Source organism: Camellia sinensis, chromosome 10 (assembly GCF_055761805.1).
Source record: "Camellia sinensis isolate YWXY chromosome 10, ASM5576180v1, whole genome shotgun sequence".
In the NCBI taxonomy this organism is placed as follows: Eukaryota; Viridiplantae; Streptophyta; class Magnoliopsida; order Ericales; family Theaceae; genus Camellia; species Camellia sinensis.
The window spans coordinates 82,512,430-82,576,615 of NC_138970.1; the positions used below are offsets into that span (position 1 = coordinate 82,512,430).

The 64,186-nt window shown below is 37.1% G+C and overlaps 2 protein-coding genes and 1 long non-coding RNA gene across 3 annotated transcripts; 1 reads left to right on the forward strand and 2 right to left on the reverse strand.

The window, feature by feature from the left end:
• Nucleotides 1-8,532: 8,532 nt before the first annotated feature.
• On the reverse strand, nucleotides 8,533-9,034 carry LOC145801671 (uncharacterized). Its single transcript, XR_014343313.1, has 3 exons — nucleotides 8,964-9,034; nucleotides 8,807-8,866; nucleotides 8,533-8,720 (listed from the first exon to the last, which is right to left on the reverse strand). It is a non-coding gene; the product is annotated as an uncharacterized LOC145801671 (long non-coding RNA).
• Nucleotides 9,035-9,117: 83 nt separating this feature from the next.
• On the reverse strand, nucleotides 9,118-11,265 carry LOC114312338 (protein FAR1-RELATED SEQUENCE 5-like). The gene has a single exon (XM_082890203.1). The coding sequence runs from the start codon at nucleotides 11,263-11,265 to the stop codon at nucleotides 9,118-9,120; it is 2,148 nt and encodes a 715-aa protein (XP_082746329.1).
• Nucleotides 11,266-21,867: 10,602 nt separating this feature from the next.
• Nucleotides 21,868-58,845, forward strand: LOC114281324 (enolase). The gene is made up of 17 exons (XM_082891743.1): nucleotides 21,868-22,077; nucleotides 22,366-22,429; nucleotides 52,878-52,942; nucleotides 53,031-53,078; nucleotides 53,324-53,410; nucleotides 53,492-53,572; nucleotides 53,929-54,030; nucleotides 54,113-54,193; nucleotides 54,822-54,896; nucleotides 55,013-55,075; nucleotides 55,163-55,240; nucleotides 56,958-57,152; nucleotides 57,329-57,379; nucleotides 57,462-57,550; nucleotides 57,656-57,707; nucleotides 57,805-57,861; nucleotides 58,533-58,845. Exons 1-17 carry the CDS (start codon nucleotides 22,012-22,014, stop codon nucleotides 58,611-58,613), a joined length of 1,335 nt encoding a protein of 444 aa, XP_082747869.1. The 5' UTR covers nucleotides 21,868-22,011; the 3' UTR covers nucleotides 58,614-58,845.
• Nucleotides 58,846-64,186: the final 5,341 nt, after the last annotated feature.

A 64,186-nucleotide genomic window follows, 5' to 3' on the forward strand; every position in this document is an offset into this window, starting at 1 on the left:
CCTCAAAACAAAATTTCAAAATAATATTTATTCAAATACGGGGCCTTAAGCGGAAGCAAATACCAATATAGATAAAAATGCCCATTGAGCTCGTGCATACATGAAGGTTTAGAGTAATTTAAGCATTTAAAGACACTTCCCTATGTACGTATTTAATCACAGAATTATACAGATCTCACACACACCTTTACATAAGACTCAATCAATTACATGATTAAATTACATAAATCCCAATACAAAATTAAGGCCTCAACGCGAAGGCGTAACCCGGGCGGCTTGACAGACAGGTGGACCTCAATACTATGCTAGTGTCGACCTCCAATGGTTCGCCTACAAAAATATATATTTATATGGAGTGAGCAAGGCTCAGTGAATAATAGCAATGTAAGGAGGTTAGTTGAATGAGCATAGCCTTGGAGAATATAAATATACATATATCAAATCATACGCAGGTCTTATCCATAGTCACATTTCAAAACGGCCTCAGGCCCACATGTAATACAGAACAGCCTCGAGCCCAAGCGTGATATGAAACGGCCTTAGGCCCAACATAACGACAGCTGTCTAGAGCAATATAGGGAAGATGGAACATCGGCGTGTCTCCATCCCCCTGGGCGTAAAGCCAATAGTCATGTACAATTCATATCATTATAGGGTGGATGGAACATCGGCATGTCTCCATCCCTCTCGCCCTTAGGGCCATGAGTCATAAACAATTCAAATCATAACGGCCTTAGGTCCACTTTTATTAATAGAAACAAAACGACCTTAGGTTCATATCAATGACATCGTTCAATCATGTCAATTAATCCAATTAAAGCACAATGTCAATAATTTATGCCATTCACAAACAACGATATACAAATCATAATCACAAGAAGTAAGTAAAACATATTATTACACTACTATTACTCACAGTAATGGGCTTCCGGTAGCAATGGGACGATGTCCTCGTCTTGACTTACAAACACAATGCGCAAAGCATAATATGAGAATATAACTGATCCCTTACTTGTTCTCTTGATCAATTAGTTATCTTGGTTCTAAACTCATAGATCTTCAATGAATCATAACTCATGTCAAGGAAGGTAGGAAGAAATGGAAGGAGATTGGGTTAGATGAGAATATGGCATGAAATGGTTAGACAGAAAGTGAACCATCTTCACTAATTTGGGCATATCTATTTGTGTACTAAGAATCTAGGAGTGATACCACCACCATTGAAAACTAGACTTCTGAGGCTTGAATTTAAGCTCAAGAATCACTTAAAACAGAGTCTGAATGGAAGAGATATGCTTATTTCAAGTTGGCTGAAACAGAGCTGTCCCGCACCTGCGGGAAACAGAGCTGTCCCACACCTGCGGGACAACGTGCTTTTTTAGCAGAATCAGATTTGGTGTTGGAAATGGACTGCCGCACGTGCGGAAAGCCTCGCCGCACGTGCGGCTCTGGGCAAATTCTACTGTCCGAAAAGCTTAATGGCTCTAACACTTGTTCTTTCCATTTGTAAGCTTGGTGTCACGATCCAAACCTGCCCCTATGGGTTTAGCACTGTAACCAGCCAGTAATCCGAGATTACCGAAGGCCTGCTTGACAGTAATACAGTAAAACAGAGTACAGGGGCCTGGCGGAAGCCAATACAGTAAATAAACAATGTCTAATGAGCTGTGACAGTCTATATGCCAAAAAGACTTTTCATATATATATATATATATATACAGTGCAGAACAGTATGTACAACATTTATAATCATTCAGATCAGGGACCTAATCCCTATTAAACAGTACAGTAACAGTCTATACAGTCTACAAAACAGTTACAAAGACAGACGGGGGAAATTAAAACACCCCTAAGCCATAGCTTGACAGGCTCGGAACCTCGCAGTGAGGCACAGTGGTTGGCTTGACAAAACTGGAGCTTACCCTGACGCTTCTAGCCGTGATCTAGTGCCTGTACACCTACATATATATATGAGCAGTGAGCTAAAGCCCAGTGAATAACATAATGCGTAAAGAGGTTTAGAATGAATGTCCTTACAGTAATGAAAACAGTTCATTAAATCAGTATTTCAGTCGTTCAGTCAGTACAGTCATATGTGGTACATCCATTAGCATAACAGTACAGTAAACAGTAGGTCTTGAAAGACCGAACAGTCAATGATGGCCATCAATCAGTAAACAGTAGTGGTTCCAACAAGGGAACCGACAGAGATCTCTGGAACAATAACAGTCAGTAACAGTAGTTGCTAAGGATGCCACAATACAGTTCAGAATAGAGGACATACATTCATTCTATTAACAGTATCAATTCAGAAACAGTACAGTTCAATTGTTCAGAAGATAATCATTTTTGAACATATCTTTACACAGTTGTTACTCACAGAGTTCTGGGCTACAGTTAGGCTAGAGCACGTCCCCAGTCGCCAACCCTACACAGTTTACAGATTGAACACACACTAAGCTACACAGTTGGGAAAGATAATAACTTACTCCCTATCTTGACTCGGTGTGGTTCTACATCTATATCCTCATTAAGATGCCTTAAACTAGGCCTAAGAATGCCTAGAATGAAATGAGGATGCAAAGATGTACTTTAAAAGCATTTTCAGAAAATAGGGGTCCCGCTCGAGCGTAGGTTAATCCGCTCGAGCGGACATACAGACAAAGGTTTACGCTCGAGCGCAGACTTAACCGCTCGAGCGTACTTCAAAACAGTCAAAAGTGCTGGATAGGTGAAATTCACGCTCGATTGGGCGCTCGACACCCGCTCGAGCGTAAAACACAAGGTCCCGCTCGAGCGTAAATTACCCCACTCGAGCTGACTTAAAAACAGAACAAAATGCTGGGAGCACGATTTCCACGCTCGAGCGCCAGTCACCCCGCTTGAGCGTGAGTTCAAAATCTAGAATTTCCAAATTTGAACCTCAAGCTCAAATCCAAGTTTTAATGCATCAAAACCAATCCTCTTGGGCTAATTTTCCAGAAAACTCCTCAAAACTCATAGTTTAACATGATTCAAAGCTCAATTGTAAAATCAAAGCCCAAGGGAAAATCAATTCAACATGATTTTCAAACCAAAACTCAAGAACATAACTTCAATGCAACATGCATGAATTTAAACCACTTTCAAGCTTTAAACACTTGCTCTAATGAGCCAATTGTTCCACAAACAAGATGAGAACATGGTCCATTATAAAAATATGAACATGCATGCAAGATTTCCATGAAATCAACCCTCACAATGCAAGGATAAACACATGCATGCATGAATTCTAACTCAAATCGACATATGAAGCTATTTCAAGACTCAATCCACTAACTTCGACATGAATCATGTAAGAACAAGCTCAATTCATAAACAAGAGGATAATCACACTACCTTAGGTCCCGTAGTTCAAGAATGGAAACACAATTTTGAAATCAACCTTCAAACTCTTTAGGTTCTCAAAGCAATCACAAGAAGGAACTTAATTTCTCACCCTCTCTCTCTCAGTCGGCAAGAACAAGGAGTTTGGCTGATGAAAAGTTTTGTTTAAATGTAATAAGGCTCACATATGCTCAATGTAGTGGGCCACTAAATGGCACCAATGTAATTAAGTCTAATTCATGTAATTTAGCTTTATTTCAACTAATTTAATCATACCAAAACACATTTCAAATAAATATGCCATAAAATCATATAAATTCCAAAGATCATAAAACATTAATCAATTTCTGGTTCGACCGCCGATAAGGCCTTCAATTTGGCAATTTAAACATAAAACATGAACAGATAATCAAACGGTCAAATAGATAGATAATGCATTTAAACAGATACAGTCAATCAATCAGTTTCAGATTTCAGTCAGTCAGTTGTATTTCAATCAGTTCAATTACTTTTCATAATCAATCTCAGTTTAGCAGTAATCGGTAGTTTATCAGTAGACAGTGGTGAGGGTTGTTACACTTGGTTTCAACTCTAATCATCCAAAAACATGTAAAACTAATGGAAAACATGAGATCATGATTGTTTTCTAAATCAAGACATCAAAATACAATGAATCTTCAAGTAAGGAAGATCAATCTCTTTATTTAGTTCTTTTCCAAGACTTCTTCTTCCATATTCACATAAATCTTTATTTATATATAATTAACCATGCAAAACCTCAAGATTGGGGCTCACTTCTCATAATCGATCTCAAGATAAAAAGATATAATGAATTTAACTCTTCAATCAAGCAACTCTAAGGAATCAAGGTTCAATTTGATGAAGAGAGCTCGTTTCATTCATAACCCAAAACTCTAAATCATTTACGTTTTAAATCTTCCATTTAATCCTTGATTCCTTGTGGTAGATGAGTTATCTACAAAGATGATAATTAAAACCACGTACCTTAACCCAAATCCTTGTTTTTCCCTTGAACCTCTTCAATTTCCTAAACTTCCATGTTGAGCTCTCACTCTCTTAGAGAAGCTTTGTCTCTCTTGCCCTCTCTCTCTCTTCCTCTCTCAGGGTTCTCTCTCTCTCCCTTAGATATTTTTGACTCAAAGTGATGAGTTCACTCATATATCACATATATATCTCTATATATAAGCTTATCACAATTAAGGAGAGCCAAACACACCCTTATAACTATGCACTCTGTTCTGATTTCTAAAGCCTCTAAGGCCTTCCATTTGCAATACCAAGTTAACCACACAAACATACCTTAACGAATCAGACAAAGTAAATTTCTAATTAACTTTCCCAAATACCTCTAAAAATTCCTATTTGCATATCCGTGTACTCAATTTTGATTTTTAAACCCGTAAAGGTCATCAATTTCAGTTTTAAAGTTATAATTCAACAAATAATTCTTCAATTCGAATAGATATCATTAAATTAAAGTACATTAACCCACAAGTACATAGAGGTAATTTCTGATACGCATTTTGGAGTCATTACAGGTCCCGTTTTAATAAAACCGTTCAATGTGTAGAACTTGTCAAGTACTATATGCGTGTAAAAAATCACGTTGATCGGATATCAATAGCTATGTGATCAAATCAGTTTTGTATAAAAAAAAAATAGACGGTGAAAAATAAACGGCTGACAAAAATCTGATTTGATCACATAGCTATCGATATTCGATCATCTTAATTTTCTACAGACATATAGTACTCAACGAGTTCTACACATTGAAAGGTTCGGATTATCGAAACGGAACCCGTAGTGAGCCCCAACAATATCCTCCAGTCCTTCATTGGACTAGAGGGAAGCCTCGTCCTATATATATATATATATATATATATATATATTCTGAAGCATGTTCCTATTCACATGTTTGTACCATCACTTCTTTCCAGAATTTGGCTTGTGTACTTTTCTTCTTCTTTTTTCTTTTTTCTTTTTTCTTTTTTGTACTTTTTTGGTAAATAGTGATAATTTTTTGACTTTTTTAGTAACTTTTTGTCTTTTATAGACTATCCCAAACAAGCACTTATTTAACTACAGAAAATAATATAAAATGAAAATTAAAAATCATTCCAAAATTATTTTTAAAACTTATAACCAAACAAATTTTTAATTTTTAAAACTCTTTTCAACAACTTATTTTTTAAAATACAACTCAAAACTCTTTAAAAACTAAACCAAAGGGAGCCATAGACTTTTCTGTTCTTCCTGAATGATATTTTTTTTAAGACATATTAGATATTTGCACAACAAAAATGTTATATGACAACTAATATTAACTAAATGTGTTCAAATTCTTTTTACAAATTAGAAAAAAAACTACACCAAACAACTATTTAACTTTATTTTAAATCTTTTAGGTTAATAATATAGAAAATTATAATTATAAAAATTAACTTATAAGTGATACTAAATGAGACTATTAAGACAATCTCTGAGCCAACACCTTTTGTTTTATCAAATTTTAATTTGATGAAAACAGGTGCCTTTTGCTGCTCCAACCCTTTCACCAAATAAATATCAAATTTAGGATTCCTCAAATCTTTTATCAAATTGAGGATGGATGTATCTTTCATCAAATCGCTATTCATAGCCGTTGAAACTACAGGTCATTTCACCACTGGACGACTAGCCAGTTCCCTCCAGATAACCACCTCCTTGCAAAAATTTATGAAAAAATTACATTAGCCGATCCACCGGTGTTTTGATGAAAGAGTTATACTAGGGACCCCAAATGAATTACCAAATATTCTACCAAATCTCTCACATAGGTATGGGACCCAGACAAATCACATGTGTGTATATCCCACACCCATGTGAGAGATTTGGTAGAATATTTGGTAATTCATTTGGTGTCTATAGCATTTTCCTTGATGAAAATTCAAAATCCTCCGTTAAAACGCGTGATATCATATGGAGTTTTTACTCAAATTTTTATTTAAATTTGATGAAAAAAAAGATATAACGTTGGAATTGCTCTAAGATTGACAAAAGGTAATAAGAGTAAGAGTTTTACTAAGCCATAAAATGAAGTTAATACAATTTGTACAAAATATCTTACAAATTGTATTTACTTTTAATTAACAAATTTTAATTTTAATTTTAATTTCTTATTTATATTATTGTAATTTATTGAAAGTGTGAATATTCATGCTAATAATTTTCACATTTATTATGAAATTCACATTATTATAATATATATGTGCTATTTTTATTTTATAATCATAAACAAGCATAATTAGTGGGATTGGAGTTTAGTAATCATAATTAGTAAGATTTGATTTGATTATTATAATCAATGCAATATCAACTTGAGAGTTTTTGTCATTTCTTGTGACATAAGATTTTTAGATTAATATAAAATCAATAAAACTTAGGCAAATGTTAACCTAATGAGTCCCACTAATAAAGTTTAGCAATAACATTAAGGTCATGTTTGTTTGGGTAGACATGAGCTTAGGATTGGACTAATAGTCCAATAAAATTATTAATCCGATATTTGGTTAAACAATTGAAGTACGGACTAATTATTTTAAACTTGATTATTAGTTAAGATAGGATACATAATCCAACGGATTCGTGGTCCTAGGACTATTAGTCATGGGAATGCTAATCCAATCCGCCCAAACAAACATGGCCTAAATGTAACAACAGATGTCATTAAAATAACTCAACAATATTGTGAATGACTCTAAAATAACCTACCTTGACTTTGCATTTAACCTAATAAAAAATAAAATAAAATATGAGCTCCACCTTTATTTCAACTCTTCATCATCTAACCTTAAAAGAATTTTACATGCTTATTAATTTTGGATGAAAAAGAATGAATTTTTGTTTTTATTTTTTTTAAGATTAGAAATTTTGTTCGTTTATTTTTCAACAAGATTAATTATTATTTGAAATATTTATTTTCTTAATATCATGCATATCACGAGTTATAATTTAAAATACATTATATATCTATTGTTCAAAAAAAAATCAAAAAATCAAACATTGATTTCATAGAAGTGTAATAGAAAAATGAATCACAAAATAAAATAATAATAATAATAATAATCTTTTAACAAAAAAATTAAGGTTAAAATAGTCGTTAAAAAAGCATTAAAAACATTTATGATTAGCATTAACAATTGTGAGAATAAATAATAAATTATGAATTCTTTTTAACACTTTAATAAAACTAACTGTATTTATTACAAGTGCATGACCAATAATTATTTATTGGGCATTGATTTAGACCCCCTTAAAACATCCACCCCTACAACGGAGGAGGGGTCCCTGCTGTGGAGAATCCACAGCCGTGACTACTGTGACGCAAAATGTCACCGTTTTAATGTTTTTTTTTTAATTAATTTGAGGGTTTATTAATTCTTCATTAATTCTTTCACTATAACAAAACAAAACAATAAACCCAATAAGGACGGAGCCATCTTCTGGGTCCCGCGGTCCTGTAAAGTTGAAGGGAGTGAGTTTGTGTTAAAAAAATTTATTTTATAAATAGAAAATATAATAAAATAAAAATAATTCATGGAACAAATCAATTTATGAAACCAAATTATATTTTTTTTTAAAAGATTAATTTTAAAATTAAAATCAAACAAACCATACATGTTTTGACTTTTTCAAAACTAACTTAAATGCATCAAAAGTGAAATTAAAAGGGAAAAAAATTGTATTTGAACAAATCAATTTATCAAACCATAAGCAAAAAAAATGTAACTTCAAAAAAAAAAAAAAAAACCAACTTAAGGCCAAAATATATTCAATTCACATCCAACATCTATATAAAAAAATAAAACAAAATTCTGAGACATTTAAACTTCAAAATCTCCTACCAAATATCCTAAAATCTGTCTCAACCGTTCTAAATTATCCAAACAAAATTCTAAAAACCTTCAATTTGAATCCTCAAAACAAAAACTACAAAGTGGATCCCCATGTCAATTTTTTGGAGGCGGTTGGGAATAAATAGAAAAATCAAAAGAACTCTCATTTCTAAATTCGGTCTTCATTGGATTGTGCCCCACTGGATTAAGTGATATTCCCTATAAATAAAAAAAAAGAAAAGAAAGAAAATTCATTAGAATAAATTTTATGGACTAAATTACATTACAAACATATATATATAAATATATATTACTTACTTGAGAACTTTGTGGACTATGTGATGCTTGGAAAGACAAAGGTTGTGATTGTAGATACCTTGGTGAGTATGAATTAGTATCATGTGTGAGAAGATTATACCCATAAGTTATCAATTGTGGCCAATAGAAACTCCCACCATCCTACTCCATAAAACACCATGAAAAGTAAATACACTAATACAATGTAGTCTAAAAAATAAACAAAATAACATAAAACAAGAGCTAACCTGTGGTTGACTTAAAGATGAATTTTGAACATTTGTGATATTGCTTGATTGACCAATAATCTACATAAGTTGTTTAATTTATCAATACATTACACAATTTATAAAATAATAATAATAATAATAATAATAAATAACATAACATAAAACAATAGCTAACCTGTTGTTGGCTTGAGGATGAATTTTGAACATTTGTAGTGTTGCTTGATTGACCAATAGTCTAAAGAAATTCAAAAAGTTATCAATACTTTACATAATTTATAAAAATAAATGCATGTCATTTGAAATTTCAAAAGTACGTAGGTAATACCTTACTAAGGCGGATAGGTTGTGAAATAACTTGTCTTCTTATTCATCATCTCATGCCAAGGTTTTAATCTACCCCTCCCTTTGTGTCCAACATCTTTCTTCTTTATGCCCTTAACTTGTGTAATGTTGGGGTCGTCCACATCTAATTCATTGGTACCAAAACTTCCAACTCCCTTCATCATATTATTTACTTTTACACACAATTCCTTAATTCCTTCATCAACCAATTGATAGGCAGGTTTGTGCATAGATGCTTGAGTTGCTAGTTTCACCATTCTTGGACAAAGATCTCTATAACGTGCTAATATTAACAACTTCGGATCATCCTCATCCACTACAACATTTTTCTCTTCAACTTCACAATCTTTTGCATCCAATCTCCATCGGCCTAATATATACCTTTCGGGAATTTTCATAACATTCATTCTATCAAGTGCTTTGATTGCATGACTACATAAAATTCCAAAGTTCTCAAATTTCTTACAAGTACAATGTATTTCTTGACAACTTTTTTCTCCTCTTAGCCCAATAACTTCCACCCTACCCTCCACAATATACTCTTTACCATTACCATACAAGCCAATCACGCACTTAACTTCTCCTTCTAACTCATGGAATTGCTTCACTTGACAACAAAGGGACGTATCCAACTCACAATGAAATAAATCAAAGATAGGAGGGGTGTACAAACTCGCAACTTGGATTAAAATGGGAGACTTTTTCAATTTCATTCTTGGCAACTTTTGTCTAGAATCATATATTGCGGAAATTTCCTCATACCGCTTATCTACAACAATCCGATTGAAGTGAGTAAAAAATTGAACAATGTTATGATCACCCTTCAAATATCCCCTTAATGTTCCATTTAGACTTTCACTAAGTTGTGTGCTTTGCATTCCTCTAGTAAATACCCACTTCATATACACATGCGCCCACTGCTCTCTTTTTCTCCAAGTTCTTTTCATCCACTCATTCTCTTGCAAGTTGTATTTATCAATCAAAGAATTCCAAGCTTCAATTAATTCATGCTCATTCTCGTAGTCATAAATGCAAGCTTTTAAATCGCTACTAAATTTTGAACCACTCTTGAACAAGTAACCTAAATGCTTCAAAGCATTTTGCATTAGGTGAAAAGTGCACAACCCATGAAAAACCTCAGGCATGATTTGTGAAATTGCCTTAGCCATTGCTTGATCTTGATCTGTGAAAAAACTAACAGGGTTTTTTCCTGACATTGCATCCAAAAATGTTTCAAATAACCATTCAAATGACTCTGCAGTTTCATCATATAATAATGTTGCACCAAAAATCACTGTCATTCTAAAGTGGTTAAAGCCACAAAATAAAGCAAGTGGACGGTACTCCTTATTTGTTCGAAAAGTTGTGTCAAATGACACCGCATCACCGAAAAGCCCATAATCTGTTATCATCTGATGATCAGCCCAAAAAATATTAGTAATCATCTCATCTACATCCAACTGAATGGCATAGTAAAAATATAGATTTTCTGCCACTTGCTGCTGGAAATATCTTAACAAACTCCCCGCTTCACCATACTGCAAGTTTCGTTGTCTTTGTGCACGTAAGTAGGTTTTCTGATCCTCTCGCGTGAACCCTACAAATTCCTTCCCTCCTGCTATAGCACTAATAAGATCATGTGAAGCCTTAAGAGATATTCCACTCTCATCAGCTACATCAATATTTATACCCTGAGCATCACATACCTTTCTCTGAGATGGCATCAAATGAGTACATTGAGGAAGATGCAAAGGGTGGTTGTGGTTGCTATCAAACTTCGACACAATCCACTTCGACAAGTCCCGCTTAAAAGATATATGCATAAATGCTTTACAATTTGTTCTTGTCTCACTTCGAGGATTTTTTATCATCGTGTACCGTTTATCTTTTTCCCTCTCTCCCTCCTTACAACAAACAAACTTTCTACTAGTCATAACACCATCTTTCTGACTTTTGTTACAATAATCTCTTCTAATACTAAATCCCACAATTCTTCCGTATTCATTATAAAACTCATATGCAGCTTCTTCTGATGGAAACTCCATACCAAGATATGGTGATTTATCCTTGGCCAACTCTTCCATTTCTTCGATGCATCCCTCAAGTCCACCATCATCCATTATACTATCCTCCATTTCAACAATAACAAATATGGGGGGAAAAAATATATATATATATATATATATATATTAAACGAAATAAGAATCTGAGCAAAAAAGTTATTAATTAATTTTAAATGCTGAGTAATTAAACAATTCAATGAAATCTAATAAATCAATTAATAATGTAAATTAATTAAAAGGATAGGGGAGAGGGAAAAAAAAAAGATGTGTAATTTGTACAGTAACATTGGAAATTTATTGTATCTGAGTAGATTATAATATACAATTGCAAAATTATATTAGAATTAGTATATTATATAATACAGAGAATCTTTTGGCAGACACGCTTAAAGATGTGAATCATATGCCCTCTTATTATATAAATTTTTGATATATGTTTTGTATTTTTGTTACAAATGTTATGTCATCATTTATTGAGTTATAACAATTTATGATTAAAAAATTAAATTCGCATTTTATAGTAAGATTATAGATTTTTTTATTGAAACTTTTTTTAGACCACAAAATGCATAACATTATTACAAAAATAAATAACATTGGTATAAAAATGTGTAATATTTTCACAAAAATACATAACATTGCTATAAAAAAAATAATTATGAATTACAAATTATCGTAACTCCTTAAAAAAATTATATAATATTTATACAAAAATACATAATATGTACAAAACAAATTACATAATAAAAAAAAATTTCTTATAATATACAATTGTGTTTCTCAATCCATTCACAAAAAACAAACCAAACTATTATACTTGTTCAACCCACTAACATACTGTATAAAACAAAATACAAAACATATATACATATAATATATATAGATATACATACCAGTTTGTTGAACAATAATGGTCTGTAAATCCAGCAGAAGAACGGTGAAGCAAAAATAAAGAACACTGTTCAATCTGTTTGAGAGAAGACAAAAATGTTAGAAAATAAAAAAATAAAAAATAAAAACTAACTTTTAGAAAATAAAAAAATAAAAACTAACTTTTCAATCCATGTCAATAGAAAATAAAAAAATAAAAAATAAAAACTAACCTTTCAATCCATGTCAATGGAGAACCTTTGCTTACGGATTAGACGGCGGCGGCCCTAGGTTCAGTGTTTTGTTTGTTATAGTGAGAGAAGAATTAATAAACCCTCAGATTAATTAAAAAAAAAAAACATTAAAACGGTGGCGTTTTACGTCACAGCAGTCACGGCTGTGGATACTCCACAACAGGGACCCCCAATCCCCCCTACAACCCCCTCACACACATGGAGGTTGGGGATTGGGTGAAAAGAAAAAAAAAAAAAAAAAGTTGACCAATCAAAACTAAAGGGGGTCAAGAGGGTTACCCCCAAAGGGGGTCTCAACCTTTATTCTTATTTATTATGGACACTTGTTAGCATAACTCTAAAATTTAATAGTGTATAAGTTTTATATATGAGATATTAATTAAAAATGCTAATAAAGTTAATACAGTTGGTATAATGTTTCGAGTAAAGCACCAATAAGTCCTAAAATTAGATATTTTGAAATATTTTGAACCATTTAGTCTTTTTTTTTTTTTTTTTTTTTGGTAGATTGAAATTGAAGCCCATGAAATTAGTATATGTGAGTTGTATATGTTCGGAAGTAAATGTGATTTTTAGGTGATGTTGTAGTTATCAAATTGCCCAAAAGCGTACTACAACATTTTTTGATTTCCCTTCTACGTGAACGAAACGGATGAGAGAGAATGGAAACTTCTGGGTTTCCATCCCAATGTTACAATGGTGACCCTCATCCTATTTGATTACAAAACCGGATTTGGCAATGTTAAACCTAGAATCTTCATTCCCTAGTTAACATTAGACATCCTCCTAAACCCTAGAAAAACGAAACCCCCTTCTAGTATATTTTCAGAGTCAACTCGGCGTGGGCATCAAGACATCTTGACTTACAATTGACAGTGAGGACATAACTTCAACGAGTTCACATCAACCGTTCGTCGACATCGTGGTTCATGTCGTTGTGCTATGGCGATAGGTATGTGTGTTGTTGATGTTATATTGTATAGATGTGGAGTAGAACACATTCGTGGTTGATGTTGGACATATAAGCTAATTTAATTTGATTGTTAGTTTTTTTTGCTATGTTATAATATAATATATAAAATATAGGTAGATATCTACAACTTTAATAGAAAATATTATCTGATTTTTTGGGAAAGAGAAAATGAATGCAACATTTAAAATCCCCTTATACAAATAATTATACCTACAATCCGTGTATAGTTACTGCAGTACCCTTTTCAACTTCTCCCATACACTATGGCTAGTGATAAGATTGTTAAATTATTTTTATAAAAAATCTTAAAAAACATAATTTATATATTAAAAAAAATCTAAAATAAATATAAATATCAATAATTATCCCGTGCATAGCACGAGTGATAGGCTAGTCCTATTTGATTGCAAAATTGAATTTGGCAATGTTAAACCTAGAATCTTCATTCCCTAGTTAACATTAGACATCCTCCTAAACCCTAGAAAAATGAAACCCCCTTCTAGTAAATTTTCAGAGTCAACGCGGCGTGGGCATCGAGACATCTTGACTTACGATTGACAGTGAGGACATAACTTCAGCGAGTTCACATCAACCGTTCGTCGACATCGTGGTTCATGTCGTTGTGCTATGGCGATAGGTATGTATGTTGTTGATGTTATATTGTATAGATGTGGAGTAGAACACATTCGTGGTTGATGTTGAACATATAAGCTAATTTGATTTGATTGTTTGTCAAAGCCATAATGTGGATGTTGTTGGGTGTTAGTGACATTGTAGGGTTCGATGCTATGGGTTTTGGTTTATGTTATTTTGTGTAAATGTGGAGTAAAACACATTCATGTTTGATACATATATAATAATTTCATTTGGTTGTTTGTGAAAACCATAATGCGGGTGTTGTTGGGTGTTATTGGCACTGTGGGGTTCGAAGGTATGCATTTTGGTTGATGTTATTTTGTGTAGTTGTGAAGTAGAACACATTCATGTTTATGATGTTACACATATATGCTAATTTGATTTGATTGTTTGTTCAAAACGAAATGTGGATTTTGTCAGATGTTAGTGGCACTGTATGGCTCGAATTTTGTTGAGGGTATGACTGTGTAGTGTTCATTTACATTGAGGTGTTATTTGTGATGTTGCCACTAGGTGTGTTAGGGTGTTTGCTCCAGTTCGGGTCCCTGGTATTTGGGGTAGTGTTTGACATTTTTTGTGTTGTGCTGTTTTTGTTGATGTTATTTTGTGTAAATGTGGTTAACAAAATTTATGGATCGTAATGTATAATGATGATAACATCCATGTTTGCAAGTTGTGTATTGGATGCGATCCCAATGTTAATCTTGTAATCCCCCTTGTTTGCCATGGTTTTTTTTTTTTTTTGGTGTTTTTTTTATATCTTGTTTTGTTTGTAAAGTGTTGTTCCGTTGTGATTTGTTTGTGCACGATAGAGGTATACACACGCACATCCATAGTGAAGATGTTTGCATACATAGTGCGCATATTTTGGAATTTGTGTTCTTTCCATACTTATTTGCGTTCTTTCAACAAATGTTACAAGGTTTACCTCACTACGGTATTGGTACTAGGTGTCGTGTGTTGTTATGTTTTTGGGCTTAACGTGTACTGATTGTATGTTTACAATGTTGGCTGCGTGCAAGGTTTTGGCCATTCGGTTTAATACATTTTTGTAGTGTGATAGGGGTATTTAGCTTGTATTACACGCTGCCGTAATGATGTTTCATATGTTTTGTATGCCTCATATTAATATGTTCATGTGGAAAGTACTACAGGACGGGAACGTTCGAATCGCAGGTCTAGTGGGCGAACGCCGTAGACAACCAGTTGACGTTGTGAACTTGCACACAATTGTGATTCATACATAGTCATTTTTTATGTACTTGAACTGAAACCCACATTCAACGACGTATTTGCATAATATCATCTAGAATTCATGAGCGTCACCCCCAAAAAATTGACCAACAAATGTAATACCATACGCCCAACCAGAACGTCTTCAATTTATGAGGACAATATAACGACAACAAATCTGTCCAATCTTCCATATCGTACCTCCGCCCATCATTAGTGTCACACACCCCATCGGTCCAAGAATTTGCAACACCACATCCAATGCCCGACCCATAACTTTGCATCTGAATAAGCACATCAATATGATGAATGTCGAATGACTTTGCAAAGGAAAACATATTTTGAACATCGTCATCAGAATCAACCATAAACTTATTGTATCCAAGAATAGTGAATAAGAAATATACCAACCCCGGCACCAAGCTATCAAACTTACCACAAACACCATCAACCATCTGTGCAAATGTGGATGCTTGATGAAGACGAACAACCGCATTCTTTTGTCCAAAGGCACACAGCAGCAAAACTACAAACTTCATACCTGAAATAATAAATAAATAAAAAATGACATAACGCTGCAATTGTGAGCACCACGTCGTCTAAACAAATATTTATATGTTACCACACCCCCAAGAACAATAAAATAACATCACAAAGAAAATCGTAACAGCCACAAACAACATATGCCAACATACCCATCAAAAATTAACCCCCCCCCCCATACCACACAACAAAACAACATCAGTAAAAAAAAAAGAATAAATAAATAAATAAAATTAAACAACCAAACCACCATAAAGTCTTGCTTTTTAAATAGCCAACATCGGAAAAGATTACCAACATTAGTAATGTTTACCTGAAAATCTATATTTGGGATTCAATGGTCTGAAAAAATGTTTGCCGACAACAATATACCAATGTGGTATAATGCTACCAATGCCAACATCACAACACTGGAAAAAGTGTGACGTTTCCAGCACAAATACAATACAATAACAATTCACACACAAAAATTTAAAACCCCAACAATACATCGTAAACCAACATTGGCAAAAATAGAGCACCAACATGAAACAATTCGCACAACACATAAAACCTCACAAACCTAGGATCAATAGCTCAAAAATCAAACACCCACATACACCTCCTCAGCAACCACAATGATTCCACATCAAGAATAAAACACCAACTAGGTATCATCAACCATTCCCAAAGTCGCTCTATGAAATCCCCTAAAAAAATAAAAATATTAGATCATAGCTTACCCACACACACCCAACACCAGCAAAAAATAAAATGAAATCCCAAACAAAGGGCAAACAAGTAAACTCCAATATCACTAAATCAAATAAATATTACATACCAAAAATAAAAAGGACTATTTGGTTATAAAAAAGCATCTAGGATCAAATGGACTAACATTTCCCCATGTGGGATTTATGAGTAATTTTTTGGGAAAATTACCAATAAGTCTTTTTTGAAAAATGTGTAGTCTATTTAGTCCCATAACCTTTTGTTTATACCCAAAAGTCCCATAACGTTATTCTTCTTCTCTACCTCTCTTCTTCTCTGCCTCTTTTGCTCTTTGTGATTTCCGGCGATCGTTGACGGGTAACCATATCTTGCTTCTTCTCTTTTTCTTTTCGATATATAGTCACCAGCGACCGATGATAAGGATGTTTTTCTTGTCTGTAAAATTTTGCAGTTTCATAACATTCTTTAGAACTGTAAAATTTTATAGTTTCCTAACATATTTTTCAATTTGATTGATAAGGATAAATGCTTAATAGATTTTTGCTTTGAAACTGCAACATTTTGCAGTTTCAAAACTTACTTTTCAATTTGATAAATATTGGAGATTATTTGCTTAAACCTTACAAAAATTGAAAAATAGCGTATGTTTTTCCCATTGTTGCTGGTTTTTGTCGTTTCATTTTTTTTTCTTTTAGTTTATCAATATTTAGCACATGTTGCTATGTTTTTTCGCTCTAATTTCTCCATTTATTCTTTTTTTTTTGGCAATATTCTAGACATTCTGGTGAGTCTCCAATAATGTTCTTAACGTCTAGTGAACGTTCTGAACATTCCGGTGACTTCCATTAACGTTCTTAACACTCCGGTGAACTTCCGGCAATACTTCGGCGACTTCCCAGCGATACTCCGGTGACTTCCCGGTGATGTTGAACATTCCGACGAGTCTCCGGTGACCATTTGACTGAAGTCCGACGGTAGTATGATGTAACAGTGTCTGTAAATTAAAATAAAAAAAAATATGATTTTTTTGTCACAATTAAAAATATATAGGACTAATTGGTGCAAGTGTTTTGTTTGAAGATTAGATGGGTCTTGAACTTTGTATATGGGACTTATTGGTAAGTTCCCCTAATATTTTTGCACAAAACTGAACTCTCTTTTAAATTAATAAATTTTGATGTATTATTTTATTTTTTTTATTTTTACAAACATATTGTTTGAGTTTTATTAATTTTCTTACTCCTTAGGCAGATTCATATAACAAATTCTATGTATATTAACAAAACCCATAAGGTAGGTATTAATACACATTTTTTTTTTTTAAAAGTACGTATCATATATTTCTGCGATGATGTTTATGGTTTTTTTTGTTATGACATATTGTGGTTTTGGTTATGACTTAGTTATATTTTTTGTCATTGTTATTTTTATTATGATTGAAGAGGTCGTTGGTTATGCTTCAAATAATATTTGGTTATAACTCATTGTCATATTATTTATAGCCCGCTGTTATTTTGGTTATAACCGAAAAAGTCTTTTATTATATTTCAAGTTGTGTTTGGTTATGATCTAATCTTTTTTAATTATGACTAAAATTCTTTTTAATTATAACTAAAATTGATTTGGTTAAAACACTTTATGTATAAATATCATAAAAAATCGTAATTTGTATATGGTACACCCTTTTGGGATGTATAATATTTCTAAAACTATCACTTAATTTTTTAAAAGAAAAATTACATTTTAATGGAGCTGTAACGCCCCCAAATTATTACAATAAATCCAATCCTTAAAGCAGAAGAATAATAGAAATAATATGCTTTAATTCATCAGAGTTCGCTTACAAAAGTTAACACATGCGTTATACATTCATAAATGTTCATCTTGAATCTATAGAATGTGTTGTAACGTTAAGAGAATTAAAACTAAACATATAGTCATATGCCCTATAGACTTACATCTTTTCAAGTCATTGCTTGGTTACACAAAAGTGAGCCTAGCTCAATAAAATTTAAGCCCTTGGCTATACAAAAGAATATAACAAAATAAAGAAACTCTTGCTCCAAAAAGTCCCTCCAAGCTATTGCCTTGGTGGAGGCACATCACCAATACTTGAAAATGGTTTTTCCAAATAAGGTGAGCCAAAACCCAGTAGGAACAATCTAACACAATATATGAGATTTAACAAAGATATACATACAATGTGCATAAACAATGCTTGTGACAAGACATTCACATTTTACATGATCTTAAAGTCCCAAAGTTCATATTTCAAATTCATTTTCCTTCAATTCATTTCAAGTTAATTTATTCTTCGCAATTCATGTGCCAATCCCATTATCTTTTAACAACCCAGCTGAGACTACAATTCAGTGGTTTTCCAAGTCAATACAATACCACACAAACACTTCAACCTGTTATGTTACGAAAATTTTGTCTGCAAGATCAGCACCCATGTATACACAAGATTTTGGGACTTTCATCCAGGACACTCCGGCCAACTTAATTTCAATGAAGTCCATCCTCTATCTCCTCCCAAACAATGGAGTATATTCCCTTTCTCCTCCCCCCAAACGTCATACATATACAATGTATTTAAAGCATGGTCACATTCAATGACAACCAACATTAGATTAGTTCCAATTTACCTAATCCTCATGTAATTTCTACAACAATCATAGTTATTCTCCACCGATAGCCCAATACAGATATTTCTAAACAGATATACAATCTTCTCAATAGATAAATTATTTAAATTTTCATGGGTGAGAGACAACACGTGTCTAACTCCACCTTTTATATCAATAATCATCCAATTTCACATTACCAATGTCAATTTCAGTTATTTATACAAAATAACAATTTGATCCAATTAGAGTAAAATTTCTTTTTTCCAAATATCAACCCAAGTACCAAAACCAACTATTTTGACATAATATAACTTCTCATTTAAACTCCATATCCATTTATTTCACATTCATCAAAAACCCCTCTTTTTATTTCACACCCAAACCCTAGGTTTATTCAAACTACTCTCAAATCCCACCATTGTTACACAATCATCAAATAGCTAAGTTAAAAATCATATGAAAGTGTAGAAAATTCCTACCTCAAGCTTAGAAGACCAATGCGACAAAGGAGAAACTTCAAAGACGTCAAAACCAACTTCTACTCGGATCAAAACGGAGCTCTTAAGGTGTTCTACATTTTTCTCAAAGACACTAGGGTGAAGATCTCAATGGATCTAGGTGAAATAATAGAGAGAAGATGAGTTTTAGAGAGAGAAACTCAAGATCTAGGCTTTTGGAAAGTTTTAGAGAGGGAAAAGAATAAAAAAGTCAGAAAAAAAAGTCATCCTCACAGACTATTATATACGTAGTCCGCTCAAGCGTGAAAAGTGACACTCGAGCGTCAGACACAATGTTCCGCTCGAGCGCAAGAAGTGACGCTCGAGCGTGAAATACACACTTTCAGAAGTTTTGCAGACGAAGGACATTGCTCTAGTACAAGATTGGACGCTCGAGCGTAGAATGCACTCCTCCAGTAGTTGCGGGTCTACAAAAGTACTGAGAGTTTGCAAAGCCCGCTCGAGCGTAAGACTGGCCACTCGAGCGCAAAAGCAAAAATCTAGGCAACATAGGTTTGAAAAATCAAGCAACCAACCTGTTCCAAACATACAACTCCAATCCAAATGACCAATTCAAGCAACATAAAGGGGAAAAAGAGATGGACAACAACATTGAACCATTAAACTCGAGTCCAGAACATAATAAGATGTCGGGTCAAAACCGGAGTCGCTATAGGAGCAGTAAAAAAATAATTGATAATTTTATTTTTATAATCATACAAGTTATTTTTTTATATTTGCTGTAAGTTTTCGTATGGGTCAAAATTGAAAAAAAAAAAATCTTATGTGATGCAGTTATTGTATGGTTGCTCCAGTTATTTGTAAGTTTCTGTTTTTTAATAGATTATTGAGAAAAGGAAAGCTACACATTAGGGAAATTCTATTTACACATACCTACTTATCTCAGTACATATCATTTCTCAGTGCACACACTTATTAATTTAGTTACTGTTTTTTTTTTTTCATTCCACACACTTAATGTTCCAATTATACCCTCACTCATATCATTGTATACACACCACCTAAACCTTCCTTCCACACACCTTTACCTATTTCAGTTAAAAGCCCCGTTCCAGACACCTAATGTATCAAAATGACCCATTGACAATCCCATGAAGAAACAATGAAGACCCATTGACAACTCCATTGAAATCTCTATTGAAGACCCTACATTTTGACAACTCCATTGAAGACCCTCTATTGCATTGTTGAAGGTGAGTATCTCCCATCAATTTCAAAAACTTTTGTGTTATCTATTTACAATCCATTATGTTTGCACTTCATTTAATTTTGTGCATTCGGCACTGGTTTACCGAATAAAAAGTAATAGTTCGGTTGTTAATTTCCAAAATATTCACATATTTTCGGAACTTGATTTTCCGAATTTCATTGTTTAATTCGAAAGTTGAGTTTCGAATTTTGTATAATTTTTCGATTCTGTAGCACTGAAAGGCAGGAAAACAATTTCTTCCGGAGAATTACAAAACTCTTGTGTTAATTGTGAACAAATCTTGAATTTACCTCCAACGAGAAAACAATTATTGAGAAAATATTCATTTCTGAGTCTATTCATTTCTGTAGTACTGAAAGGCTGCTTCATCTCGTATCATGGCTTAAGAAGGTGTTATTCTTTATTATGTGAAAATATTTATTTCTGAGTCTATTATTGAACTTTTGTTTATGCACTCAGAATTGAGTTATGTTGATATTTTCTGAAAATTAATTTGAATTCTGAAGTCAATTGTACTATTTTCTTGCATCGCAATTTGTAATATAACTTTTTATTACATTAAGATTAAGCATGTTCCATCAGAGAGGAATTTGCTAGCAGAGGTTGATAGCCGATGCATCAAGAAACTCTTTCAGGGTTTTTTTTTTTTTTTAACTAAAAAGATGTATATTGAGAATTATTTTTTTATTATTATTATTTTTTTTTTTAAAGATGTATATAGAGAAAATTTGAATATAATATTAAAGGTGTGTTTTAATATCATCATGATCATTTTACTTTAGAATATAATTATAATTATTTTAATATTTTCATTATTAAGGGTGCATTGAGATAAGTAAAGGGTGTGAAAATAGAATTTTCCTGCACATTAGTTTTGTCTGTTAAGACCCCCTAAATCGGACGGCTATAATTAAGCTAAGAGCAATGCTAGGTATCATGAAAAAACTTTCATGAAAATGATCATGAAAGATTTATGACCTTTGGATTACACTTAAAATAAAACACCACACACTAATCAAGGTAATCCAAGGATCATAAATTTTTCATGATCAATTTCATGAAAGTTTTTTCATGATCCCTATCTTTTCTCTTAAGGTAACCCCCATACGAGCAGGTGGTGGTTGCACCTTCACTATTCTCAAACCACTCTCTTCTATTAATATCTCTCTCTCTCTGTTAATCTATCTTCTGTGCTCTCTATCTTTCTCTCTCTCTCCAAGAAGATCCAAACTAAGCTCCTATGGCCACAATCAAGTCCATCAAGGCACGACAGATCTTCGACAGCCGCGGCAATCCCACAGTCGAGGTTCAATTTCCAACTCTTAACTCTTTTTTTCTGAACTCGATTTCTGTTAGATAGGTTTCAATGAAGATCACGAGGACGAGTCGTGTTCATCTTCCATGGGGTATATATTAGGATTCTTTTCTTTTTTTTTTGTAATTTCGTATAATCAAATCTATGGTTTGTCATCGTTGCAGAGAGTTTTTGCTCTTTTGTTGGGTTGGGGTTCACCAGAAAAGCTCAATGGTTGTGTGTGTTTGTATGTGTGAATGTGATATATTGATTGGGTATGTGGATTTGTGTTGCATGAAGGTTGATCTGCATTTATCAAATGATGCTTATGTTAGAGCTGCTGTCCCAAGTGGGGCATCCACCGGTAAGATATTTGTTGCTTTTGCATTCCAAATCTGTATATACGCCGTATCCATTTCATATTTGATTATGCTTGCTTTACAGATATAACCTCTCACTTTTTTTTTCATTGTTTGCAAATTAAGTAAGGCTGAAATCGGTCCGGTTCAGTTCGGTTTGCATGATTTTTAATAAGAACCGGTAAAATTGGTTTTCTACACCTATTACACAGAACAGAACAGACCGACCAAAACAGGTAAACCTGACCGGATCGGACGGGTAAGTTCGGTTTGGTTTACCGGTTTGGACATTTGTTCAAAAAAAATAATAATTGTTCTCATTTATTAAAAAAAATCTAGATCAAGCTAATCAAAATATAAGACATGTTTCTACCCAACAAACACCAATATAATTGCACCAAGATTAATTATCAAATACCAAATTCAGAAATAGTAGGAGGTAATGATTGCATATTATTTGAATGTTACGTGATTTAGTTCGGTCCGGCGTGAAATCTCCAAAACCAAACACTAAACTGATTTCCAAGGAAAAAAATCCCAACACAAACCGACTGTTTGGCTGTGCAGAAAACAGACCGAAAATCGATCGGTCTATTCAGTTCGCGCGGTTTTTCCTTCACCCCTAAAATTAAGTTTTGTGAGATATTAGGCTATTTGAAATCTATCCATTTTCTCATTTGGTTATTTGAAATCTATCCATTTTCTCATTTGGTTATTGTTTATTTGGCTCGTTGAAATGAGATGGAATGAAATGGAATAGTCATTACTAGGCTCTCCCATGAAATTATCATTCATGTGCAATGATGAACGATAATTTTATTTGTAATGTATTTTCATTTTTTTTGTTTTTTTGTAGTCAACCAAACATGGAAATTGACAATTTGATGGAATGATTATTTCATTCTACTTCATTTTAGTGAACCAAATGCTCCTTAAATGATGTCATCAATTTGGATATGTGGGTTGACCCCACTTGCAGCTTTCCAAATAAAATTTTCATATTTTTTCTTTTGTAGTCAACCGAACATGAGAATTGATATTTTGATGAAATGATTATTTCATTCCACTTCATTTTAGTGAACCAAATGCTCCTTAAATGATGTCATCAATTTGGGTACATGGGTTGGCCCCAGTTGCAGCTTTCAAAATAAATGCTAGATGGAAAATCTAGTTGAATCGGGCAACAAGAAATTTTTGAATTACTCAAATAAGATTATTAAAAAACTACTTAAAATTTATTACTTATTTTATAATTTTGTGGATACAAAGATATTGAATAGGTGTAGAATTAAAAATTTGAAAACAAATCCCACCAAGCTAGTTAAAATAATTTGATTAATTTTCATTGTGCTTTTAAAACAGATTCGATCCTCCAATAAGCTTTTTACCGTGGCCCAAATGAGAATCTTTTTTTAAAGCTCAAACTTAAATATATATTTCTCAAGTGGTCAAATTTTAAATTTCAAATTTAGAGTTAATTTTCTATTGGTCTAATTAAAAATAGGTCTTGTTAGTATGTTCTGTACATTCTTTGATACATGTACTTTCATGCAAAATGTAGGGAAAATTACACTTTGTACTCATGTATTTTGCATCAAATCTCACTTTGATCCCTACATATGAAATCATGACAGTTGACCCCATGTACTTTTAGTTAAATGTCAATGTTCCTCTTCTGTTACTCTATATCCGTTTCATATTTGATTATGCTTGCTTTACAGATATAACCTCTTTTTTTATTTTATTGTGTGAAATCAGTCTGGTTCTGTCCGATTTTGCATGATTTTTGGTAATAACAGGTAAAATTGGTTTTCTACACCTACTACACAGAGCAGACTAACCAAAACAGGTAAACCAAACCGGACTGGATGGGTAAGTTCGGTTTGGTTTACCGGTTAGGGCATTTGTTCAAAAAAAATAATCACTTTGCTTGGTTACACACACTACAAGAATTTTCACTTTTGGCGACTAAATTTTTAGTCACCAAAAGTCATTTTTAGTCGCCTATAGTCTTTAGCGACTAAATTTTTTGGTCGGAAAATTAGTAGCCGAAGAGTAGTCGGCAAAGCTAATTGGCGACTAGACTTCATTTAGTCGCCAAATGTATTCATTTGCTGACTAAATATTTAGTCGTCAATAGGTTGGAAAATTAATTAAATAATACATTTTCACCGACCAATTTTTTTGTCGCCAAAAGCTAATAATTTAGTTACGGAAAAAATTTTAGCTACTAAATTTTTTAGTCGCCTAAAGAAAATATTAGTCTTTGGCTACTAAAATTTTAGTCGCCTAAAGTCAATCTTTTTTGGCTACTAAAAATTTAGTCGCCTAAACTTCCACATTTTTGGCTACTAAAGATTTAGTCGCCTAAACTCCCACATTTTTTGCTATTAAATTTTTAGTCGGCAAAAGTATTTTTTATTCTTCAGCTTTTGTTTTTAGCTACGAAAGATTTTAGTCGCCAAATGTTTGATTTTCCTTTGGCTACAAAACTTTCAGTAGTCAAAGGTTTGATTTTCTTTTGGGTACAAAACGTTTAGTAGCCAAATGGTTGTTTTTCTTTTGGCTATAAAAAATTTCGTAACCAAATGTTTGATTTTCTTTTGGCTACAAAACTTTTAATAGCCAAAGGTTCGTTTTTTTCCCCTCCCCCCCCCCCCTTTTTTGGCTACAAAACGTTTAGTCGGCAAAAACATGATATTATGTTTTATTGCAATTATTATAATGTGTCCATAACCTATCTGTATTCCGTGCAACCTGTAATACGTATATAAATAAAATGATACATAAACTATCAATCATTCCACAATCTACATCAGTATACAAAAAATAAATTACTTTAACTGTCCAAGTACATACAAACCAACTATTGTCCAAACTAAAATAATAATTCCATACAAAATATAGAATCATACAAAAAGTAAAGCCCTCCATATACAAAAATTACATTTACTATACCATGTGAAATGACCATTTGGCATGGTACAAATTCTCATCGTAATTTGTACCACGACAAAAGGTGATGTATGTACCAAGCCAAAAGTACATCTATGTACCACAACAAAAAATCATATATCTGTACGGCGACAAAAGGTGATCTATCTACCATGCCAGTAATTATCTATTGGCTGCCAAAAGTTTTCTGTATCAGTAATAGTTAACTGCACAAAAGCCGGAGACGACAAAAGTATTATATTACTTCTATACAAAAGTACAATTTCTTCTCCACACACCAAAATACCTCTGGAAGTCCATGCATCAAAGTCATCTACAAAAAACCAAAAAAAAAACATTAGAATTGGATCCAAAAATGCCCGACTTCATGAATGAATTTGCCAACAAGTGACAAATAAAAATAAGTGAGAAGCAACCTTCCATGATGAATCAATTACCAGTCATTCTACAGTCTTTCTAAAGTCTTTTGTTTTAAGGGAGTATGATTTAAATGCAGAACAATCATTACTAAATCTTTCATTAGTAACATAAACCTAATGTAACAATCTTCGATTTGTATGCAACATATATCCAAATTCTACGGCTAAACCAATATCAAAGCCCGATGTGAATAGAAAGTATTCTTTTTACCAACTTCCTCATTATTTGTTTGCAAAAGGCACTTGAATCATTAGATTGGAAATAAAACCATCGCTGCTTATTAATGTATGTCAGTGTCATTTCAGAAAGGATATTAGAACATGTGATAAAAATAATAACAAAAATAAATTTCAATCATAAAAGGAAATATGTAGAAATGTATGTTGAGACACCTATAAATGGTTCATCAAAGAAAGAATACTTGATATCTCATGACACACATGGCCTCAGAAACACCATGAGAATGTTTCATACTTGTATGAAAGCTTAAATATAATATAACACACGTATGTACGTTCAAAAAATTAGCAAGTTTATAACAAGGCGTAAACTGAGTTTATATTGGTTTCTGAATATTTTTCCCATAATCTTCCATTACTATACATCTACAATACATTTTGTCAGTTGTCACAAATCCTATTTGTAATGGGGAAGCTGCCCGTGAGAGTCAGACAGAGGTTCGGGGGCTGTTTTGAAGTTTCGCCCCCGAAACGCCCTTTTTCGACTAAGTTTTCGGCGTATTCGGCTCTAAATCCCAACCTACGGGTCCAAATAACATTCCGTTAGTTGTTACAAGTCATATTTGGCATGGGGAAGCTGTTCGTGTCAGCCACACGGCGGTTCAAGGGCTGTTTTCAATTTTCGTCCCCGAAACACTGTTTTTCGATTAAGTTTTGGGCATATTCATCTCTAAATCCCAACCTACGGGTCCGAATGACATTCCGTTAGTTGTTACAAGTCCTATTTGGCATGGGAAAGGTGTTCGTGTCGGCTACAAGGTGGTTCGGGGGCTGTTTTCAATTTTCACCCCTGAAACGCCCTTTTTTGACTAAGTTTTGGGCGTATTTAGCTCTAAATCCCAACTTACGGGTCCGAATAACATTCCGTCAATTGTCACAAGTCATATTTGGCATGGGGAAGTTGTTCGTGTCGGCCACATGGTGGTTCAGGGGCTGTTTTGAAGCTTCGCCCCCGAAACGCCCTTTTTCGACTAAGTTTTGGGCGTATTCGTCTCTAAATCCTAACTTATGGGTCCGAATAACATTCCTTCAGTTGTCACACATCCTATTTGGCATGGAAAAGCTATTCATGTCAGCCACACGGCAGTTCGGGGGCTGTTTTGAAGTTTCGTCCCCAAAACGCCCCTTTTTCGACTAAGTTTTGGGCGTATTCGTCTCTAAATCCCAACCTACAAGTCCGAATAACATTCTGTCGGTTGTCACAAGTCCTATTTGGCATGGGAAAGGTGTTTGTGTCGGCCACACGGATGTTCGGGGGCCGTTTTCAATTTTTGCCTCCGAAACGCCCTTTTTCGACTAAGTTTTGGGCGTATTCGGCTCTAAATCCCAACCTACGGGTCCGAATAACATTCTGTCAGTTCTCACAAGTCATATTTGGCATGGGGAAGCTGTTCGTGTCGGCCACACGGCGGTTCAGGGGCTGTTTTGAAGTTTTGCCCCCGAAACGCCCTTTTTCGACTAAGTTTTGGGCGTATTCGTCTCTAAATCCCAACCTATGGGTCTGTAACAGCGCCCGCGGGCCTCATGCTACAGTTCGGACTCGATTTGTGTCACGGTTCTTAATCTGAACCAAAGAGTCCAAATCTGGCAAATCGTTTTGAGAAACAGATTTTTGAAAAAGTAGTGCCAAACATGGACTGCTTTGCCAGATACAGAGTCGCCACCTAAATATTTTTTATGGGAGAATTTAGGAAACCCTGACTCGGTGCCGAAGGCCACATGTCTGTCATCACCGGAGTTGTCTCGGCTCGGGAGCTTGGGTACGATCGGGGAAGGTCAGCTATGAGTACTCCCTTTCGCCCGGTCCGAAGACCGGCCTCTACTAACCGTGATATCCGTTTTTGAAAACTTTATGTGTTCCTATTCCAATTATTAGCCTAGAATTACTATGTTATGCGCGCAGCAAACAAGTATAGACTAGATTGCCTAATTTGGAAATAAACATTGCATATCCGTTCGGTTTGAAAATGCTTTGGAATTTGCTACTCGCAAGTAGGCTAAAATACGGATTTCAACGAGTTTTTCCAACTCAAACAACCCAACCTTCGCCCACAGGCATTCAAAACAGTTTAACACATAAGCATCTAGCCACATGTTAAGCATGCTGACATGGTAACATTCACACTCATGCGATATGCTAAAGCGGAAATACTTACATAGTACTCCGTGCCAAAACAAAGAACTTGTTAGCAAACATGCATGATCCAAGTCCATGTGAAGTGCCTAATGCATCGCATACAAAATGTCGCTAAGATAGGCTCGGCTAATCCTAGACATGTCATGTGAAAATGCACAATTATCACATATTCAGTTTTTTTGAATTGAAGTACTGATGCAGTTAGCGTGATGTGCCGAGCCTAACGCATGCAGTACAAATGTATGGATGCACACATGCATAGCATAAGGTATGCTAAATTAAACGTGCCCTAATACTAACCATCATAAGCGGGTAAGTAAAAGGGAAGAAAGAAGTGGGGGTTGGAAGACATGCACACACACACCCACACTTATTACAAGTTTGCCCTCGCTCGGAGGGACCAAATAAATATTACAAATTAATTAACTACGCAAGCTAATTAAATATTACAAATTAATTAATTAACAAATTAACTAATTTAGGAAAACAGTAAAACGTCTCGAGAAGCGCGCCGCCATGCGCAAGCTGCCTCTGTTTTCCTCTCTTTCCTCCTCTGGAGGTTGTCAAAACCTCAGGACTACATCCTTGGACAGAGGGGATCATCACCGGCTAGATGAAATTTCCACCGGCAGTGTTGTATGGCCATCGGCACAAAGTTGAAGCTGTCGGCAGAGAAAATAGTGCCGGTCGGCACATTACACTGCCGGTCGGCAGAGTATTCCTGCAGAACCTGCAACTCACAGCAACAGAGGGCAAAACAAGGCATGGCAGCATATTTCAAGGCATGTATGCACCAACCATGTCTCTTATCATTGTAATGACTCAAAGGAACATGTGCCTCGGTTCTCGGACCACCAATCACGCATTTCCATGCATGATGGCCCAAGGAACCAAGCATGCAACTTTGGTTTCAAATGTATGCAAACCAATCAAACAAATTAGTCCCTATTCCTATCACCAATTCAAGGAACAAGGCATGCATGCAAAATGCAATGCAACCTAGGCATACAAGCTAGGAATGCAACATGACATGGCAAGGCACTTATGCAATCATGTAAGCATGCATATGGCAATGCAAATGGATGGCAAGATGGGCTTATACATGAATTAGGCAGCTCTAATAAGGCCTAAAACAGTGGCCATTGTGCTAAAAGGGTGAGAGCTAAATGGCATGCACACACACATGCACACAAGGACCAACACTTAAGCACAAAACAAGCAACATTCAAGCACACTTGAAAGGAGGAATCATGGACTAATTAGCATGCAACATGAGCCCTAAAATTATGTTATAAAATGATGCCAAATCAAGTTATAAATCAAGCCAAAACATGCAAAGAGTAGTCCAAGTGTTCAAGGCAAATCAATAATGCATTGAACTACACTCATCATGACCAAACATGGCATGCATTAAACAACTAAAAAACAGATTTTTAGCATGTTAAAACAAGGCCAAAGGACTCCTTAGATGGCATCTAAGTGGCCCAAATACAAAGGCATACACCATGGCCAAAACATGGAGCATTGCAACACATGCTTTCAAAGCATTAAAGAGACATGCAAGGCAATCCAACAAGCATGGAAATGGGACTGAAATAGCATGTAGGATGATTCCAAATCACCAAAACAATGCAAAGATGGCATGCTACACATGCACATACTCAAGGCCAACAAGCCCAAATATAAAGGAGCTATATAATGCATGCAAAGGTCGACCCAAACGATTATGGACAGAGCTAAAACATGGCAAAATAAGCACATAAACTTCACAAATGCAAGCCTAAAACATGCTCTAACAAAGGCTAACAACCTAGAACATGTTAAAGCACAAATAAGGCATTACATGGCAACTATGCTAAACATGCATGGAGTTCCAAAACCAACTTGAAATCATGTTATATCATGGATATATAAGCATGAAAAACAAACCAATTATGCTCAACACACACTCAAGCATAGGCTTCCTTAAGAGGCCAAAATAGGTCCTTTTCAAGGACAACAAGGAGAGGGGGTGGCCCTCTCCTTCTTGGGACTTCAAAGCATCATCTTCACCACTGAAATCCCTCAAGATTTCAGTGGTGAAGAGACCTCAACACCAAAATCCCGGAGCTAACACAAAATGGCTCAAAATGAGGCCTTTTGAGGCCTAAGGGTGGTCAACACCCCTCAAACAACAAAACACTCTTAATAAACAATAAAGAGGGCTTAAAAATAGAACTTTTTTATGTTATACAATAATCACAAAAACAGCTCTAAGACTAGTAGAAAATCAATGCAAAAAAGGGGGAAAAAAGGACTAGATTCTCACCCTTGATGCCTTCTTCAACAAAGATGCTCCAATGGCCTCCTTTGGCTTGAATCCAACACCAAAATTTCAAAACACACTCTTTAGAACCTCAGCTCCAAGAGGAAGGTGAAACACTAGGTGTTTGTGTGCAATAGTAAGGCACAAAACACCTAGTGAACAAAATGGGAGGAAAAGAGAGAGAGGTGAGTGTATCTAACCCTAACCCTAGGAAAAACCAGAGCTCTCCTCTGTCTTCTCCCCTCAAAAATGTCTAAAGCCTCTCTCCTTGACTTAGAGAGAGTTCCTCTCTATATGCCTCTTGTAAAGCTTACAAGACAAGCTTTGCAAGAGGGAGATCCCTCCATACACGTGTATGGAGGGGAGCAAAAGCAATACAGCTGTCTAAAAATATCTGCAAAAGCAGATGAACAGCAATCGGCCGGCAAAAAATGCCATCTTGGCCAAACAAAGTGCCGACCGGCACAAAATAGTGCTGACCGGCAACAAAGAGTGCCGGCCGGCAAACTATATTGCCGGTGGCAGCAAAAACCAGCCGGTGGCATCTAGCCACTGCCGGTGATGGGTGGGGATGGTCTACAAGCCCCACCTTGCCCTTCCAAGGCAGGATGCAAGTGTTTGGTGCAAAACCAGACACTAAACGGTCGAGTTCGGGGATCCTGAGGCAAGGCGCGCGAGCCGAGGCCTCCGGGAACTCCAAACGAACACAAACAAGGATAATCACCGAGTGTTCAAACAGTGACGTCCAAGTCTTGAGGACGGTCAAAAATGGGGTGTCTACAGGGTCCGAATAACATTCTGTCAGTTGTCACACGTCCTATTTGGCATGGGGAAGCTGTTCGTGTCGGCTACATGGCAATTCAAGGGTTGTTTTCAATTTTTGCCCCCGAAACGTCGTTTTTCGATTAAGTTTTGGGCGTATTCGTCTCTAAATCCCAACCTACGTGTTCGAATAACATTCCGTCAATTGTCACAAGTCCTATTTAGCATGGGGAAGGTGTTCGTGTCGGCCACACAGCGGTTCGGGGGTTGTTTTCAATTTTCGCCCCCGAAACTCCCTTTTTCGACTAAATTTTGGGCGTATTCGGCGCTAAATCCCAACCTACGAGTCCGAATAACATTCCATCTATTATCACAAGTCCTATTTGGCATGGGGAAGGTGTTCGTGTCGGCCACACGGCGGTTCGGGGGCTGTTTTGAATTTTCGCCCCCGAAACGCCCTTTTTCGACTAAGTTTTGGGCGTATTTGGCGCTAAATCCCAACCTACGGGTCCGAATAACATTCCGTCAGTTGTCACAAGTCATATTTGGCATGGGGAACCTGTTCGTGTCGGTCCAATGGCTAAAGCACTATAGGAAACTTTTATCATATCATATACTTCTGATTACCTAGCTTTAATGGAATTAGGACCAAATCTCAACAATTTTACAAACAAAATATCAACTTCAGTTATAGGACAAGACCCAAAATATCAACGTAAGAACTTTTTTGCTTCATAAAGGGTCCACAGAACTGTTTCATCACACTTTGGGAGAATGTCTTTGAAAACTTGCATAACCATATCGAAAGATTTGTTGCTCCATTTATTGTACACCTTAATATAAAGCATCTTAACAACGAAGGACAACACGGAAAACTTTTCACATTCCAAGTAGACTTTACGTTGAGCATCATCAAACAACCTAATGAACTTCACCAAATTTTCTCTATCCGAGCTATTAGGTTCTTCATCGATATGATCATCCATGAGGCCACTCATGTAAATCTCTTCCAACATAGTAGGCAACTCGCCCAAATTATCATCAATGTCAAAAATTGCAGGTCCATATCTTTCACCATCAATGTTTAACGCACTAGGATGATCATGACACAATGGAACATGTTCCCCGTGGTGCACCCAAGTTTCATAAGAACACACGATTCCTCTTGTAATCAAGTGCAGCCGTACAACTTGTGGACTATGTTTTGTGCCATTCAAGCAATCGACACACGGACAACGAATGTCATCGTGTGGGCCTAAATCCTTCGTAGCAAAGTCAATAAATGACTTAACACCTTGTTGGTACACTTTACTTTTCAACCTATCTTTTATCATCATCCAACTCTTGTCCATCTTGTGAACCCTACAAGTGAAGCAAACTTTAACGTAGAAACAGACAACAAATAAACAAAAATACTCAACAACGGAATGATATGATCGTCATATTTTGAATTTTTAATTACGATATATGACATTTATATATATTTAAGTTTTAGACGAATAAGTATATTTTTGGACAAATGACTATAAACATAATGTATTCCCTATGCGGAATCTGACAATGTGAGAATTAGCAAGTTGAAATGAATAGACTGATTACATTTACAGATTGTATTTATCATCTTTATTTCAATATTAGTGCCACCTCTTATTAATGGACCCCTCAGAATCAGAACTGAACCGGTTCTAAAGCGATCAAAAAAGACCATTCTATCTACATCATCAAAAAAGAAGCATTGCAAAAGAGACTTGAGCCATGTGGTACTATTAATCTTATTTATGTATAATTTTATTATTGTATTGGACTAATTAATCCTATGCTTATTTAATAATTTTATTATTGATTAGTATTATTTCATCAAAGGGTAATTCAAGGACTCCAAGCATTCAATCACTTCCAATTTCAAGTCAATAAACCCAATTTTTGTCCATGATGCTAAGTCAATTCCATTGACTATATAAACCGAACAATAATATCAATTTTAAGTCAATGAACTCAGAATTTTTGTCCATGATGGTAAGTCAATTACATGACTATATAAACCCAACAATAATATCAATGTTAAGTCAATGAACCCAATTTTTTGTCCATGATGCTAAGTCAATTCCATTGACTATATAAACCCAAGAATAATATAATAACATCCAACAATCCATCCTCAATAAATAACACATGACAATAAAAAATTGACAATATGGGCATTTTAAAAGAACATTTCATTATCCGTCACTCACAAAGAAATTTATAACCAAAACCATGAAACCTAAAAAATGAAAATTGGGTCTTAGAATGTCAATTTGTTCCATTCATACACTAGCTATTTTAGTGGACAAATGAAATCCTTCACAAGGAAAACATACTATAATCTTTTGCATGATGATCAAACTAAATCTTCATATTGATTATCATAGGGCTTGCTATCAACTGGAAAGGAAATAGTTGTCACACGCCTCTCGACTATCGCAAAACAAGATCTTCGTGAATTCAAAACTTAAGTGATTTTGATCGCTAAACTTCAACACTGTAAACCTTTTTGACAATCACCACCTCCATTGTAATTTGGCTAATAAATAACAGATTTAATTCACATCTAACCATCACAATGTCAATAGTTAAAAAGTCACAATAACAAGGATAAGCTTAATTTGGCATAGCCTTAGAGATGAGGATTATGAACACAACAATTCCTGTTAGTTGAGCAGCGTCTTAATCCAATCAAACAAGAAAAACAAGTCCTTAGATGATTCATCTTAGCAAGGCTCAATCATATACGATTTGATAGAAACATTTTATTAAGTAATGATCTCTAGAGTTTTATATATTCTCTCATTTATCAAATTAATGCAATCCATCCCCAATTTCAGAGCCTGCCACTTCTCTTTGTTGGTGTTTATTATTCATAGAAGATATTGTTTGCATATGGAGGCAAGGCGATAAAAAGTGTATATAAGCACAATGTATGTTGATCAAAGTTAGTATAACATGACATAGCCGTCATATGGAGAGTGAAAATGAGAACTCCTCCCATTGTAAAAATTAAAATCTAACATTAAAACATTTAATTAAAACTCTGATCTAAGAGGTTCGAATCAGTTTCTTCTTCATATTTGATAATGTTCACTGAACCATAATAGCTTGTCAATTGTTTATCCATGACCACCTATTTTACAAGAATTAGTCAAATTGATTATTGTAACAACCCTCATACTGTTTACCGATTAATGACTGATTGATTACCGATAACCATTGATTACCGTTAAATTGAATTGATTATGACTGATAATTGGACTGGTAAAAGTACTAAACTGACTGACTGAAATTGGAAACCGAATTGATTGAGTATATGCTAGTTAAATTGCATTCTATCTGTTTGACTGTATGAATATCTGTTCATGCTTACATGTTTAAACTGCTAATTGAAGGCCTTATCGGCGGCCGAATTAGAAATTGATTGATGTTTTATAATCCACATAATTAATGTGAATTTATGGTATACTTACCTGAAAACTGATTAGGTATGATTAAATTAGATTAAAACAAGCTAATTAAAGAGTTGGACTTAATTACCAAATTGCCACCTTTAGTGGCCCACTCAATATAACATATTTGAGTCTCATTTCATACACATTCATCAGCCATTTCCCTTGCCATTGCCGACTGGAGAGAGAGGGTAAGAGGAAAAGAGTAATTCAACTTGTTTCATGGTGAATTGGCTAGAATTGCTTGAAGAATTGAAGGTTGATTACTAATTTGAGCTCCTAAACTTTGAATACAAGACTAAGGTAGGAAACTCATCTTCTTATTGTTGCCATTAAGCTAGTTCTTGCATGATTCATGCTTCATTGTAGAACTAAGTCATGTTTTGGTTCATTGTTGTTAAATGAAGCTCAATTCTTGCATGCATGTGTTCTTGGTTGAATTTGGAGTTGAGTTCATGACAAAATGTTACATGCATGTTCACAACTATGTTTAAGTCCATGAGTTCATCTTGTTTTTGAAGGTTTGAGTTCTTTTGAAACAGCATTAAAGCTTTGAAAATGATTTAAGATCATGCATGTCATGTTTGAGGATTGTTCTTGGAAAATGGTTTGAAAATGGGTTTGAATGTGGTTTTAATTGACTCACCTTTGGGGCTTGAATTCATAAATTGAGCTTTGAAACTTGTTATACATTGAATTTAGTTATGTTTTCCAGAATTTGGGCCCAAGAGGTCGAGTTTGGAGTGGTAGAATGCTTGGTTTGAGCTTGGGAGGCAGATCTGGAAATTCCAGATTTGGCTTCCTCGCTCGAGCGCAGGATTACCCGCTCGAGCGAGCACCTTTGTCCAGGGCTCCGCTCGAGCGACCATCGAGCGACCATCGCGCGCAAAATCTCAGCATCCAGTATTTTTACTGTTTTGCAGACCGCTCGAGCGAAGGATTCCTCGCTCGAGCGAAGCCTTTGATTTTGGACTTACGCTCGAGCGGAGAAAGTCCCGCTCGAGCGAGGCTCCTAGTTTCAGCAAACTTTCCGAAATGTTTTCTAAGTGTATTTTTGCATCCTCATCCCATCCTAGGCATTCTTAGGCCTAGTTTAAGACATTTAGATGAGGATATCGTTGTAGAACACACCAAGGCAAATTAGGGATTAAGTTATGATATTTCCCAACTGTGTAGCTTAGTGTGTGTTCAACCTGTGAACTGTGTAGGGTTGGCAACTGGGGAGACACGCTCTAGCATACTGTAGCCCAGAACTCTGTGAGTAACAATTGTGTAAAGATATGTTCAACTGATATCTTTTGAATACTGAACTGAACTGTTTACTGAACTGGTATTACTGAATGAATGTATGTCCTTTATTTCTGAACTGTACTGTGGCATCCTTAATACCTACTGTTTACTGTTACTGTTACTGTTACAGAGATCTCTGTCGGTTCCCTCGTGGAACCACTACTGTTTACTGACTGATGGCCATCATTACTGTTCGGTCTTTTAAGACCTACTGTCACTGTTATGCTAATGGATGTACCACATATGACTGTTTACTGTACTGAACAACTGAAATACTGACTGAATTGAACTGTTTTCATTACTGTAAGGACATTCATTCTAAACCCCTTTACGCTTTATGTTATTCACTGGGCTTTAGCTCACTGCTCATATATATATGTAGGTGTACAGGCACCAGATCGGAGCTAGGAGCGTCAGGGTAACTCCAGTTTTGTCAAGCCAGCCTTTGTGCCTCACTGCGAGGTTCCGAGTTGCCATGCTATGGCTTGGGGGTGTTTTGTTTGTTTTCCCCCGCCTGTCTTCATACTGTCTAACTGTTCTGTATAGACTGAATGTTTACCGTACCGTTATCAAGGGTTTAGGTCCCGGTACTGTGTGACTGTAAATTCTGTATAGACTGTACTGTTTGTGTATGTATGAATGCATGAAAAATCTTTTTGGCATGCAGACCGTCGCAGCTCATTGGACATTGTTTAATTACTGTTTTGGCTTCCGCCAGGCCCTGTACTCTGTTTTACTGTATTACTGTTAAGCAGGCCTTCGGTAATCTCGGATTACTGGCCGGTTACGGTGCTAAACCCATAGGGCCGGGTTTGGGTCGTGACAATTATACCCAAAACCTTAGAAAAGTACAGCTCCAACACCATATTCTCTTTGCCTCATATATATATATATATATATATATATATCTTCCCCAATCTATCTGCTAGTTTACAAAATAAGATAGTCAAAGGCACAATGTATCAAATACCCAGAAATTGAAACCCTAAAACAAGTAAGGTTAATGGGTCAAAAGAAGTGAAGAGTTTGGAACAAGAATACAGGTATATTGGGCAGAGCAACAATCAAAGGAAACGAACACAAAGTGATAAAAGTTAAAAACCCACAGATATTCACCAAACATGTGCTATACTTCAATTACTTTGAGAGCATATTTGCATCAAGCAGGGCTTTTCTTTGAAAACCTATCATCAATAACTCTGCAATTTTTCAAATATATATAATAAAAAAAACAAAAACAAAAAATGTACATGCATATATATATATATATATATGAATACAGAACAAGTATAGATTGTGGGAGATAGACACATAGGCTCTAGGAGAGAGCTCGAGCGAAAGAGTGAGAGACAGATGCACAGACAGAGTGAGAAGCAGAGCGCGAAAGAGAGAGAGAGAGAGAGAGAACCTATGATGTGCGGCTACGACGGTGGTGCTTTGCGCCGGTGGCGATGGCGGTGGCCGTTGCAATGTCGCTCGTACAATAGGTTACAGTAAAGGGGGCTGATTTTTGTGAGATTTGGTGAGGTGTGTGCGCGATACACTATTGTGAAGTTGTGAGTGATACAAAACTGTCACCTAACAGAGCAACGCGCGCGCACCAATAAAAGAGGCGCGCGTTGAAATTTTAACCTTTTAGCGACTAATTTAATTTTTAGTCGGGAAAAGAATAAATAATTCCGACTATAATGTTTTGGTAGCAAAATAGCAGTCAATAACGACTAAAATACTGGTTGCTAAACGTCATCTTTGGCGACTAAATTATATTTTAGTCAGGAAAAAGCAGTATTACAGATTAAATTTATTTTTTTCAGCCTAAAATGTAAGAAAACGATGACTAACATCCTATTTAGTCGCAAAAAAATTGAATTTTGCCAACTAAATCAAAATTTAGTCACCAATTATAAATATTTATCGACTAAAATATTTTGTTTTAGTCGCCAAAATTAGTCAGCAAAGGTGCATTTTCTTGTAGTGACTTTTTCAAAAACACTTTTCAGAAAATTCTGCTTTATTGTTTTCTTGTTTTTTGTTTTTACTGAATTTTTTTAATATTTTAAGCAATTTTTTTTACTTTTTAGACATACCTAACATAAATATATCTAAAAAGTAAAAAAATTGTGAAAAAAAACCTTCTAAAAATTTACTAAATACCAAAAATACAAAAAATAATACAAGAATTTGTTGTAAAGTAATCTTGCTTCACCTATAATAATTTCCACCGGCCTAAGAGTAGGAGTATGACTGAAATTAAGATTTTCAAAGATGGTTGGCTGCTAGCATTCAATGCGTTCACACTGCTAGCCGTAGTTGCATTTAATACATTCACATTGCTAGCTGTAGTTGCATTTAATGCGTTCACATTGTTAGTTTTATCTATATATAGTTATACGTTTTGAAAATTCAGAGTGTGAGAGAAAGAAAATAAAAGAGTGCTCTGTTTGTTTTTTTTCTCTGAATTATTTTGAGTGAATTTAAATTTCAGTTTGGTTCAATGTTAATCCTTTCATTGTTAATCACCAACAGTGGTTTGCACCCCACTCCTACTAACAATGGTATCAGAGCCGAAGGTAGCTTGAATTTGCAGACATTATGCAAAATTTTCAAGAACAGAGCATCGTTTCAAAACTTGCCCAGAAATCAAAGTTGTTGAAATTCACTTTTGATCACACCAGTGTGTAGGTCTCATCAAGACGATCACACTGCAAAAACCAGCATTGAAAACCAAGTCTGGCGAAGGTAGCACGCTCTACACGGGCCATTTGACGCCGTTCTCACGCGCCGAAACGGTCACTACGCGCCGCACGTGTAAACCAGAGGAAGAAGACAATAGAGACAGAGTATAAAACGATCAACTTAAATAATATAACTTTAGACTTAAGACCAAACCAAGTTGTTTGGCAAAGTGGTTTAAGTCTCACTTCTAAAGTACACGGCAAAGGTTCAAAACTCGGCAACAACAACGCAAATTAATTCTTTTTGACAAACAATTAGAGCCACGAGCCAAGCCACACGCTAAGCCGAGCCGCAGCTGAGCCGCGCCGCCAAATTGCAAGTGAGTCGAGCCACGCTGTCAAGCTGCTGATGTCACGCTGACATCTGTTTTGAAAAATTATCTGGTGCTTCTCGGTGTCTCAGATTCAACCGATCTGAACCGTTCAATTATTTTTGTTAAATCTAAGCCGTTTGAAGTCCGTTTTTGGTGATCCAATAGTGCTTTCCAACTATTTGGAATATTTCAGACACATCTATATAGTCAGAATTTGTAAATTCCATCCTAAAAATTTATAGATTTTTAAAGACAACCAATGGCCAATACAAACAACTTCTTTCAACCTCAGTTTCCAAAACTCAGCAAGGAGAACTATAAAAATTGGAGTATTCAAATGCAAGTCCTACTGGCCTCATAAGATTTGTGGGAGTTAGTGGATCGAGGATATGACAAGCCAGCTACTCTTGAAGGTGAAGGAAATTCAAATGAAGCTCAGAAAACGGCATTAAAAGATTCAAAGAATAGAGATAAAAAGGCCTTGTATCTACTCTATCAAGGCATTGATGAGTCAAGCTTTGAGAAGATTTCAGCAACAGCAACCTCTAAAGAGGCATGGAGTATTCTTCGCAATTCACACCGTGGAATTGAGAAAACAATTAGAGTTCGACTCTAGGTGTTACGTGGCGAATTCGAGACGTTGCACATGAATGAGAATGAGTTAATTTCTGAGTACTTCAACAAAACATTGACCATTGTTAATTAGATGAGAAGATATGGAGAGAAGATAGAATCTCTTCAAGTGATAAAGAAGATTCTCCGATCACTCAGTCCCAAGTTCGAGTACGTGGTTGTAGCAATAGAAGAGTCCAAGGATCTCAATGCCATGACCACCGATGAGTTGATAGGCACACTTGAGATTCATAAACAAATGATCAACAAGAAGTCTCCCTCAAGTTCCCTAGAGCAAGCTCTTCAATCAAAGCTGTCTTTCAGAGATGACAAAAATGAGCAAGGGGGGACATCACAAAGAAGCCGAGGAAGAGGTCGTGGTTACAATAACCGAAGTTCTGGTTTCCGAGGAAGAGGCGGAAGAGGTCCAGGCATTACAGCAATGAATGTTGAAGTAGAGCAACAACAGAAGCCGAAGAGCAAGCAAATTTTACTGAGCAGGAAACAAACAAAGTTGAAGCTACAGTCCTGTTTGTCCACCATGGAGACACTGAAAACCAAAACAATGTTTGGTATCTAGATTTGGGAGCCAGTAATCACATGTGTGGTAAAAAAGAGTTGTTTGTTGAGCTTGACGAGACTGTACAAGCACAAGTCTCATTTGGTAATTCTTCAAAGACTCCAGTGAAAGGAAGAGGCAATATTCTGATCAAGCTCAAGAATGGAGATCATGGTTACATCTCCAATGTTTGTTATGTTCCTGCCTTGAAGAACAACATTTTGAGTATGGGACAACTCCTAGAGAAAGGATACGACATCAGCATGAAAGATTGTCATCTTACCATCAAAGATAATCATGGTAATTTGATCGCTCGGGTGAGAATGTCCAAGAATCGGATGTCTGCATTGAACATCCAACATGATGCTGCGAAGTGTGTAAGTGTCATCATCAAAGACAAAGACTGGCTATGGCATTTGAGGTTTGGACATCTCAACTTTGGAAGCTTAAAGTTGTTGTCAAGCAAGGATATGGTGAAAGGTCTCCCTCATATTGCTCATACTAATGAGGTTTGTGAAAACTGCATTCTTGGCAAGCATCACAGAACTAGCTTTGCCAAAGAAGTGAAGTGGAGAGCAACGCCGCTGGAGCTAGTGCACACTAATGTGTGTGGTCCATTGAAGCCAATGTCAAATGGACAGAATAGATATTTTCTCACCTTCATTGATGATTATAGCCGGAAGACATCGGTGTATTTTCTTAAAAGAAAGTCGGAGGTGTTCAGTATCTTCAAAGAATTCAAAGCTTTTGTAGATAAACAAAACGGCTACTACATCAAGACATTGCGATCAGATCAAGGTGGAGAATATACATCAGATGCTTTCGAGAATTATTGCAAAGAGCATGGAATCAAGCATCAAACAACACCATCCTATACGCCACAGTTGAATGGTGTTGCTAAAAGGAGGAATCGCACAATCTTAGATATGGCAAGGAGCATGTTGAAAGGAAAGGGACTACCCAAAGAATTTTGGGCTAAAGCCGTATCATATGCTGTGTATCTGTTGAACAGATGTCCAACCAGGAGCCTTCACTCTATGACTTCAGAAGAAGCTTGGAGTTCACATAAGCCAAGTGTCAACCATCTCAGAATATTTGGGTGTGTTGCGTACACCAAGATTCCAGAAGCAAGAAGAACCAAGCTCGATGATAAGGGAGAAAAATGTATCCTTATCGAATATGGAGACAGAACAATGGGATACAAGTTGTATAATCCCATTACCAGAAAGGTGATCATGAGTAAAGATGTGATATTTGAAAAAGAAAAAGCTTGGAACTGGAATCAAGATGAAGTTATTAAAGATGCAGAACTCATTCTTGAAGATGAAACATCAAAAGCTCCGGTTAAAATTACAAGAGAAGTTCAAGATAAGCCACAAACTCCTCCACATAGAATACCGGCACCTAGATCGCCAGTTTCTCACAGAAGTGCTGCATCATCATCATTATCAACGTCAACATCATCAGATGATAGTTTTTTCAAACAACCAAGACCAATGAGAAATTTGCAGGAGATATATGAAGCTACAGAAGAACCAGATCTGAATTTGTGCTGCCTACTTGCAGATAGTGATCCACTTACTTTCTCAGAAGCCATCCAAGAAGATAAACGGAAGAAAGCAATGGATGAAGAAATTCATGCCATTGAGAAAAATGATACATGGAAGCTTACCAATCTACCAGAGGGGCACAAACCCATTGGAGTGAAATGGGTATACAAGACAAAGAGGAATGCACAAGGCAAAGTGCAACGCTATAATGCAAGGTTAGTGACAAAAGGTTACAAGCAGAGAGCTGGAATTGATTATGGAGAGGTGTTTGCTCCAATTGCCCGATTGGAGACAATCAGGCTAATGATTTCTTTGGCTGCCCAGCACAAGTGGCAGATTTATCAACTTGATGTGAAATCTGCATTTCTTAATGGCTTCCTTGAAAAAGAAATCTATATTGAACAACCTTCGGGGTATATTCAGAATGGGCATAAGAACAAAGTGTACAAATTGAATAAAGCATTTTATGGATTGAAGCAAGCTCTGAGTGCATGGAATACTAGAATTGATCAGTATTGTCATGACAATGGTTTTGAAAAATGTCCATATGAGCACGCACTATATTTGAAGAAGGAAGCTAATGGAACCATGTTGCTTGCTTGTCTTTATGTTAATGATCTAATTTTCACCGGAAACAATCCAGCTATGTTCAAAGACTTTAAAAGAAGCATGGTCCAAGAATTTGAAATAACAGATATTGGATTGATGGCTCATTTTCTCGGCATTGAAGTGGCACAAAGAAAAGATGGAATTTTTATTTCCCAAAGTGGCTATGCCAAGGATTTTCTCAAGAGATATGGAATGGAAAATTGCAATCCAGTGAACACTCCTGTAGACAGTGGAGTGGAGCTCAAAAAAGGTACAAAGGCAAGTGATGTGGATCTAACTTATTTCAAGAGCCTAGTTGGAAGTCTTCGCTATCTTACTTGCACCAGGCCAGACATACTCTATGGAGTAGGACTGATTAGCAGATATATGGAAACACCGGATCAGTCACACCTTTATGCAGCAAAGAGGATTATTCACTACATCAAAGGTACAGTCAATGATGGTTTATTCTATAAACCAACTGATAATTTCAGTCTTGTTGGCTACTCAGATAGTGACTGGGGACGTGACTTGGATGAACGGAAAAGTACTACGGGATTTCTTTCTTTATGGGAGATACAACCTTCACATGGTCGTCCAAGAAGCAAGCCATTGTGACATTATCGACTTGCGAAGCTGAGTATGTTGCAGCCAACTCAGCTGTGTGCCATGCAATATAGTTACGGAACATGTTGAAGCATTGGGATTTCCATAAGAAAAATCCACTGAGATCTATGTTGATAATCGCTCAGCAATTGCATTGGCAAAGAACCCAGTTTATCATGAAAGAAGTAAGCATATTGACACCCGCTATCATTTCATTCGAGAGCATGTGAAAAATAAAGAGGTAGAATTATTTCCTTACAAATCTCAAGATCAACTTGCAGATATTTTCACGAAACCATTGAAAAATGATCTGTTCAACAGAATGAAGATAATGCTCGGGATGAAGCTGCATTGAGAATCAAGATTAAGGGGGGATGTTGTGAAGTAATATCGCTTCGCCTATAATAATTTCCACTGGCCTAAGAGTAGGAGTATGACTGAAATCAAGATTTTCAAAGATGGTTGACTGCTAGCATTCAATGCGTTTACACTGCTATTCGTAGTTGCATTTAATGCATTCACATTGCTAGCCGTAGTTTCATTTAATGCGTTCACATTGTTAGTTTTATCTATATATAGCTATGTGTTTTGAGAATTCAAAGTGCGGGAGAAAGAAAAATAAAAGAGTGCTCTGTTTGTTTGTTTTCTCAGAATTATTTTTAGTGAATTTAAATTTCAGTTTGGTTCAGTGTTAATCCTCTCATTGTGAATCACCGACTGTGGTTTGCACCCCACTCCCACCAACAAAATTCAGTACATTTTTTTGTATTATTATGTATTTATTAATTTTTTAAAATATTTTTTCACAAATTTTTTACTTTTTAGATACATCTAAATAAGGTATATCTAAAAAAGTAAAAAAAAAATTAAAATTTAAAAAATATTCACTAAAAACAAAAAAAACACGAAAATCAAAAAATTCAGTTTTCAAAAAATTTAATCCAAAAAACTCAAACCAAACACACTAAATAATTGTTTTTATTTATTAAAAAAAATCTAGATCAATCTAATTAAAATATAAGACATGTTTCTACCCAACAAACACCAATATAATTGCACCAAGACTAATTCATCAAATACCAAATTCAAAAATAGTAAGAGGCAATGCTTGTATATTATTTGAATGTTACGTGATTTAGTTTGGTCCGCGCGAAATCTCCAAAACCAAACACCCAACTGATTTTGAAAAAAAAAATCTCAACACAAATTGACTGTTTGGCTGTGCAGAAAATAGACCAAAAACCGGTCGATCTGTTCAGTCCGCGCGGTTTTTCCTTCACCCCTAAAATTAAGTTTTGTGAGATATTAGGCTATTTGAAATCTATCCATTTTCTCATTTGGTTATGGTCTATTTGACTCATTGGATCATTGGAATGTGATGGAATGAAATAGAATGGTCATTCTTAGGCTCTCCCATGGAATGATCATTCATGTGCAATGGTGAACGATAATTTTATTTGCAATGTATTTTTCATATTTGTTTTGTAGTCAACCGACCATGGGAATTGGCATTTTAATTGAATGATTATTTCATTCCACTTCATTTTAGTGAACCAAACGCTCCTTAAATGGTGTCATCAATTTGGGTACATGGGTCGGCCCCACTTGCAGCTTTCAAAATAAACTTTTCATTTTATTTTATTTTTAAGTCAACCAAATATGAGAATTGACATTTTGATAAAATAATTATTTCATTTCACTTCATTTTAGTGAATCAAACGCTCCTTAAATGGTGTCATCAATTTGGGTACATGGGTCGGCTCCACTTGCAGCTTTCAAAATAAATAACAGATGGAAAATGTAGTCAAATCGAGCAGCAAGAAATTTTTGAATTGCTCAAATAAGATTATTAAAAAATTATTGCTCAAATAAGATTATTAAAAAATTACTTAAAATTTATTACTTATTTTATAATTTTGTGGATAAATAAATTAATATTGTGTGCAATTATTAAGATATTGAACAGGTGTAGCATTAAAAATTTGAAACAAATCCCACCAAGCTAGTTAAAATTATTTGATTAATTTCCATTGTGCTTTTAAAACAAATTCGATCCTCCAACAAACTTTTATTGCGGCCCAAATGAGATTTTTTTTTTTTTTTTTTAAGATCAAACTTAAATATAAATATATATTTCTGAAGTGGTCAAATTCCAAATTCCAAATTTGGAGTTAATGTTCTATTGGTCTAATTAAAAATAGGTCTGCTTAATCTGTTCCGTGCATTCTTTGTTACATGCATTTTCATGCAAAATGTAGGGTAAATTACACTTTGCACTTTGCAACTTGTACCAAATCTCACTTTGATCTCTATACATAAAATCATAATAGTCAACTCCATGCACTTCTGGTTAAGTGTCAATGTTCCTCTTTTGTTACTCTATCGTATAAATTTTAAAAAAATTCAGTCATGTAACTATAAAATGAGGGCAAGAGAGAAAAACATTTCCCACCAATATGCATTTTGTCCCATGTGACAAGCATTTAAGAGTTATATAATACATCATATGCTCATATGCTGACAATAGAGATGAAGATGCAAGAAAACAGAGTTTTTGAAATCAGAAAAGGCATCAGAGAAATCAAAGAGAAAAGAGACGGGATAAAAGAAAGACTATGTTACTGTAGAAAACATAGCTTCATGATTCCAGTTTCTGCAAAACCTTAGTTCGTCTCCTTAATCATTCACAATCTATGTTCTGTTTTAGCCGAATATAGTCATAATTTGATATAAATTTTGAGACGAAATGTGTATAGGCGAAAAATGGGATTGATTTTCTTTCTTTACCCTCATTTCGTGGTTATATGCTTGTCACATTATTGACTTGTGTTAAAGACTTACACAGTGGAGTAACAAAAGAAGGGCATACTTGACTGTCACAATTTCATATGTAGGGACCAAAATGAGATTTGGTTTAAAGTGTAGGGGTGCAAATTAGGAATGGCAACGGGTCGGGACGAGGCCGGGGATCATACTCCCCGTCCCCGATCTCCGATGGAAGAAATGTCCCCATCCCCAGTCCCGATCCCTGGCAGGGAGCCTATCACCACCCCACCGCCGTCACCTAACGGGGATCGGATTTCCCCGACCCCAGAAATTCCTCGGCCAAAATGAAAAACAAAACAAAACAAAACAATGAAAGATCTGAGCATATTATTTGAACAACATCATCATCAAATCCCAGATCTGAACCTATACTGTACAGATATATTCAAATACCAGATATATTTAATACACCCATGATCTGAGCCTATCAACTTCAACACAGATTACCATCTAAAAAAAAACTTCAACACAGATTTGAGCATATCATCAGATCTGAGCCTATCAACTTCATCATCATCATCATCATCATCAACAACAACAACAACAACAACAACAACAACACACTAACGATGGAGGGACATGATCGGCAGTGATGGAGGGAGAGGGAGAGAGAGAGATCGGAAACCCTAACACTCTCGCCGAAGACAGGACAACGAAGGAGGGAGATCGGCGGGGATGGGAGGAGGAAGAAGGAAGATCGGCGGTGATGGGAGGAGGGAGGTCGCCGCCGATGCCGTGATTGGTTGCTGCACAGAGAGAGAAAAAGAGAGAGAGGGGCTGAGATATTAGTGAATGAGAGTGAAGGCAGACAACAAACATATATTATATATATTCGGGTAATATTCAGGGAATTGTCCGGTGATAATTCGGGCCGGGGCCGGGCCGAGGCCGAGATATTTATCCCCGTCCCTAGCCCGAAAACTGTCAGGAATTTAATTTTTAATATCATTTTCGGCCTTATGGAAATAATTTTCGAAAAAAATCCGTTCCAATCGGAGTCAGGGATTGGGTCCCCGTCAGACCGGATTTAAATTGCCAGAGACGGGATTTAAATTGCCATCTCTAGTGCAAATTGTAAATTATCCCAAAATGTACATTCTTTTTAAGCTTCTTGACTTGTGCCCAAAGGCACCCGTTAACAAAATCCATTAGAAATTACTACCAAATATTATTTACCTGGTCACACTTTTATTAGACCCTAGTCATGTTTGTTTTGATTCACCTTCTATCTTATGTGGGATAGTTATGTTATTGTAGGGATCATAAAAGTTTTGCAGGGCCAAACATATACAAACACTTGGAGCTTATGAAAAGAAAAAGAAAAGAATATGCTTTCATCAATTTCTAAATCTCAAATTGTCTGTTGCCTACTGATGAGGAACAGATGATTTCTTAACAGTTGATTTCTTTATGAACTTTGATTTAAAATGTCTTCCAATTTTGAGGTTGTGCTTCCAACTATTTTCATAATGCTTTTAAACACGACTGTTTTGTGGAGTTGACACAGCGCACATGCTTATTTCTATTGAATATTGGCTACAGATTCTGGCCATGTGATGGAAAGAGGCAACCAGCTACATGGTGGGGAAGCCATGAGGCCATGTGAGTTGGCCATGAGGCCATGAGAAGCCATGTGAAGCATCAATCTGGAAAGCCACCGAAAGCACAACAATGGGCTGGCAGTCAGCTCATTTCAAAGTCTTTCTCTTGCATTTGTAATCTCTATATATAGAGAAACTAAACACAGCTGAGATAACAGAGGTGTGAGCTTAGAGAGCAAAGAGAGAGAGAGAATTACAGAGAGTGTTGTAATTCTTACCATTTTGTTCAATATAGTGAATCCGCTGCCCGTGGACATAGGCGACTTGCCGAACCACGTTAAATCTTGTGTGTTATTGCTTGTTTGAGTTCCCTGGTATGCCCCCGATACGCAACAATTGGTATCAGAGCTCGGGTTGCGAAAAATCAAATTTTTCCCGAAAGTGCCCAGATTTCGAAATGCTCAAAATCCACTTTTGACCATACTAGGAGGAAGAACTCCCCGAGAGGAGTCCAGAACAGCAAAAACAGAGCCCAGAGGAGCTTCGACACGCCGTCACGCGCCAGGAGAAGACTGAGCGTGAAACCCACGCGCCACACGCGCCCCACGCGCCGCTCAGTGAAGAAGACGACCTAGTCAGCCGACACGTCAGCCACGTGGCAGCCACGTGTCAGCCCAGTCAGCCTGAGCCGCTGACCAAGCCGCGTTGACCAGCCGTCAAGCCGAGTTGACCAGCCGTCAAGCCGCGTTGACCGCGCCGCCGATCCTCCGTTGACCGCGCTGCCTGCGCCGTTGACCGAGCCGTTGACCAGCCGTTGACCGGAGAAATTATCCGGTGCATCTCAGCGCACCAGATTCTGCAGATCTGACCCGTCCAAAGTGTTTTTGCCAGATCGGAGCCATTCGGAGTCCGTTTTTGACGATCCAATAGTGCTTCCCAACTATTTGAAGTATTCCGGACACATCTGTACGGTCAGTTTTTTGAATTGAAATTTCTAAAAAATGGCAGAATCTAGATCAACCGAGTCCGTAAGTAATTCAGCCAGTGCAAGCACTTCTAGGCATTGGACCCCGGTGTCCCATGCCAAGTTCGAGGTAGAGAAGTTTGATGGAAGCAGCAACTTCGGCATGTGGAGATGCGAAGTTAAGGATATGCTTGTCCAAATGAACCTGCACTTCACTCTGGGAGACAAACCAGATGACCTGGACGAGATAGAATGGGAGAGGGTGAATCTCCTAGCCTGCAGTTCCATCCGACTTTGCCTTGCAAAAGAGGAGAAGTATGCCTTTACAGAATATGATATTGCGAAGAAGCTTTGGAAGGCGCTGGAAGATAAGTTCATGACAAAGAGCATTGAGAACCGGCTCTACTTGAGGAAGAGGTTGTTTCGTTTCGACTACATTAAAGGTATTTCGATGAACGAACACCTAAATAACTTCAACAAAATTATTACGGATTTGAAGAATTTGGATAATCAAGTTGGTGATGAAGACAAAGCACTGTTATTGTTAAATTCCTTGCCTGACTCGTATGATCATCTCACTACTACTTTACTGTACGGGAAAGAGAAGATCAAGTATATTGATGTTGCAAACGCCTTGGTGAACAATGAGTTCAGAAGGAAAGATAAGTCTGCAAACAGGGACTCAACATCCGAGGCATTAACAGTCAGAGGCAGAACAAATAACAGAAGAAATACAGGGCGAGGAAAGTCTCGCTCAAAATCCAGGGGGAAACCTTCAGACAAAAGACGTCTTGCAAAAGACGAGTGTGCAGCTTGTCGCCAGAAGGGGCATTGGGCAAAAGATTGTCCAAATAAAGACAAGACAGAAGAGAAGGTGAATATTGCACAAGATGGAGATAATGATGAAGGAGGAGCCTTCACAGTTTCATCATATGGCCAGTCTGATGAATGGATAATAGATTCCGGATGTTCATTCCATATGTGTCCTAACAAGCAGTGGTTCTCGAGCTTACGAGAGTTCGATGGAGGAGTTGTGCTGATGGGCAACGACCAAGCTTGCCAGACAAAGGGGATTGGAACAATTAAACTGAAGATCCATGATGGAATAATCAGAATTCTTGAAGATGTACAGTATGTACCAGATCTAACCAAGAATCTCATCTCAGTGGGAGTTTTAGACTCCAAAGGTTACGGAGTAACCATGGAAGGTGGAGTCCTTAAAGTTGTTCGAGGAGCATTGGTTGCAATGAAGGGTACTCGACAGGGAAATTTATATTTCCTAGATGGCTCCACAGTCACAGGGAGAGTGGCTGTCTCCACCAGTTCCAGCTCAGAAGATGATGCATCAGACACTTCCAAACTTTGGCACATGCACCTAGGGCATGTCGGTGAGAAGGCTTTACAAGGGTTGGTAAAGCAAGGCCTGTTGAAAGGCGCCAAGACGGGGAAGCTTGAGTTCTGCGAGCATTGTGTATTGGGCAAGCAAACAAGAATCATGTTTGGTACTGCAATTCACCGTACCAAAAGGATTCTAGCCTACGTCCACACCGACGTATGGGGTCCTTCCAAGACTGCTTCGTTGGGAGGTAAACACTACTTTGTGTCGTTCATTGATGATTTCTCTAGAAGAGTTTGGATTTATACAATGAAACACAAAGATGAAGTCTTAGACATCTTTCTTACGTGGAAGAAGATGATTGAGACCCAGACAGGCAGACGGATCAAGAAGCTCAGATCTGACAATGGTAGAGAATATACATCAGATCCCTTCTTTGAGGTTTGCCAGAATGCAGGGATAGTGAGACATTTCACAGTTCCTGGAACACTGCAGCAGAATGGAGTTGCAGAACGCATGAACCGCACTTTGGTGGAGAAAGTCCGGTGTATGCTGTCACAGTCTGGATTGAGCAAGGCATTTTGGGGCGAGGCATTGAACTATGCTTGTCATCTTGTCAACAGACTACCTACTGCAGCATTAGATAGGAAGACTCCCATGGAGGTATGGTCAGGAGTCCCAGTTACTGATTATGATCAGTTACGTATCTTTGGATGTCCAGCATATTTTCATGTTACAAAATCTAAGTTGGATCCAAGAGCCAAGAAAGCCATCTTCTTGGGCTTCGGTGACGGTGTCAAGGGATACAGACTGTGGTACCCTGAATCAAAGAAAGTTCTCATCAGAAGAGACGTTACCTTTGATGAGTCTGCAATGCTGAAGAAACCAGATCCTCAACAGAATGAGGAAGCATTGAAGAAGTCAGTGCAGGTGGAGTTTGAGACTCCAGCAAAGACTAGTCAACCAATCAACCATCCTGAAGAAGTCTCAGAGGATAGCTCTGAAGAGAGTTCAGATGAAAATGCAGATCTAGAGGCTCCGCAACAATCAGAACCCATTGCAATCAGGAAAGGAAAAAGGGTTACTAAGCAACCCAGTTGGATGACCGATATGGTAGCCTATGCACTTCCAATCATTAAAGACAATGTTCCTTGCACTTTCAAAGAAGCCGTGCATAATGCAGAAAGTGTCAAATGGAAGGAGGCTATGGATGAAGAGATCGGGTCACTTCACAAGAACCAGACTTGGGAGTTGGTGCAACTTCCAAAAGGCAAGAAAGCAATTGGGTGTAAGTGGGTTTACACCAAGAAGGAAGGCATTCCAGGCAGAGACAACATCAGATTCAAAGCTAGATTGGTAGCTAAAGGCTATGCTCAGAAGGAAGGAATAGACTACAATGAGGTATTCTCACCTGTTGTGAAGCACACGTCTATTCGCATCTTGTTAGCTTTGGTTGCACAGTTTGATCTCGAGCTCGCCCAACTCGACGTCAAAACTGCCTTCTTACATGGAGATCTTGAAGAGGAGATATACATGTCCCAGCCAGATGGTTTCAAAATTGCTGGAAAAGAGAATTGGGCCTGTAAGCTGAACAAATCGTTGTACGGATTGAAGCAATCCCTGAGACAGTGGTACAAGCGATTTGATCGGTTCATGATGAAGACAGAATACACAAGAAGTCAATTTGATCATTGTGTATATTTCCGTAAGCTTCCCGACGGTTCCTTCATCTATTTGCTCTTATATGTAGATGATATGCTGATTGCATCTACGAGCAAGGTGGAGATTGACAAACTCAAGGCACAGTTAGCAAGGGAGTTTGAAATGAAGGATTTGGGAGAAGCAAAGAAAGTTCTTGGCATGAAGATCAAGAGAGACAGGAAGAAGGGCACGGTTTGTCTGACACAAACCCAGTATCTGAAAAAGGTGTTAGACAGATTTGGCATCAATGGGAAAACCAAAGCTGTAAGTACACCATTGGCCCCTCATTTCAAGCTTAGTGCTTCGTTGTCTCCACGCACAGAAGAAGAACGGAAGCATATGGCACAGGTTCCATATGCAAATGCAGTTGGTGCATTAATGTATGCTATGGTTTGTACACGGCATGACATCTCGCATGCTGTGAGTATGGTAAGCAGGTATATGCATGATCCAGGAAAAGATCACTGGCAGGCAGTGAAATGGATCCTAAGGTACATACATGGCACGGTCAATCTGGGATTGAAGTTCGAGAGAGATAACCGACTCGGGCAGAATTTGGAAGGATATGTGGACTCAGATTATGCTGGTGACTTAGACAAACGCCGGTCAACAACAGGGTATTTATTTACGCTTGCTAAAGGGCCGGTAAGTTGGAGGTCAACGCTTCAGTCAACGGTGGCTTTGTCTACTACAGAGGCAGAGTACATGGCAGTGACGGAAGCCTTTAAGGAAGCTATTTGGCTACATGGGTTGATTGAAGACTTGGGAATTGTTTAGAAGCACGTTGAGGTGTTTTGTGACAGTCAGAGTGCCATTTGTTTGGCAAAGAACCAGGTTCATCATGCCCGCACCAAGCACATTGATGTCCGTTTCCATTTTATCCGAGAAATTGTGAATGAAGGGGATATTCTGCTTCAAAAGATTGGTACTGCAGATAATCCGGCCGATATGCTCACAAAGGTAGTTTCTGGGATCAAGTTCCAACATTGTTTGGACTTGGTCAACATCTCTCGGAACTGAGCACCTTCGGGTGCATGGCAGTGTTGATCGATCACTATGTTGGATAAGAGAATCCTCGCCAAGGTGGAGATTTGTTGAATATTGGCTACAGATTCTGGCCATGTGATGGAAAGGGGCAGCCAGCTACATGGTGGGGAAGCCATGAGGCCATGTGAGTTGGCCATGAGGCCATGAGAAGCCATGTGAAGCATCAATCTGGAAAGCCACCGAAAGCACAACAATGGGCTGGCAGCCAGCTCATTTCAAAGTCTTTCTCTTGCATTTGTAATCTCTATATATAGAGAAGCTAAACACAGCTGAGATAACAGAGGTGTGAGCTTAGAGAGCAAAGAGAGAGAGAGAATTACAGAGAGTGTTGTAATTCTTACCATTTTGTTCAATATAGTGAATCCGCTGCCCGTGGACGTAGGCGACTTGCCGAATCACGTTAAATCTTGTGTGTTATTGCTTGTTTGAGTTCCCTGGTATGCCCCCGATACGCATCAATTTCATGCATACTTTGGCTTCTTTTCAGGTACCTATGAAGCCCTTGAATTAAGAGACGGAGGGTCAGACTACCTTGGGAAAGGTGTATCGAAGGTCAGTCATTACTTTCCCTTTACGCTCTTATCCTGCAATTCATGCACCCTAGGCTGATCTTGTTGCACTCTTCTCTGCACATATGTAGGCTGTTGAGAATGTCAACACAGTTATTGCTCCTGCTCTCATTGACAAGGTTAGTTGCATAAACTTCATCCTTTCCTAGAGATATTTTGTGTCCTCATCAATATTGATAAAGTTGGGTTTTGACCTTCAATATCATTGCTTACTATAATTGGAAAATAAGGGATATTAATTAAATGAAAATCCTTGAACAGACTTGTCCAATCAGTGTTTTTCTTAGAAGTAAAATGATAATTTCCAATCTCATACTGAGGTTGTGTCTCCATCTCGAGTGAAGTTCGTAATTGTTTTACACAGGACCCAAGTGAACAGGTTGCCGTTGATAACTTCATGGTTCAACAACTTGATGGAATTGTAAATGAATGGGGTTGGTGCAAGCAAAAGGTATTTACCACATTGCTTTTGTACTGTTTGACATACTTATTATAAAGCATATACACTATCAAATCAATTTTGGTTTTTCAGCTTGGGGCGAATGCCATATTGGCCGTGTCTCTTGCTGTTTGCAAAGCTGGGGCTAGTGTTAAGAATATTCCCCTTTACAAGGTATATTTTAGATCACTTTTCCATCACCGGTTACACTATTTAGTCTTTTTACTTTCGCACCTTCATGAATAGAATGGCATTTGCATTCCAATTTTCCATTCCTTGGACAATAGTTGAACAGTTCATATCACACACATATATACATTCTACCATCTTAACGAATGATAATGTGAGAATTTGCTTTTCCTTTTTCAGTATTTCGTACTCTTTTTTCATTCCCATGTCTTTAAATTAGGTTCAAGTTTCATTGTTTGATATTTAATGCAGGTCTTCAAATTGCAGCAATAACTTTTAGGCCTCCTCTATATGTTTTGTTAAATGCATAGATCTGACATAATTACTTCTCCTTGTTGCAGCATATTGCCAACCTTGCTGGAAACAAAAAGTTGGTGTTGCCAGTTCCTGCTTTCAATGTGATCAATGGTGGATCACATGCAGGAAATAAGCTTGCCATGCAGGCATGCCTCTGGATATGGCCTTCCTATTTTATTTCTCAAGATATTCCTTCAGTTTGTGATTCTTATAAAATTTTGTTTGCAGGAGTTCATGATTCTTCCTGTGGGAGCCTCCACTTTCAAAGAGGCAATGAAAATGGGTGTGGAAGTGTATCACCATTTGAAGGTGGATCATAATTTCTTATTCCTTCAAGCTTGCTATGGTGGATTACAACTTTATCAATGCACCTGTCAATTTATTATTCTAACTGTAGTAACAAAATCAGATCTACATAATAGAATTGTCCATCTCAAAAGTTTGGATTTGCTATTTCATGGGAGTCATCAAGAAAATTGTGGAAATTGATCTTTTTGACCATGCTAAATGTTTTGATCCATTTGATGTTTGTTAGGCTCACTTCCAACAAATGGATTGTTGGGCTAGGCATCTTTGAGGCCCATCCATTGCAATATCAAAGTGGACAGATGTGTTTCTTAATTGCATTGTGAGACAATTTCTACTTTTCATGCTCATAATTTTTGTATGCATTCAATGGACTTAGGACTTCCAACAGAAATAAGACACCCAACTTGTAGGTGCATTGTGGATTGCCGTTACCTACCCATACAATGTAGGATACTTGTGTTATAAGATATTTTTTTTCCTGGTTTACTTTTTTTTGTTACAAATTACATGAGTTTTCACTGATGCATAACTTCTTTTTTTGTATTAGACACTTCCACATCATTGGAGAGTTCATTCCTCCTCTTTTGTTGCCTAGTTTTAAATTTTCGCTTATACTCTCTAATTTCAGGCTGTGATTAAAAAGAAATATGGTCAGGATGCAGTAAATGTTGGTGATGAAGGGGGCGTTGCTCCCAATATTCAGGTCAAACGTGGTTTAATGATGGCATTTTGACATTTTCGAAGAACTCTCTCTATATATATAAATATGTAAGTCGTGTCTTAAATTTTTTAAAGTATTTTTGTTTCTTGCAAGTTCAGGAGAACAAGGAAGGCCTTGAATTGCTTAAAATGGCTATTGCAAAAGCTGGTTATACAGGAAAAGTCAGTATTTCTCATTTCCCATCTCAATTCTTTTGTTAGTTTCTTGTTACATAATGAGATTATAGACTTGTTTCCTCTCTTCTTTAGGTTGTTATTGGAATGGATGTTGCTGCATCTGAATTTTGTGGATCAGACAAGACCTACGATCTCAACTTCAAGGAAGAGGTAAGTTTCTGTTATATTTCATGGTAACTATGGCAAACTCAAGTATTTGAAATTTGGAACCAAGGTAAGAACTAAACTAGTTAAATTGGGAACCCAGGCCCTTCCATGCTTGAGCTTCAGCCTGAGAACACTCTTATAGAAGAGCAAACCTACAGCCAGGGTGACCCATTCTTATACTTGAGAAAACCTATTGGAACAATGGCTCATTACAGAAACTCTTGCAACAGCTGCATACCAATAAATAAACATTTGCATATCAATGAAGATTGTGTAGAATTTTTTTTTTTTTTTTTTTTTCTTGGTGTATGTAGAGTAGAGTCCATTGAGGTAAATATTTAGATAATAAATACTAGCGGTTGGCACACGCAATGCGTGTGCAATTCAAGTAAATAAAAGTAAATGATAAAAAATTAATACTTGTGTTGCTAAAGTGGTAAGAGCTTTCTTTTCTAAATTCAAGGTCAAGGTTTCGAGTATTGTGCACTTCTCTATGTAACTTTTGGCATAAGGAGAATTAAGCAAAGGCTTTGACACCAAGTCCAACCTTCACTTAATATAATAGTATAGATGGTACCTTCAACAATTTTGGTCAATAACCACTATACAGAAAACCACATCTTAGAGCTAATTAGATTTGAGGCTGTATGATTCACTGACTTGGAGTTATTTCCTTGAGGTAAAATCAGTTATGATTCTTCTCCCCCTTCTTACTGCCAAAAAATGTTTTGGTTTTGGGATCTTGTGATTCTCCTTCTAATGGAGAGTAGGCATTGTATCAATCTATCTGATTCTGTGTGCTCCTAATACTTGTACCTGTTCAAAAATCCAATGTTACTGAGCCCACTATTGATTGCTTAAAAATACTCTTAACCAAAGTTCATCTTTTCTGAACTATGTCTAGAAGTTGTGTATTGTAGAAGTTAATTACGCATTTTTAATTGTTGCAAAAATTCATATAATAACCGGCATATTGTGGAGTTGGTTTGCCACATAAAAATGTTTGTTCAACTTAAAGACCTTGTGTTTCAACTACTCTTGAACTGGAATTGTTTTCTGCTTCTGTTTCATACCTTGCTCTCCCGTATAACGTAACTGGATCTGTCTGTCTATGTGACATTTTCTGAATTCTGGAGCTTGAGAGTCTTCACTTGGGTTCTCAATTAGTAGCTTCAGAAAACCTTTAATTGTAAATCAAACTGAGTTTTTCTTGGCCTGTGTAGGTTGATATTGGAACATGTCCAAAATATGTCTGATGTGATAAATCCTGGATGTTAGTCACTGTCATTGGATCAAATCACAAAGGAATGAGACCTGATTAAGAATGCTTTCACTCGAGGGAAATATCTACATTGACAGTCAAAACTCGCCCCCAAAGTATACATTGGGTATAGCGGTAGTACCACGTGGTGTTTTCACTAACGAATGAGCATTATCATATTGTGGTATTGGGGACTGCATACTTGGGTTAGTGGGGACAAGGTTGGCCACCTAATCATATTTGCGGTATTATATTGATCGGTGACACCCTAACACCATGTAGGATAGTGTTACTGTTACACTAAGAGCACATTGCATGATTTGTAAAGGCTTGATTGTAGACCTGCATAAAGGCTAAAAAAAATCAGTGCCATCAACTTATTGTTTTTATACAGTAAGGCTTCTCAAAGAAGTATTTATTTCTATGTATTTTGTTTCTTATGCTACTTCGGCTGTTCAGAAAAATGATGGCTCTCAAAAGATATCAGGGAAGCAACTCAAAGATCTCTACAAGTCATTTGTCACTGACTACCCTATTGTATCAATTGAAGATCCATTTGACCAAGATGACTGGGAGCACTACTCCATGATGACAAGTGAAATTGGTGAAAAAGTACAGATTGTTGGAGATGATCTCTTGGTCACCAATCCCAAGGTGAGAATGGACTTCAAAAAAAAAAAAAAACTCTTTTCTTGCTGTTTTTTGTACTACTGTCTCCATTTGCACGAGGAAGTGTGCATGAAGCACAAATATTGGGTCTAAGGCACAGAAATGCGATTTTACAATTTTTCCAACCATTTTTTTTTTACTTTGCTTCTTTTTGTTTGTAGAGGGTTGAGAAGGCAATCAAGGAGAAAAGTTGCAATGCACTTCTTTTGAAGGTATCACTGAAATGTTTGTTAAGCAGAGTGTCCTGGATCAGTCAGAAATGTATCTCATTTTTAATATTTGTTTCGGGAATAGGTTAATCAAATTGGATCTGTAACTGAGAGCATTGAAGCCGTAAAAATGTCTAAACACGCTGGTTGGGGTGTAATGGCCAGCCACCGCAGGTTTGAAAATCATCTTTATGAAACTTTAAAAGTTAATCTAATTCATATTCTTACAGCAGTTGTGAAAGTTCAAGTTTCCAAATAGTTCATATTATTTGGTTGCAGTGGAGAGACAGAAGACACTTTCATTGCTGATCTCTCTGTGGGTTTGGCAACGGTAAGCATATATGGAGCCGATATTTAGTATGTCACTAGGAATTTTCTTCTTAACTTGGTCATGCCGATGTTGATTATTCATGAATTTGCTCTATCAGGGCCAAATAAAGACAGGAGCTCCATGCAGATCGGAGCGTCTTGCGAAGTACAATCAGGTTAACATCCTGGCATTTTCATGTGCATCAACTTTAGTTTCCTTTTTTGGCTTTCTAGCATTGCTTCCTATTAGTGGCGTTAGTTTATTGAACATTAGAAAGTTAAGGCTTGTTTGGTAACATTTATTTTTGCAGTTTTTATTTATATTTACAAAATTTTGAAAATTGTAAAACAATATCATTTGTTTCCTCTTTTGGTTTTCAAAAACTTGTAAACAATTTACAAAATTTACTAAATTCTTGTTAACACAAAAAAAAATTGGTTTCACATGTTAAAAAAACAAAATAATAATATTCATTCATTCCTTCCTCTCCTTCTCCCACCCCTTCTAGCCACCACCCACCACTCATCACTACATCCGGCCTCCCCCATCTCCATCAACCGTCACCAGTGACCTTCGCTGGCCACCACCTCTGGCAGTCGGCCACCATCTTCTACCATCGGCAACCACCTTCGGCCACCATCTCCAACCATCGATGACCACCTTCAGGCACCACCTCTGGTTGGCCACCCCTTTCATTTATTTTCCAAACAAGTCTGGAATTTCTATTTTCTTTTTGCTGAAAAGAAACATAAGCATGTTTAATATTTTCTATAAATTGTAAAGGTTTACCAAACGGCACCTAAGCATGACATTTAAAATTTATATTATCTTTTGCTGCATATACAGCTCTTGAGAATCGAGGAGGAGCTCGGTTCTTTGGCAGTGTACGCTGGAGCAAACTTCCGCATGCCTGTTGAGCCCTATTAGATGCCGAGATTGGTGTGTTGAAGACAGTTTTTCGAGCGGCATTTCGACAACTTTGGAGTTTCACTTGCAGTGAATAAATTAATCTACAAGTAGAATTGGTCCGTCTAATTAGACTAGACAACTATTCTTAATAATTTATAACTCAAAAAAAAGTTTTGTGATGAATACTATATATATGATATTGCAATCTGAAAATGCATTGCTGAATGATAATGAACTGATGGGTTCTTTCTGATTGTGTAGTCTTGCTCTCCTTATACTAGATAAATGTTGGGAAATTTTCTCTCTTGGTATCTTTCTGGAAGGAATGATCTGGGCCGTTGAGAAAACAGTTGCGAAATCATGTTTCAATTTTATTCTTTAGTGGTGCAAATTCTTGATACTGTTGAATTGTTCAGATAATCTTGATTTTCTTGGTCTGAGATGGTTGTGTTGTGGAATTGAAAGTATTAAAATCAAATGGTCTGAGTTACATGCTAAGCTCGGCCCCATTGAAAAGAAGATGATTATATTAATTGAATTTTTTTGCAGACATGTTCTAGATGTTGGGATCTGGGATCCCGCCCAAGACCTTATAGAAATCATTGCAAGCAGAAAAACACACCCACACACAAGGAGACACAATATTTTACGTGGTTCGGCCCAATGCCTACGTCCACGGGAGAGTAACCGGTTATCACTATACCAATGAGGAGATTACAGAAAGATTACAATAGAGGAGGAGCTCACACTCTCCTCACTCAGCCACTCACCCGTCTCCCTCGCTCACACCGAGGGTGACGGTCTCTCCGCCTCACATCTCTCGCACTCTTTGGTTCACGGTTTTCTTCCTCACTTACTCCACATTTTGCTCTCTCCTCTCAACCTCCATTTATAGGTGAGGGAGTAGGTGGGAGAGCCTTTGGGCAGCCTCCATGCTTGACTCTTCAAGATGGTTGGTGGCCTTCCATTGTTGACCAAGGTGTGTTCCCATGGAAGGGCATCACCTCCTTCACATGGGGTGAATTCAACAAATCACCCCCTCAACCCATGTGAGGTGATCCACTGCACACACTGCTGCTAATCTTGTCACGCCCAAATTCAACATAGTCTGCATCTCTTCACTAAGACGCTGCATCCCCTGAAGCTAGAGATAAAACACCAGAGATACAAGAGGAGGAGGGAATCCGACATCCTCAACTCAACTCACACCACTCTCTGATTTGGAGAGAGCCACTGCTCCTATCTCCCACAGATCTCTTTCATGCTTCCTGTCTCGGATGTCTATACCTGCTATGCTTGAACTTGCGCAACCAAGATATCCGACACCCCCTGATTGGATGTCCTGCACCCCCTGCTGGGATGCCCTTGACTATCATGCATTACCTCGCAGGACCAGTCATTGGAGCAATAGAAAACTCGTTGATCTCATCAACGTCCTCTGTCTTCTTTGCTCGGAGCTTTTCCTCTGAACTTTCAGCCTTTGCCCTCTGCACTTCTGAACAACCTCCTGGCGTTTCCACATACGCTTGTTGTCTGTGCCTTTGCAATCCCTGATTTGCTGTCCAGTAGATTGATGGTTGACAGTAGCTCCATCTGTCAAAGCATCGTCAGCTATGCAATTCCTTGCATAGTGCCCGTACCCATGGCTTCTGGTCTCCTTGCGTCGAGCTCGCCTGAGAGATCCGCATCAACTCTATCCTCCGCTGCCATGGAACTAAAGAAACCACCATAGAGAAATAAGACTTGTCACTCCTTGGCACGCACTCTTGCATTTTACCTGTCTCAATTTCTCTGTCTGGAAGTTCCTGTGAACTGTCAACAACCCGCTGCTGCACACTCTTCTCGCGCCTCTATACGACACTCTAGCGTACCCTTGCACTGTTGCACGTCTGCAATTGTACTTCTGCGCTTAGTATGCTCCTCTGCAACTATTGTTCTACATGTCCACATACCATTAGTACCTTCTCGTATACAGTAGCTCCAACAGCCACAGTATTTCCCTGAGCCTGTACTGGTTGCCAAATCATCTATCCGTCGATGAATGGTCTTCTCTTTTGATTGAACCAGATCATCCGATCAACTCAACAACCAGGAAAGTTCCCAGGAAAGACTGGTGGGGTCACAACCGGTCCCACTTAAGAACCAGTCTCCTTAGACAGTGTCTTTTTGACAGAACTTTCCTAGACCTTTGATCTTGAGATAATCATGTCTGTAATCCTCTGATCGCTCCTGACCAATCCTGATCTCCCTCGATCTGCCATTTGATCAAGCCTGATCTCCTCTGGTCTTCAATGATCTATCTCAATCTGTATCTGGTTGTCCAATCGGGTCAGAATCTGCCCATTCTAACCTCTTCAGTGAATCCGCAGCGTTCCACAATATCCGGCAACCTTCCTTCGAGTATTGAAGATGACAAACTCCCATGTTTTGACAATCTTTCCAAACCGTTCAGAATTTCACTATTCTGACCTCGCGGTTGCGTCCGGAGCGGTCCGTTTAGCTAGGACCAACCTTCGCTGCACTTCCAGGGACCTCACTGAAAACTTTCCCCGAAAACTGGGCCACACCACAATTTTCTGAAAATTCTGGGCCAAATTACAATTTTCAGAAGTTCAGGGAATATTCCGTGTACCAACAGAATATTCCGTCCAATGTCCCTGACGCCGTCTGCCACTTTAATCTGCCTTCTTTTTACAGAAACTTCATCTCCAAAATCTGACCGTACGGATGTGTCCGAAATACTCCAAATAGTCAGAAACCACTATTGGATCACCAAAAACGGACTCCAAATGGCTTCGATCTAGCCAAAACATTTTGTACGCCTCAGATCTGCGGCTGCACCGTAGCCGCGAAGCACTGGATCCTTCCTCCTGCCTCTGGTTGACTGGTCAACACCACGCTGACGTGGCAGACACGTGGCTGCCACGTGGATGACACGTGGCGGAGATTATGACACGTCGCTGCTGACGTGGGTCCACGTGGCGTGCGCGTGGGCCTGGCGCGTGTCACGGACGCGCGTCTGCTCAGTCACCTTCTTCCTCTCGCCGCGCGTGTGGCGCGTGCCTGAGACTGGTCCGACGCGCCGGCTGCCTTCACGGCGCGTGGAGGCGCGTGCCGAGACTGGTTCTCACGCGCCTTCTTCAGGCGGCGCGTGGGGGCGCGTGCCAACTCCTCTGGGTGTCTGCTTTATATGGTTGGACTCCTCTTCTCGAGCCCTTGCTCCTGGTATGCTCAAAACCTGATTTCGAGCAACTTGATTTCTGGGCAGTTTCGAACACCACGCTGTTTTTGTTCCGAAACGCCACCGACGAGGCTCTGATACCACTTGTTGGGATCTGGGATCCCGCCCAAGACCTTATAGAAATCATTGCAAGCAGAAAAACACACCCACACACAAGGAGACACAATATTTTACGTGGTTCGGCCCAATGCCTACGTCCACGGGAGAGTAACCGGTTATCACTATACCAATGAGGAGATTACAGAAAGATTACAATAGAGGAGGAGCTCACACTCTCCTCACTCAGCCACTCACCCGTCTCCCTCGCTCACACCGAGGGTGACGGTCTCTCCGCCTCACATCTCTCGCACTCTTTGGTTCACGGTTTTCTTCCTCACTTACTCCACATTTTGCTCTCTCCTCTCAACCTCCATTTATAGGTGAGGGAGTAGGTGGGAGAGCCTTTGGGCAGCCTCCATGCTTGACTCTTCAAGATGGTTGGTGGCCTTCCATTGTTGACCAAGGTGTGTTCCCATGGAAGGGCATCACCTCCTTCACATGGGGTGAATTCAACACTAGAAACTTCTAATTATACCGAATTCTGGCAAGTTGCAATCTTGGTGAACTGTTATAATGGATGCTATTGTCAATTTATAACAGTTCCACCCAAGAAACTTCTGCAATGATCTACTAAAGGAGTTATAGAAAAAATGACCTCGGTTAAACATTATGTCGAATTTAAAACAAAGTTTGAAACACCATTTGTGCCACCTAAGAGAGTTTGGATGTGGATAATCAAAACAGTAATTCAAACCTAAAAGTCATATAAAAATACAAATAAAAAATTCATACATAATTTTTATACATAATGATATGATTTATTGTGAACGTTTCACTTTGAAATAAAATACCATTAAAAATGAATTTATTTACAATAATGACATTGTCATATCATTCTTGTTATTTTTTTTGTATGTTTAGAATTTTTCAAAAAATACCACAAAAATAATGTAGCAGTGATATTATTGTAAATAGAAGTCATTTTCACAGGTATTTTGTTTTAAGGGGAAAGGTTTTCATTGTGTCATATTAATGAATTTTTTGTTTGTATATAAGTACTCAAGGAGGTTGAAACTAGAAATTAGAAAAGAGTAATGCTATATAGATAAAAATTTATACATAATGATGTGACTTATTGTGAACCTTTCATTTTAAAATAAAATACCAAGAAGTTTAAGGTATTTTACAATAAAAGTTGTGCAAGGATGAGGATGTATATAATTTGTGATTAATGCAAAATTAGTTTCAATGTTGGAAAAATTACTCTAAAATCCCATATTGGAAAATGTTATTCCATTTAATCTTAGAAGTTTTCTTTCAAACCATTTGGTCCTTTTTATTTTTGGAATGGTGTATTTATTTGATTTGGGGGTTTGGGGGTTTGGGAGTTTATTGATTTGCCCTTGGTTGTGATTTTGTTTTTAAATTTTTCCTGATGTTGGGGTGAGTATGAGTAAGGTATGTGAGTACGTTTCTATTTTTTGGAGTTATTTGGTGGAGTGATTTGTGGGATGTGTGATGTTACCCAGTTGACGTGGTATTTTGTTGATGTGGAAATCGTTTTGTTTTGTTGAAGGAGTTGTGGGTGTTTCATTCTTTTTCATTGTTGTTGTTGGGTTTGTGTTGTTGACATGCTGTGCGGCATTATTGAGGGTGAGTTTTATATGTTGTCTGTTGGTGGTGTGTTATGTTTGATTAAATGCTTTCATTGTTGTTGGGGTGTGTCGGGAAGTATGATATGTTAAGGGGTTAATGTTATGTTGTTATTTTCTAGTCGCTGCGAGAATGTGTTGTGTCATTTTTAGACGATATGGTGTTAATTACAGTAGCGTTATATCATGTGTTTTTTTTTTAATTGCAGGTATGGCGTTTGTAGTGTTGTTGTTATGTTCTTACAGTCAGACCAATGCTGTTGTTTGTCTTCATCAAGCATTCTCATTTGTCCAGTTGGTTGATGGTGTATGTAGGAAGTTTGAGAGTTTGGTGTTGGAGTTAATGTATTTCTTGTTCACAATCCCCAATTACAACAAGTTTAAAATTGTGATGACGATATTCAAAATATGTTGTCCCTTGAAAAGTCATTCGGTCTTGATCATATTGATGTGCTTATTCAAACATGTAATGACGGGTCGGGCACATGGTGTGTCGGATTCACCTAATGTTGGGGTGTGTCAAGCCATTGATGGGCGGATGTCCAGTATGGAAGACCAAATTTGTTGCCATTAAGGGATGATTGTTTTCTTTTTCTTGAAGGGTAGTTGCGATGGCCTCTTCTTGGCCATTCTAGTTGACGTTTGGACTGACATTTGTG

Coding starts and splice junctions, on each gene's coding strand:
- LOC114281324 (XM_082891743.1), top strand. CDS start 22,012: ATGGCCACAATCAAGTCCATCAAGGCACGACAGATCTTCGACAGCCGC. Junction 52,943..53,030: donor TTGGGAAAGGTGTATCGAAG/GTCAGTCATTAC, acceptor GCACATATGTAG/GCTGTTGAGAATGTCAACAC. Junction 54,897..55,012: donor GCGTTGCTCCCAATATTCAG/GTCAAACGTGGT, acceptor TTGCAAGTTCAG/GAGAACAAGGAAGGCCTTGA.
- LOC114312338 (XM_082890203.1), bottom strand. CDS start 11,265: ATGGAGGATAGTATAATGGATGATGGTGGACTTGAGGGATGCATCGAA.